General features: G+C 38.5%; 5 protein-coding genes and 2 pseudogenes across 5 annotated transcripts; all 7 read right to left on the reverse strand.

Moving 5' to 3' along the window:
• Positions 1-18,084: 18,084 nt before the first annotated feature.
• LOC149046892 (uncharacterized) lies at positions 18,085-19,699 on the reverse strand (annotated as a pseudogene).
• Positions 19,700-20,195: 496 nt separating this feature from the next.
• LOC149046893 (uncharacterized) lies at positions 20,196-21,323 on the reverse strand (annotated as a pseudogene).
• Positions 21,324-26,458: 5,135 nt separating this feature from the next.
• Positions 26,459-28,983, reverse strand: LOC149046894 (adenosine receptor A3-like). Its single transcript, XM_089202684.1, has one exon. The coding sequence runs from the start codon at positions 28,938-28,940 to the stop codon at positions 27,774-27,776; it is 1,167 nt and encodes a 388-aa protein (XP_089058810.1). The 5' UTR covers positions 28,941-28,983; the 3' UTR covers positions 26,459-27,773.
• Positions 28,984-39,706: 10,723 nt separating this feature from the next.
• LOC149046895 (trace amine-associated receptor 13c-like) lies at positions 39,707-40,735 on the reverse strand. Its single transcript, XM_089204179.1, has one exon. The coding sequence runs from the start codon at positions 40,733-40,735 to the stop codon at positions 39,707-39,709; it is 1,029 nt and encodes a 342-aa protein (XP_089060305.1).
• Positions 40,736-44,534: 3,799 nt separating this feature from the next.
• Positions 44,535-47,199, reverse strand: LOC149046896 (adenosine receptor A3-like). The gene has a single exon (XM_089204180.1). It carries the CDS (start codon positions 45,561-45,563, stop codon positions 44,535-44,537), a length of 1,029 nt encoding a protein of 342 aa, XP_089060306.1. The 5' UTR covers positions 45,564-47,199.
• Positions 47,159-48,331, reverse strand: LOC149046897 (adenosine receptor A3-like). Its single transcript, XM_089204181.1, has one exon. The coding sequence runs from the start codon at positions 48,329-48,331 to the stop codon at positions 47,159-47,161; it is 1,173 nt and encodes a 390-aa protein (XP_089060307.1).
• A 10,417-nt stretch (positions 48,332-58,748) lies between these two features.
• LOC113674469 (adenosine receptor A3) lies at positions 58,749-59,974 on the reverse strand. Its single transcript, XM_027190947.2, has one exon. It carries the CDS (start codon positions 59,817-59,819, stop codon positions 58,749-58,751), a length of 1,071 nt encoding a protein of 356 aa, XP_027046748.2. The 5' UTR covers positions 59,820-59,974.
• Positions 59,975-62,525: the final 2,551 nt, after the last annotated feature.

Below are 62,525 nucleotides of genomic sequence, written 5' to 3' on the forward strand. Positions count from 1 at the left end.
GTATTTTTTTCCAGCTTGAAGATCATGACGCATGGCATATCCGAAGTCCTTACAGAGAGGCTGCAATCAATCTCTGACTTCCTAACAATTTCATCCTTCAGAAAGCTATTGATATATTCGTGCTATTCAGGGTAACTGGTAGAGAGTAGAAACTTTTTTCATGTAATGCCATTTTTTATTGACACATGTTCAAATAGTCTATCTAAGGATACTTTTCCTCTGGAAACTTGCGTAAATTCAAGCTTTTTAAGGCGACTATTGAAAGTGTAAGTTGTCAAAAGTTTTATTTCGGTCTACTTTCCTAGCCTCCAGGACGTGTTTGAAAAGCTTGGAATATCTGTCTCTCCATATTCGTTTAATTTATGAAAAGTTTACTAACAACCTCAAACAGAAATACTTGACAAAAGTTTGGCATATATCGAATACCATTTGACGGTAATCTCCATTTTTCTTTCACACAGGTTGAAAAAATTGATTTCTTCTGTTTATACTCGACATCTCTCGTTTTAGGTCAATTCCCCTTCCTGGTTAGGAGATTTCCTCGCTTTATTTCGCATACTTGATTGCGCATGTGTCAGCGTGAGTCCTTGAAGTGGGGAGATTTACATTTCAGTGTGAAGATAAGTAGGAATTACTTTTTCCACTACAAATTTTATTAACTGCATATGAATATAGACGCTATAAGCTGAATAATACATGCATTTTTGATTGATTCTTTGGTATATCTATTGTCAGACTAGAGAAAGTGCAAAGAACAACAGCCCGTTTTTGTACAAACGATTACCGATGACTGGTCGTCAATCGTCACGTCCATGCTAGAAGAGGTACTTGCACTCTTGTAGAAAGGAGAAAAAATCTCGCTTGATCTTCATGAATAAAATTATTTATGGTTTAGTTGATATTAAGATTACCGCTATTTAAATTTAAGTGATGAGACTCGTAACAGGAGTAGCCATAGGTTTAAGCTTCTTGAACCTCACTGTAAGAAAATCTTCAAATCAAAATGTTCAAATCTTCCTTTTTTCCCAAGCACTGCTAAAGACTGGAATCAGCTCCTCCCTGATATGCCTAATATTACGTCTCTTACAGAATTTAGGAATGACCTTAGTTCATTAGCTTAATAAGAGCGTGTCAATTTGTATAGTTAACTTTTCATTCTGTATTGTACTTCTTGTAGCTTGCAATTTTTACTTCTATATTTTGTAAGTGGTTGGTGTGTTGCCTAACCGTCTTTTACCGACCTAATTGAGATGATTGATTGATTGGCTGATTGAGGACAGACGCAAGGATGGCGTCACCATTAACAACAGTTTACTTTTTAGTCATACGACAAATATGTTCCATGTTACCGTGAGTGTCTACAGAAATAGATTACAGAAGATATCTAAATATGGTAAGAACATGATTAATGACACCCTCGGCTCTGCCTCGTGTGTCACTTTCCTGTTCTTACCACAATTCGATCGCGTCATCTGTGATCGTATACTAATCTTATAGTTTATTTGTTGAACTGTTTCTTTCGTGATCGTACTCTATACCATATGGAGTCCTTGTGCAAACACATTTGGTACATCTGTTCCAACTCTTTATCTCTACGGATTCTTTTTCATGCAAATTACAATGTTTTATATTACTTCTCTGCCATAGTCCAATATCTTAAATGAGAAATGAAAAGTCCTCTCTGAGTATGAGGTGTAAGCAAGGGTTAGGACAGACTGGAGAAGAAGCGCAAAAATTACTAACTTTTTTTTGTGCCCCTGCTCCCCTTACGTGTGACTCGCGCTTCACGCTCACCTCAGTTGTGTTTTCTTCCATTCGCTTGAATAATAATAAACATTAGGCCTCTTCGGCAGGCTATCAACTCCCAAACTCATAATCTCACTTTAAGACTCTATTACATACACATACATAACATTCTTTGACATAAGTAGAAACATAAAGGCGTGATTATATAGACAAGGCCGTCTCTTCGATACTTAAATTGAAACGTGAAAGAATGGTGCCTTATTCAATGTCTCATTTCGTGGAAAAGGTTGTAGTTATTCATCGTGATGAATATTTAATGTTTAATGTCTCATTTGTTTGAATAATTATACTTAATACTATCAATGTTATTTCCATCATTTTAGAGGCATTGTTAGGTTTTTAACTTCAACTTCCTGACATTAATAAAATATTTAGCTCGTGTTCTACCTATTTTCGTCTTAATCGAGTTTCTAGCTAGTGTTTGAATGATGTGTTTTACAGTTTGGTATCCATAACATCCTGTTCAAAAGCCAGTTCACTACTAAACTCAGTATCCAGAACATCCTGTTCGAAAGCCACTTCACGACTAAACTCAGTATCCATAACATTCTGTTCGAAAGCCAGTTCACGACTAAACTCAGTATCCATAACATCCTGTTCGAAAGCCACTTCACTACTAAACTCAGCGGTCGTTCTGTGCCTCTCTTTCCTTCTTTTAGAAAACTTTGTGTCTACAGCTGCTTGCACATGTCTTCCTGTACAACATAAAGCCAGTGCTCGTCGAAACTCAGCAATTCTTAATGCGTAAAAAATTGGATTGACAAAGGAGTTAAAGTAGTTGAAAAGGTTTACCATATCATAAAATCGTCTTGGTACATGGAAAAACCAAACAGACAAACTTTTTCCAAATACCAATGTTACAGCCACATGTGATTAAAATTAAAATCAAAGTGTATGGCCCCAAAAAAAACATAGTGTGCTTGTTAGAAAATAATAGGTTGGAACCGGTCCACATTGCAGAAATAAGGAGAGCTAGTGCCCACACTGAAAATATGGCAATGCGGTATGCTTGTGTCGATAATGTTCGATGCTTAAACGGCCAACGTATGGCGTAAAATCTTTCACACGTTATGAACACTGCAGAAATAAGAGAGGCTTGTGAGAAGGCTGTGTCAACGATCATGTAGGAAATTAACAAAGGCTTGTTGGTCCATAAGCTTTCAACTAACGTGGTCCATAGGCGGAATCCATACCCGATATCGTAAATGTATATTGGTAAACTGAAAGCTCCTAGGAACAGATCAGCAAACGCCATATTGACAACTAGTAACAAATATTTTTTTTGTTCTTCGCAAAAATAACCATGGTGAGTAAGTTTCCCACGACAACTAGAATCAATGTTAGCGTTAAAGCGCTGCACAACGCAATGCCTTCCCCCTGTGTACCATCATATACATCATTTGCATCGTTTCGTCGGCTGACACTAGCAGAAGTCGACGAAGACGTATTGGTCATTTTAAGATAAGTCTGAGGTAACAATGAAGAAGCCAGGTTGCAACAAATGTTGTGTTCCTTTTTACTGTTAACTGACCAATTACGATTGCAAACGCTCCACTGTGACACCTTATTGATGACAGAAACAGCAGATGTTCTTTTCTCTTTGTTAATTTCCCTTGGTAGAGTGCCGCTTATTAAAAAAAGGTTATTTAAAACCCTGCTGATCTCAGATAGATGTTAAACTTGGTCTTTACCAATTAAACTTTTCAAATGCTCGCCACAGGAAAAAAGGAAACCTGCAATTCACTGAGAAAAGGTTCAATTTATCATAAAAATTGAAGAAACTCTCAATTCCAGTTCTAAAGTTGGACGTTCTCATTTAAAATTAGTTTTGATGACGTCGCCGGGATAAAAAAAACTTGACATTTTATAGCAGCTGGGGCAACCTTTCCATTACATGAAAACCTGTATAACCCGCGTTCTAAAATATTAGGTACTCCTCTCACCCTTTAACTCCTAAGATCTGATTGTTAATTCTCCCCTCTTGCTTCTACACAATTCCTTGTACATTAGTTACATGAATTTGCTGTTAGATCAAGATAGCAACTTCTACCTGATAAGTTTCAATATTCTCATTACATTTCTGCTGGATAATGTGTGGATATTGTAGGGAGAAGTTACATGTTGATCACTTCTGGGAGTTAAAGGATTAAGCTAAGTTTCCCGATCTCTTTAATGTAAACATTCTTTGATCATGCAAATTACAGCATGGTGAGCCTGGAAAGGTCGGTTTATGATGGTCAACGCCCTTCTTGTGTCTAAAATCTTTGTAACATATACCCATGTACAAGAGAATATAAAGTCTTCTATATTCTCTTGTTGTGCATTACCATCTTTATATGTAACTCTCCATTTTTACAATTCTATTCTGCTCCGGCTATTTGAGTATAGAGTACTCTTAATAAGTGAAACAATACAGATTTATTATTTTTATTTTAATTTTATATATAATTCTGTTATCATATTTACCGTCGACTAATGGACCCACAACGACAGCAGAAACAAAGTCGGGGCCAGGTGGGAGGCGGTATTATGCGGAAAAAGAAATTGATTACAATAAAAACATCACTTCTCCACTGCTGGAACATCTATTAGACGGAATCCCCTAATCTGACAGAAATGCCCATGACTCCTCCACATAAGGTACATAGATATGCACCGCCTAAGGCAATAGGTTTTGAGCTCGGGGGGAGGGGAATTTAAAAATAGGGTCAATTTTTGTCGCGTATGGCCGCTGATCTATCAGAACCCCTACCGCATTAAAGTTTATTCTGTGGCCAATTACAGACCCCATGTTAGTCACTTTTGGTGATACGGTAACAAAAATTTAACCGCGATTCTTCTTCTTATTTTTAAATCCCTACGTACCAGAAATTTTCTTTACCCCAAAGTCCCGAAAATATGTGACCCCAATATATGAACTCTATTGAAAACGCAATCCAGTTTCTAGTCAACTCCAGGCGTGAAATATAGGTATACCCTGTCCATAGATCGGAACACGTGTATGGATTCAGGGTAACTGGAAGAGAGTAGAAACTTGATGTAATGCCATTTTTTATTGAAACATGTATACCTTTCCTAACCTCCAGGACGTGTTTGAAAGCTTGGAACATCTGTCCCCCATATTCGTTTTATTCCTAAAAAGTTTCCTAACAACCTCAAACATAAATACCTGCCAAAAAATTTAGCATATATCGAATATCATCTGACGCTAATCACCTTTTTTTTCACACACGTTCAAAAAATTCATTTCTTCTGTTTATACCCGACATCTGTCGATTCTAGGTCAATTTCCCTTCCCGGTTAGGAGATTTCATTACTGTTAAAATTTGCTGTTTCTGAAGAACCTTGCGTAAATTCAAGCTTTTTAAGGCGACTATTTAAAGTGTAAGTTTTCAAAAGTTTTATTTCGGTCTACTTTCCTAGCCTCCAGGACGTGTTTGAAAAGCTTGGAACATCTGTTCCTCCATATTCGTTGAATTAATGAAAAGTTTCCTAACACCCTCAAACAGAAATACCTGCCAAAAGTTTGGCATATATCGAGTACCATCTGACGGTAATCACCATTTTTCTTTCACACACGTTTAAAAAATTGATTTCTTCTGTTTATAATCGTCATCTCTCGATTCTAGGTCAATTCCTCATCCTGTTTAGGAGATTTCCTCGCTTTATTTCGCATACTTGATTGCGCATGCGTCAGCGTGAGTCCTTGAAATGATGAGATTTACATTTCATTGTGAAGATAAGTAGGAGTTACTTTTTCCTCTCCAAATTTTAACAACTACTTATGAATATAGACTCTATACGCTAAATAATACATGCATTTTTGATTGATTCTTTGGCATATCTATTGTCAGACTAGAGAAAGTGCAAAGAGCAACAGCCCGTTTTTGTACAAACGATTACTGATGACTGGTCGTCAATCGTCACGTCCATCTAGAAAAATTAGAACTTTGCACTCTTGTAGAAAGGAGAAAAAAATCTCACTTGATCTTCATGAATAAAATTACTTATGGTTTAGTTGACATTAAGATTAGCGCCTTTTAAAGTTAAATAATGAGACCCGTATCAGGAGTAGCCATAGGTTTAAGCTTCTTGAAACTCACTGTAAGAAAGACGTGTTCAAATCTTCCCTTTTTCCCAAGAACTGCTAGAGACTGGAACCAGCCCCACCCTGATATGCCTGATTAATTAATTACGGAATTACTAATTAATTACGGAATTACGTTAGTTCATTAGCTTAATGATAATTAATAATAATTTTGTATAGTTAACGTTTCATTTTGTAATGTACTTCTTGTAGCTCGTAATTTTTACTTCTGCATTTTGTAAGTGGTTGGTGTATTGCCTGACCGTCTTTTACCGACCTAATTGAGATGACTGATTGATTGACTGATTGAGGACAGACGCAAGGATGACGTCACCATTAACAACATTTTACTTTTTAGTCATACGACAAATATATTCCACGTTACCGTGGATCTCTACAGAAATAGATTACATAAGATATCTAAATGTGGTAAGAACATGATTAATGACACCCTCGGCTCTGCCTCGTGTGTCACTTTTCTGTTCTAACAACATTTCGATCGCGTCATCTGTGATCGCACACTAATCTTATAGTTTATTTGTTGAACTGTTTGTTTCGTGATCGTACTCTATAACATATGGAGTCCTTGTGCAAACACCTTTGGTACATCTGTTCCAACTCTTTATCTTTACAGATTCTTTATCATGCAAATTACAATGTTTTATATTACTTTTCTGTCATAGTCCAATATCTTTAAAGAGAAATGGAGTCCTCTCTGAGTATTAGATGTAAGCAAGGGTTAGGACAGACTGGGGGGAGAAGCGAAAAAATGACTAGTTATTGTTTTTGTGTGCCCCTGCTCCCCTTACTTGTAACTCGCGCTTCCCGTTCCCCTTAGTTGTGTTTTCTTCTATTCGCTTGAATAATAATAATAAAAAAATTAGACCTCTTCGGCAGACTATCAACTCTGAAACTCATAATCTCACTTTAAGACTCTACTAACTACTCATATATAACATTCTTTGAGATAAGTAGAAACATAAAGGCGTGATTATATATAAACAAGGCCTTCTCTTCGGAGCTTAAATTGAAACGTGAAAGAATGGTGCCTTATTTAATGTCTCATTTGTTTGAATAATTATAATAGGCTTTTTTTTTTAACTTTTTTTAATAAAAATATTCAGCTCGTGTTCTACCCATTTCCGTCTTAATCGAGTTTCTATCTAGAGTTTGAATGATTTGTTTTACAGTGTGGTATCCATAACATCCTGTTCAAAAGCCAGTTCACGACTAAACTCGGTCGTTCCGTGCCTCTCTTTTCTTCTCTTAGAAAGCTTTGTGTTTACAGCTGCTTGCACATGTCTTCCTCTACAACATAAAGCCAGTGCTCGTCGAAACTCAGCAATTCTTAATGCGTAAAAAATTGGATTGACTAAGGAGTTCAAGTAGTTGAAAAGGTTTACCGCATGATAAAATCGTCTTGGTACACGGAAAAACCAAACATACATTAATAAGTCTAACAAAACTAGCGGTAGCCAAGCGAGTAAAGTAAGGCCAGATACAATTAACAAAGTATGTGTTAAGCGTTTGTTTTGTAAGTCTCGGCTTTCTTGATGTGAAGCGGCGACTCTTCCAGTTTGAAACTTTTTCCAAATACCAATGTTACAGCCACATGTGATTAAAATGAGAATCAAAGTGTATGGCCCCCGAAAAAACATAGTGTACTTGTTAGAAAATAGTTGGATAGGTAATAGGTTGGAACCGGTCCATATTGCAGAGATAAGGAGAGCTAGTGCCCACACTGTAAAAAAAAAAACAATGCGGTATGCTTGTGTCGATAATGTACGATGTTTAAAACGGCCAACGTATGGTGTAAAATCTTTCACACGTTATGAACACTGCAGATACAAGAGAGGCCTGTGAGAAAGCTGTGTCAACGATCATGTGGTAAATTAACATTGGCTTGTTGGTCTCTACGTTTCCAACGAACGTGGTCCATAGGCGGAATCCATAGCCGACATCGTAAATGTATACTGGCAAACTGAAAGCTCCTTGGAACAGATCAGCAAACGCCATATCGACAACTAGAAACAAATGTTTCTTGCGAATATTTTTGTTCTTCGCAAAAATAGTTATGGTGAGTAAGTTTCCCCACGATAACTGGAATAAATGTTAGCGTTAAAGCGCTGCACAATGCAATGCCTTCCCCCTGAGTACCATCATATGCATCATTTGCATCGTTTCGTCGGCTGACAGACGACGAAGACGTATTGGTCATTTTGAGATTGACTGACCAGTTACGAATATAAGCATTCCACTGACTGTGACACCTTATTGATGACAGATATCGCCCATTAAATTGCAGAGGATTAAGTTATCAGTCTCTTTGTAAATTTTTCTAAATAAAAATGATGATCTTTATGGCCGTTATTACTGAAAAGTAATATGTGACGGCTGTAGGTGCATACCTTTCGACATGCATGTTCGACATGCACCTGCAGTTGTCACTTAAAAGTGTTTATTTTCCCTCAGTGTGGTGCTTGTATAAATGCACGCGTCCTGATGGGTGAGCCATTGTTAAATAGGTGTAGAGCTCTCACCGTCGTTTGTTTTAAGGAGGCCTTTGTGTTTGGATTTCACCTTACGGCACAGACAAGGGTGCCGCTTATGGAAAAAAGTTATTAAAAACCCTGCTGATCTGAGCTAGATATCGAACTCGGTCTTTACCACGTGAACTTTTCAAGTCTTTGCTTAAAAAAAAAAAACAAAACAAAACTAAAACCTGCACCTCACTGAACAACGGTTCAATTTGTATAGGTAATCGCATGATTTCGAGTGCAATTTGGAATAAATAAGCAAGAATAAATTTTTTTAAAGACTAACAAAATTGCACGAACCCGTAGGGCGAGTGCTATTTGTGGTCTTTGAAAAAAATTAACAAGTGCTTGTTTATTCCAAATTGCACTCGAAATCATGTGATTACGTGTTAATAATATACATGGAAAAATACGAGATGGCTTATCATAATTAAACATAAGCAAAGCGCGCACATCGAGTGCAAAAATAATAGATTCAAACCGTGCGTTCGGTCAAAACAACCGCGTACGATCAAAACAATATTATAATAAGGTTCGGATATAACGCGCGTTGTCATTGGTTGAAAGAGCGTGCTATATGAGAGTATAGAGCATAGAACTGAACTAAAGCTGTCACGTCATCTGCCAAATTGGACTTGGAAAATTGAAAGTAATACGCGGGGAATTTAGTGGATTCTTTATAATAAAACAAATAGAGAAGCCTTGACTGTGTTATGTTCTGTTGTAAAGCACGCAGGAAGCGGTTAGAGCATTCAAGAAGTGTGGAGAAACACGAGACGTAATTTGTTAAATATGCAATGATATCCTCACATCTTTAAGGCGCAAAAAAGTTCAAAGTCCGGCTAAACAGCTCCAGGAATTGTTCAGTCTCTGTCCGAATCACTTTCGATGAAATGGAATCGTCGTTTCCGAGGTTTAATCATGTTTGTTTTTAATTTCGGCGTTGGGTCGCTCGAGCAAAGTGTTAAGCTGGGTCGGCTCGTAATTTTCGATTTCCTTGGCAATTCCCTTCTCTAAAAACCACTTTTTGCAAACTGACAACCAAAAAGCAATGCTTTTTACAGTGTTTTCGTTGTTTGAGCGGTTTTTCAGCTGCGGCGGCGAAACAAACCCTAGTTAAGACGCCAGCCATTGTTTCGCCGCCGAATTGATTGGCTACCTGTGAGTTTCTTTGATTATTGACCCATCAGAATGTTTGATTTGTTACTTTCTTTGCGCTGAATTAACTCTCTTCTGCACTGAATTAACCCTCTTCTGCACTGAATTAACCCTCTTCTGCACTGAATTAACCATCTTCTACACTGAATTAACCCTCTTCTGCACTGAATTAACCCTCTTCTGCACTGAATTAACCCTCTTCTACACTGAATTAACCCTCTTCTGCACTGAATTAACCCTCTTCTGCATTGAATTAACCCTCTTCTACACTGAATTAACCCTCTTCTGCACTGAATTAACACTCTTCTGCACTGAATTAACCCTCTTCTACACTGAATTAACCCTCTTCTGCACTGAATTAACTCTCTTCTGCACTGAATTAACCCTCTTCTACACTGAATTAACTCTCTTCTACACTGAATTAACCCTCTTCTGCACTGAATAAACTCTGTTCTGCACTGAATTATCTCTCATCTGCACTGAAGTAACCCTCTTCTACACTGAATTAACCCTTTTCTGCACTGAATTAACTCTCTTCTGCACTGATTAACCCTCTTCTGCACTGAATTAACCCTCTTCTGCACTGAATTAACCCTCTTCTGCACTGAATTAACCCTCTTCTGCACTGAATTAACTCTCTTCTGCACTGAATTAACCCTCTTCTACACTGAATTAACCCTCTTCTGCACTGAATTAATTCTCTTCTGCACTGAATTAACTCTCATCTGCACTGAATTAACTCTCTTCTGCACTGAATTAACCCTCTTCTACACTGAATTAACCCTCTTCTGCACTGAATTAATTCTCTTCTGCACTGAATTAACTCTCATCTGCACTGAATTAACCCTCTTCTGCACTGAATTAACTCTCTTCTGCACTGAATTAACCCTCTTCTGCACTGAATTAACTCTCATCTGCACTGAATTAACCCTCTTCTGCACTGAATTAACCCTCTTCTGCACTGAATTAACCCTCTTCTGCACTGAATTCACCCTCTTCTGCACTGAATTAACCCTCTTCTACACTGAATTAACCCTCTTCTGCACTGAATTAACACTCTTCTGCACTGAGTTAACCCTCTTCTGTACTGAATTAACCCTCTTCTGCACTGAATTAACTCTCTTCTGCACTGAATTAACTCTCATCTGCACTGAATTAACCCTCTTCTGCACTGAATTAACCCTCTTCTGCACTGAATTAACCCTCTTCTGCACTGAATTAACCCTCTTCTGCACTGAATTAACTCTCTTCTGCACTGAATTGACTCTCTTCTGCACTGAATTAACCCTTTTCTACACTGAATTAACCCTCTTCTGCACTGAATTAACTCTCTTCTGCACTGAATTAACTCTCATCTGCAGTGCTCTATTCTTCGAAGAATTCTGCATTCTCGCATAACAGTTAGTTGTGTGCCCTGGTAACCTACTCATAGTGGGTGACTTCAACTATCACGTGGATAATATCAGCAATCTGGATACTGTCAAATTTAACAACATCTTAGAATCGTTCGGTCTAGTCCAAAATGTAAATGGACCCACCCATAAGAAGGGCCACACCTTAGACCTGATTATAACTAGAGCCGAGGACGAACTGGTAAATAGCACTGAAATACGGGATCCCATGCTGTCCGATCACTCTGCTGTACACTGCAAGCTTCGCCTAAAGAAACCACCCCTGGAACAAAAGGAAATTAGTTATCGTAAACTGCGCTCGGTAAATATGAGCAGTTTTAATGATGACCTAAAGCAGTCCAACCTTCTGTCAACTAGCACCCTTGATCTTACGGGTCTCATTGAAAAATACGAAAACACACTGACGGAAACACTTGAAAGGCATGCTCCTTTAAAACGACGCGTGATAACTCTCCGTCCATCAGCACCATGGTACCACGAGGGTATTAGTGATGCTAAGAGAAAACGCCAGAAGCTGGAGCGCCGTTGGCGATCGTCAAGACTGTGCCTTATTTAATGTCTCATTTGTTTGAATAATTATAATAGGCTTTTTTTTTTTAAACTTTTTTTAATAAAAATATTCAGCTCGTGTTCTACCCATTTCCGTCTTAATCGAGTTTCTATCTAGAATTTGAATGATTTGTTTTACAGTCTGGTATCCATAACACCCTGTTCAAAAGCCAGTTCACGACTAAACTCGGTCATTCCGTGCCTCTTTTTCCTTCTTTTAGGAAGCTTTGTGTTTACAGCTGCTTGCAAATGTCTTCCTGTACAACATAGAGCCAGTGCTCGTCGAAACTCAGCAATTCTTAATGCGTAAAAAATTGGATTGACAAAAGAGTTCAAGCTAGTTGAAAAGGTTTACTGCATGATAAAATCGTTTTGGTACATGGAAAAACCATACAGACATTAGTAAGTACCCTTAGTAAGTTTAACAAAACTAGCGGCAGCCAAGCGAGTAAAGTAAGACCAGAGACAATTAAAATTAGAATCAAAGTGTACGGCCCCAAAAAAAATATAGTGTACTTGTTAGAAAATAATAGGTTGGAACCGGTCCAAATTGCGGAAGTAAGGAGAGCTAGTGCCCACACTGAAAATATAGCAATGCGGTATGCTTGTGTCGATAATGTTCGATGCTTAAACGGCGAACGTATGGCGTAAAATCTTTCACACGCTATGAACACTGCAGAAATAAGAGAGGCCTGCGAGAAAGCTGTGTCAACGATCATGTAGTAAATTAAGAAAGGCTTGTTGGTCCATAAGTTTCCAACGAACGTGGTCCATAGGCGGAACTCATACCCGACATCGTAAATGTATACTGGTAAACTGAAAGCTCCTAAGAACAGATCAGCAAACGCCATATTGACGACTAGAAACAAATATTTCTTGCGAATATTTTTGTTCTTCGCAAAAATAACTATGGTAAGTAAGTTTCCCACGACAACTAGAATAAATGTTAGCGTTAAAGCGCTGCACAACGCAATGCCATCCCCCTGTGTGCCATCATATGCATCATTTGTGTCGTTTCGTCGTCTCACACTAGCAGAAGTCGACGAAGACATATTGGTCATTTTGAGATGAGTCTGAGATAACAATGAAGAAGCCAGGTTGCAACAAATGTTGTGTTCCTTTTTACTGTTCACTGACCAATTACGAATGCAAACGCTCCACTGTGACACCCTATTGATGACAGAAACAGCAGATGTTCTTTTCTTTATGTTAATTTCCTTTGGTAGAGTGCCGCTTATTAAAAAAGGGTATTTAAAACCCTGCTGATCTCAGTTAGATGTCAAACTTGGTCTTTAACAATTAAACTTTTCAAATGTTCGCCACAGGAAAAAAGGAAACCTGCAATTCACTGAGGAGGGGTTCAATTTATCATAAAAATTGAAGAAACTCTCAATTCCAGTTCTAAAGTTGGACGTTCTCATTTAAAATTAGTTTTGATGACATCGCCGGGATAAAAAAAAAACTTGACATTTTATAGCAGCTGGGGCAACCTTTCCATTACATGAAAACCTGTATAACCCGCGTTCTGAACTAGTGGGTATTCCTTTAACCCTTTAACCCTTTAACCCTTTAACTCCTAAGATCTGATTGTTAATTCTCCCCTCTAGCTTCTACACAATTCCTTGTAAATTAGTTACATGAATTTGCTGTTAGATCAAGATAGCAACTTCTACCTGATAAGTTTCAATATTCTCATTACATTTCTGCTGGATAATGTGTGGATATTGTAGGGAGAAGTTACATGTTGAGCACTTCTGGGAATTTAAGGGTTAAACTAAGTTTCCGATCTCTTAATATAAACATTCTTTGATGATGCAAACTGGAGCACGGTGAGCCTGGAAAGGTCGGTTTATGATGGTCACCGCTCTTCTTGTGTCTGACATCTTTGTAACATATATCCATGTACAAGAGAATACAAAGTCTTCTATATTCTCTTGTTGTGCATTACCATCTTTATATGTAACTCTCCATTTTTACAATTCTATTCTGCTCCGGTTATTTGAGTATAGAGTACTCTTAATAAGTGAAACAATACAGAATTATTATTTTAATTTTAATTTTATATATAATTCTGTTATCATATTTACCATCGACTAGTGGACCCACAACGACTGCAGAAACAAAGTCGGGGTGAGGCGGGAGGCAGTATTATGCGGAAAAAGAATTAATTGATTACAATAAAAACATCGCTGCTCCACTGCTGGAACATCTATTAGACGGAATCCCCTAATCTGACAGAGATTAATTTATAAGGAGCCCATGACTCCTCCACATAAGGTACATAGATATGCATCGCCTAAGGCAATGGGTTTTGAGCTCGGGGGGAGGGGAATTTAAAAAAAGGGTCAATTTTTGTCGCGTATGGTCGCTGACCTATCATAACCCCTACCGCTTTATAGGTTATTATGTGGCCAATTACAGACCCCATCTTAGTCACTTTTGGTGATACGGTAACAAACATTTAACCGCGATTCTTCTTATTATTTTTAAATCCCTACTTACCAGGAATTTTCTTTACCTCAAAGTCCCGAAAATATTTGACCCCAATATATGAACTCTATTGAAAACGCATTACAGTTTATAGTCAACTCCAGGCGTATAAAATAGGTATACCCTATCCATCGATCGGAAAACGTGTATGGATCTGATCATTCTGGTCGTAAATTGATGGTAGTCTGCAAAAGGATGACATTTCGGATGACATACTAAAGTCATTTTCGTTTGAACTCTGATGGAACCAAAGGGAAAGACATTAATATTAAATTGTATCACTCGAGCTGAATTTTTAAGGTGAATTTACTAGTGTTTGTCTTTGGCTCTGACGCGTACTTATGCTTAGCGCGAACCAAGTTCAACTTTTAGAGGCCAAGTTTGAAACCGGGTGTGGGTCTTGGTTTGAAATTTTACTGAGTATGTACCACTAGCCTCTCAACCTATTCCATGGCCAATAATTATAGACACAATCGTAGTCACTTTTGAACATATGTAATTTTCCTGATCCCAACTTAGTCACTTTTTGGTTATGCATCTACTTTATAAAGCCTGTAAAGTAGATCATCCTGAAACGAATTGATCTATTTGTTAAACAGGATGCAGATCACTTGATTTTTCACCTACATTAAAAACATTTTGGTGCATTTGAAACTTTTACCTGCGGTACAACAATACAAATATTCTGGTGCATTTGCATCTTACCATTTTCACATCTCTACTTAAAGCAATTTTCGTACCCTTAAAATCCCGAAAATGTGCGACCCCATTCTAGTAACTCTATTGATATAGTCAATCCAGTCGTGAAAAATGCGACCTTATCGAGCGGCACATCCCCATAAACCAAGAAGAACTTATCGAGTATTTTTTTTCCAGCTTCAAGATCATGACGCATGGCATATCCGAAGTCCCTGCAGAGAGGTTGCAATCAATCTCTAACTTGCTAACAATTTCATCCTTCAGAAAGCTATTGATATGTTCGTGCTATTCAGGGTAACTGGTAGAGAGTAGAAACTTTCTTCATGTAATGCTATTTTTTATTGACACATGTTCAAATAGTCTACCTAGGGATACCTTTCCTCTCAGAACCTTGCGTAAATTTAAGCCTTTTAAGGCGACTATTGAAAGTGTTAGTTTTCAAAAGTTTTATTTCGGTTTACTTTCCTAGCCTCCAGGACGTGTTTGAAAGCTTGGAACATCTGTCCCCCCATATTCGTTTAATTCATAAAAAGTTTCCTAACAACCTCAAACATAAATACCTGCCGAACAATTTAGCATATATCGAACATCATTTGACGCTAATCACCTTTTTTTTTCACACACGTTGAAAAAATTAATTTCTGCTGTTTATACCCGACATCTCTCGATCCTAGGTCAATTTCCCTTCCCGGTTAGGAGATTTCATCACTGTTAAAATTTGCTGTTTCTGAAGAACCTTTCGTAAATTCAAGCTTTTTAAGGCGACTATTTAAAGTGTAAGTTTTCAAAAGTTTTATTTCGGTCTACTTTCCTAGCCTCCAGGACGTGTTTGAAAAGCTTGGAACATCTGTCCCTCCATATTCGTTGAATTAATGAAAAGTTTCCTAACACCCTCAAACAGAAATACCTGCCAAAAGTTTGGCCTATGTCGAATACCATCTGACGGTAATCACCATTTTCCTTTCACACACGTTTGATTTCTTCTGTTTATACTCGATATCTCTCGATTCTTGGTCAATTCGTCATCCTGTTTAGGAGATTTCCTCGTTTTACTACGCATGCTGACTGCGCATGCGTCAGCGTGAGTCCTTGAAATGATGAGATTTACATTTCATTGTGAAGATAAGTAGGAATTACTTTTTCCACTCCAAATTTTAACAACTACTTGTGAATATAGACTCTATACGCTAAATAATACATGCATTTTTGATTGATTTTTTGGTATATCTATTGTCAGACCAGAAAAAGTGCAAAGAGCAACAGCCCGTTTTTGTACAAACGATTACTGATGACTGGTCGTCAATCGTCACGTCCATCAAGAAAAATTAGAACTTTGCACTCTTGTAGAAAGAAGAAAAAAAATCTCACTTGATCTTCATGAATAAAATTACTTATGGTTTAGTTGACATTAAGATCAGCGCTTTTTAATTAACAAATAGAGAAGCACGAAAGAAGTGTAGGTAGAAACACGAGACGTAGTCGAGTGTTTCTTCCCACTTCTTGAGTGCTCTAGCCGCTTCCTAAGTGCTTTATAACAGAACAGAGCACAGTCAAGGCTTCTCTATTTGTTTTATAATAAAGAATCCGTTAAATTACCCAAGCATTACTTTCAATTTTCAAAACAAACTTTATTTCCAAAGCGAACAACAATGTCGTCAGCATGCTCTATACTCTCATAAAGCACGCTACAATAAGCCAATCAGAATCCCTGTTAGAATGGTTCAAATAATCTGATTGGCTGTACAAGACTAAAGCTGTCAAAAGTGTCAAACCATCAAAGTTCACTTTCTACGATAGTTTACAAACTAAAATAGTTCGGCAAGTCGAATTTAACACTTTTGCCTGAAGTTTTTAAGTCTCTAATACAGAATCTTGAAGTGAAATGTTCAGTGAACTTCAGCCGAATTATGGCTCATAAAAACACGCGAGTTTTTTCACATGACAAGGTAGAAAACAAACTGTTCAAGGCGAGTGTTTTTTGAATGAACGACAGCCGAATTCACCGGAACATAAAGATCGCTCGTAATGACAGCGCTGCAAAACTCGGCTGCAGTGACTAATGTGAATTGCCACTCAACGTATCGGAAAGGATATCAGAGCAAGCTCTTATTTTTTCACTCGAAGGGCGGCCGATGTAGTTTCTGAGGCTTGCTTTACTGTGATGACCGGAGATCGCCAAGATGAGCGAGCCGCAATGAACTTAGCACGATCATATTCGCTCCGACACCGTCATGATTAGTATGAATTTTAACAATTATGCCAGTTTGGTTATATTTTTCATCATTTCTGTTTTGTTTTTGAACACTGAACTTTATATACTATACGAGTGTTAGCTGTGTTTGATTTATGTTACCGTACGTAAGCTTGCAATCTAACTGAGCGTGAAAATCTTTAAAACTCGGAATGTTTATTTTGTTTTTCCTTTGAGGATTTTCGTATTTGCTCACGTTTTAATAACGTAAATTACGGCGCCTGGTATGTTTACAAACCTTTATTTGATTCTTCTGTTGCTACTTGCCGGCTCGCTTCAGTTCCGAAATTTCACTTTCAATTATCGAAAAAAACTAAAAAGAAGTCCCGGAAAAGCTCAAACATAGTACAATTGGCAGATGGCGTGACAGCTGTAGCTCAGCTCTATGCTCTATACTCTCATGGAGCACGCTCTTTCAACCAATGAGAGCGCGCGTTATATCCGAACTTTATTATAAATTTAAATAATGAGGCCCGTATTAGGAGTAGCCATAGGTTTAAGCTTCTTGAACATTACTGTAAGAAAGACGTGTTCAAATCTTCCCTTTTTCCCAAGAACTGCTAGAGACTGGAACCAGCCCCACCCTGATATGCCTGATATTACGTCTCTTGCAAAATTAAGGAATTATGTTAGTTCATTAGCTTAATGATAATTAATAATAATTTTGTATAGTTAACGTTTCATTCTGTATTGTACTTCTTGTAGCTCATAATTTTTACTTCTGCATTTTGTAAGTAGTTGATGTGTTCCTTAACCGTCTTTTACCGACCTAATTGAGATGATTGATTGATTGACTGATTGAGGACAGACGCAAGGATGACGTCACCATTAACAACATTTTACTTTTTAGTCATACGACAAATATAATCCACGTTACCGTGATCTCTACAGAAATAGATTACAGAAGATATCTAAATATGGTAAGAACATGATTAATGACACCCACGGCTCTGCCTCGTGTGTCACTTTTCTGTTCTTGCAACATCATTTGGCAATCGAAAGTTTCGATCGCGCCATCTGTTATCGTACACTAATCTAATAGTTTATTGGTCTTTGTGCAAACACCTTTGGTACATCTGTTCGAACTCTTTATCTTTACGGATTCTTTATTCTTGTTTCTTCTCGCTCTAACTGAGTTAACTTGTCTGCTGCACAAATACATGGCTTCACGGCTACTCCCATAGCTTCCGTGGTCCAAAAATTGGAGAGGTCAACTGGAGTGCTGTAACTGACCAGAAGGACACTATTGGCCTGCTGAATCTTTCCTGACGCGGCTCCGAAGACTACCCATCCGAGAGGTGAGTTTCTACCTACAAGATGTCCCGATTGCTTCGTCTCACTAGTGTGCAGGCGCGCATGGTCTCTTCCAATAAGAAGGTCTACTGGTCCTGTACCTCGGTGAATCTTTTTTCCTGTCAGTCGTGTACGTTCTGTAACAACTTTTCTTGTGATTGCCGATACATCATCGCTGATTCGCGGAATTCCAACGGCCTTTATGAGGAAACCTCATTTGTTGCTTGGTGACGTCACTTGCACTTTGAACTCCTTTGTCTTCATTTCTTGCTCTTCGCCACCAACTTTCGTTATCGTAATGGGAACATTATTCCCTTCCAAACCAAGGCTCTCTGCGGTTTCCATACGGATAAAGCTAATCTGCGCTTCTGAGTCGAGAATTACATTTCCACGCTTGTAAAGTCCTGTTTGTCCACTGATGTCTGCAGTGATAACAGGGAGCAGGGTATCCTGATTGTCGGTAACTGAAGTAATATATCAAACACGAGGAAGAGTGTTTCATACGATATCCAAACACCGAGAAGTGGTTGAGAAAACGAGGCGCAGCCGAGTTTTTTTTAACCAACTTCAAGGTGTTTGGATATCGGATGAAACAACCTTTCGAATGTTTAATATAGCTTCTCAAACCATTAATAACTCTTGGAGAAAATCAAAGCAAAAGTTCACCAGATTTTATGATAATTAAGATCACATATCCAAACCTCCTTCACGGTTGTAATTTCCTTTGTTTTCTCAGCATGAATTATTAATGAGTTTGAGAAGATATGCTCACTCGTAGGTCTGTGCTCTAATGTAACAGCGGATGATGGACCACAAGCATTGAACGCCGTTCTCCTTTTCTGTTCATTGCTGCGAATTTCTGGCATTGATCTGGCCAATGAGTCGGACTCTTGCACAACCAACACTTGTAATGGGGAGCTTTTTTCCCGTCATCGTTTACTTTGTTTACATTACGAACTGATAGGGATCTATGGCTTGTCCTGAGGAGCGCGGTTGCTTGCATGCGGGACTTCATTTCTGCTGTCATCCATATGAACATCTTCTGTTCGATTAAAGATAACATATGGCTATTATCCATATGACTTGGCAGTCCGATCTCTTTCAGCGTGTGGACCAAGTCACAAAATCGGGCGTCTTTGCCATCGCGGAGTGATTTAAATTTCAAAATATCTTGCATGACTGTGTCCGAGACGAATCTTCCATCACCGTATATCGAGTCCAGATACTCCCATGCTGCGTCGTAATCTGACCCGATTCCTTTAATCAATTCCAGTGGCTTCCCTTGAAGACACGAGCGGAGAAACGTGATTGCGTCCCGCTTACTGTATCGTGATTCAATGGCGTGTTTAAAATCGGCTCTGAAAATCGCATACTTCCTCACACCTCCATAGAACTTCGGCATTTTCGGCTTTTCCATTTAAAAATTTCCATTTCCATTGGGATAGCGTCATCATTTTCGGGGAGGTGTCAATGCTGCTTTGTCCACTCGGCTGCGTTCCGGACATACCACTCTGGTTGAGGGACTCGCCAATGCCCTAGTGTGCAGAGATAACTGAGTCACTATTTAAAACTATATCATCGCTTTCATAACTTTTCTTTCCTGTGGCTACGCAAGGATCAATATATTCCTTTGCACGAATTTCTAATCTGATAAACATCTCTAGAGACTCTCCAAGCTATTCTTCTTCCTTTGCAAATTCCTTATCAGTTTCCATCAGCTGGGTAACATCTTCATGCTTCACGACGAGCTTTTCATAAGCCTCTTGCGATTTAACAAATGATTCACTTACCTCGGATGCTGGGCGCTTACTTTTCATCATGCTGCAGAGCGATTTTCCAGCCCTAGTCAGTGACGCTTTAGCAGTACGGCGACTGACCTTTGCCTTTGGTAATTCTGCCATGATGTCAAACTCTTCGGGACCTCAGGTTAGCCAAGAAATGACCTAATTTCGTAGAAAAGGTTGTGGTTATTCATCGTGGTGAATAACAATAAAAGCTAAGTTAGTCGTTTGTCTCACGATGTAGTCACGTGTGATGTAGATCGCGGCGTTTCGACAACATATTGCTAGTCTTCTTCAGGCGATGAGGTCGACTGGTCATGCGTGATCTTATAAAGAATGACGCTCTGCTGTGATTAGTTGTTTTTCAACAGCTCTAATTGGTGCATTTCGATCCTTGCTGTTCACTCAGTGATTTGCTCCCTCGGCGGTCCGCTGTCGCACGGCTCTCCTGTTGTTGTGTTTCTTGATCGTGGGCATCCACGCTTCTGGAATTTCTATTCCACTATCCCTGTTGATGTTGTTAGGGTGAGGTCATATATGAATGGCCTCTTTGACTCTGCGCTTGTAGTAATAAAGGTCACGATCAATAAACTTAACTTCATTCCAGAGTGGTTTGTGTCCGGTGTTGTGGGCATGCTCTGAAACGGCGGAGGTCTCGGTACGGGCGAGTCGAATGTCTCGATCGTGCTCATTAATTCTGTCTTGCATAGGTCTTCCAGTCTCTCCGTACCTTGCCGCATTCACAGGGAATCCTGTAAACTACGCCATCTTGTTTAGCCAGGTCGACAGCGTCTTTTGGTCGCACTAACTGAGATCTTAGCGTAGTCTCCGACTTGTAAACAGCGCGTACGCCTTGTTGTTGTAAGCAACGGCGAAGCTGTTCGGACAGACCTTTGACATAAGGTAAAACCGCAGTAGCTTTAAACTCGTCGGCGGGTTCGGCACTGTCGTTTGGTTTTTCGGTCTTGGTAAGTTTCTTCAAGAAAAAAAAAGGATAACCATTAGAAACCAAAACAGATGCCAGATGTTTTTTCTCCTCGGATATGACGGAGGGTTTTGTTACGAGACGTTTGGTGCGCTCGTAAAGGCACTTAACAATACCGCGTTTTACTGATTGGGGGTGGTGTGAATCATACGCTAAGTATTGATCGGTGTGCGTGGGCTTCCTGTATGTGCTGGTGGTGAGGCGGCCGTCAGCTGAGGTTCTCTTAAAACTGCTGTGTCTAGGAAGGCGAGTTTGTTGTCTTTCTCTGTCTTCATGGTGAAGCGGATGAAAGACTGCTGGTTGTTTAAATGCTGTAAGAAGTCATCTACGTTTTCGCGATCTAGGATGGTAAAGGTATCGTCCACGTAACGTTTCCAGATCTTAGGCTCGTAGGGTGACGTAGTTATCGCCTGGTAACAGGCGCCTACATTTCGATGGTCTGAAAGTTTCTCTTTCAAACAAATCTTATGGTAACTGTAACAGTATAAAATAAATATCTTGATTTGGATATATTTCTCAATCTTTTAAATATCTTCTTTAAATCTCAAAATTATATCATAACATTGGTTAACACAATGCAATAAGAACTAGTAAAGCAAACCTTTGTGTCAGAAGGCCTCTGAGTGCTAAGAACGGGAATATCAATTTACTGAATGTTTATCACAGACAGAAACTTAAATGTGTGTAAAGGACTAGCATTGTTGAGATCAGTAGCTGAGAGGAAGCATTTATGTTCTCTTCCTTTAAACCTTAAATACCCAAGATCTGATTGTTAATTCTCTCTTCTAGTTGCTACACATTTACTTGTAAATAAGTTATGAGAATTTGCTGTAAGATCAAGATAACTTCTGCCTGACAAGTTTCAGTATGATCATTATCTGTTTGCTGGATAGTGTTGGGATATTTTAGGGAGAAGTTATATGAATCAGTCTCTTTTGGGGGTTTTTAGATTGTCTAATATTTTGGTCTGATTCTTTCAATGGTGTCTTGCCACCTAATAAATTACCATGAGTCGCGAACTGAAATGGTTTTCAGTGTATCACAAGCATAAGTTGTCCTGGGCCAGATGGGTATGAAAATATTATGACATCTGTTAGTTACAGTTTTCCTTATGGGTTGATAGAAACAGGGGTTATAATCAAGTGGTTCTACAGGCTCCATTGTATAGTTTCCCATAAGATACAATGTACAAATGGTAAACTAAAATACATCTTGGTGAACAAAATGGGAACAATTTTAACTGAAGAATATGGTACAACAACAAGTACCACATCAACAACAGCAGCAATGTCAAATTTCCTCTACCTAGAGGGCAGCAGCCTTTGCCTCGCTTTCTAGGCCATACTGAACAGCTTCTGTGGTACTTCCTGTAATGCGTTCCTCTCAACACGATGTGGCGATATTCTCGCGAAACAACGGGGTAATCGTAAAGCTGAATGAAATTCATCTCAGGTAAATTACGGAGATCGCTCGACCATCCAAGGGCTGAGATCCTTACCATAGTTGCTTCGTATTTGAAGTCGCTCTGGTTTTGTTCTAGGTCCTGGACATCTGTAAGAAGTTCTCGGTTTTCTCCACTACTCGATGGAAGGACGTGTCACATCAGCAAAGCATTAACTTTCAACACTAAGTCGGCTCTAATTTAGCCCGTCGATTTTAAATTAGATTTTAAAATCTCCCTGCGATCTTTTGCTTCGAGTTTCTGGATGTCATCTAATGACGAAATTTTCATATTGTTGCATTAAAGAACTATTTTGAAGGAAGAAATCGCATTGAAAAAGTGCACTAGAACGTGAATGTCAGCAGATCACATGACGAGCTTTGCTCAAGAAAGGAATTCTCACCAGGGATGCGTAAAATGATCCATAGGCTTGTCAAAGTAAAGCGAGAGGGCTCAATTAGCAAGTGAAAGCGAGGTGTTTGGCTTCGAGCGTGAAATTAGTTGAAGTTAACAATTAAAATGTAAGCAGGCGCGAGGATCCGCGCGGCTTGCGCGTTAGGAGTGCTACGTAAATTTAGGACTCTTTTGCACAATTTTCTCTTTGGAGATAACTACGCATTCATGGCGTGAATGGCAATTTTCATAATTATAGAATGATTCAGCGACAAGAACGGCTTAGCTAAGCCGTAGTGTGTCATGGCATTTGAGGATAGTCTGGTTGTAGTGCGTGACATGACTATCAAGTAACAGTTATTGTACCCAGCATGTTTTGTTCGTGATCTACAGATTTATTGGTTTGTGACGCAAAGAGCGATTATCTGTTCTGTCACGACAATACCAAAATTAAATTGTGTTAGCCAACTTATATTTCACTCTGATCAGACCTTTGACCCTAAGTCAACATGGAAGCCGGTGAGCCGCTCGGTAACGACCTTGTTTTCAAGAGAGATTTCGACTGCAGTATATTCTGGAGATACAAGAGTATCATTTAACACTTAAAACGATTGGGTAGATATTTTGATAATACTTTTCTGGCGTCCATACTGAGGAGCTCTTTCAGTATAAAATATCATTTTAGTAAGTCCCAATCATCAGGTAAGCGCGGGAACTTATCCCGCGAAAATTCTGTGCGAAGGTGCGAGTATATTCGGCGGTATCTGCGAAAAGGGGCCATCGTTCTTTCCTTAAGGTAAGGTCTTAACTGTGTAAAACTTCGCGAGGAAGAAATTCTACTCGCTGGCCTGTCCAATTTGGCTTTTAGATAAGGTTGTATGCCTGATAATTTCTGAGCTATATGATGACGCGCGATAAATCTCGCTGCTTAATAACCTTTGAGCGGAAAATGATGATGCCCAAGCCATTTAATCAGCAAAGCAAGGTTTACCTTTACTTCTGTGCTTTCGAAGCAAGGGAAGGAATTATTTCTGTGATAGTTAGGTGACAGATACTTAAAATCACATGGTGTATTATCAAACTGTTGAAACCTAACATGAGCAAGATGAACTAATTATGGAATGAACCCAGACATCACAGCTCAAATATTCCTTCCCTGTAAGATGACGCGCTCTTGGCAGGTTAGTGTGTTTTCTTACTAAACGTACTGTACTATTTCGCAGTTTCGAAAGCAGAATCCTGAAGATACTCTCGTTCTTTTGTTATTTCTTACCCACTCTCTCGTGTAATCAGACTTATCTCCGTGAGGGAAGAACCTTCATTTTTTAATTTTTTTCCCGGTTTTGTCATTCGTATGTGAGCTGTTGTTATCTGAAGGCAGGACCTTTCCTTTTTTTTTCACCTGGTTCTGTCTCTCTTGGGTAGTCAGTCCTGTTTGGGCTGTTATTATCTGAAGGCAGAACCTTTCCTTTTTTTTTTCACCTGGTTCTGTCTCTCTTGGGTAGTCAGTCCTGTTTGGGCTGTTGTTATCTGAAGGCAGAACCTTTCCCTTTTTTTCACCTGGTTCTGTCTCTCTTGGGTAGTCAGTCCTGTTTGGGCTGTTGTTATCTGAAGGCAGAATCTTTCCCTTTTTTTCATCTGGTTCTGTCTCTCTTGGGTAGTCAGTCCTATTTGGGCTGTTGTTATCTGAAGGCAGAACCTTTCCCTTTTTTTCACCGGGTTCTGTCTCTCTTGGGTAGTCAGTCCTATTTGGGCTGTTGTTATCTGAAGGCAGAACCTTTCCCTTTTTTTCACCTGGTTCTGTCTCTCTTGGGTAGTCAGTCCTATTTGGGCTGTTGTTATCTGAAGGCAGAACCTTTCTCTTTTTTCACCTGGTTCTGTCTCTCTTGGGTAGTCAGTCCTGTTTGGGTTGTTGTTATCTGAAGGCAGAACCTTTCCCTTTTTTTCACCTGGTTCTGTCTCTCTTGGGTAGTCAGTCCTATTTGGACTTTTGCTATCTGAATGCAAAATCTTACCTTTTTTTTATTTGGTTCTGTCTCTCAGTTGTTTCATTTTAGACTGTGCGTTTTCATCTTATGACAAACTAATTTTGAATTGCGACATAATTAAATTTACTTGCCTTGATTTTTTTTCCTTTGCAGATTTAATTGAACGTTAACCGCGAAAAGCCGTGATGAAAAAGCAATGTTTGTTTTAATAGAAAAAGATAGTTTTCCTGTTTAGTTGATCAACCAACCTTAACCTAATTACACATCATAAGTGCAAGTTCCGTTGACTGGTAATTTTTACGTCGATGTTGTGTTTGCCTTGGTGGTGTCTGTCCTCAAATCCCGTGATTTTTCAATTAAAAATAAATAACAAATTTAGGAATAAAATTACCAACGAGTAAAATACCTCTTCTCGTAACGTATTAAATTGCATTTACATTTCCAACTCTTGCTTCAGACACGAGATGTAAAATCGGTCATAGATTGTAAAAGAGATTTGTGAGTAAAGAACTTTTTCTACTTGTCTTTGTTTATTTTCTCGCAGCCTTATACATGAGGTTCGCTGTGTTCGCAGTGGCGCGCCAGGAAACCCCAGCAGGAAAAATTTTTTTAAGATTTTACTCCTTTAATGATCTCTTTAAAGTATATTACTTCTTTAGCATTTAGCCAATTATATGGCGCCGGCGGAGGGTACAAAAAAACTCCATTATATATTTCTTTACAGGCCAATATTATCGGAAAAAACCCAAACAAACAAACAAAATGAGTTCTGTTGCGCTGTGTGATCCATGAGTGTTCTCATCGCGGTTAGGGCTTGCTGTTGTTTGCGGTATTATTTTCCGGAGTGGACATACCATTACTACATTTTTGTTAGCGTTTAAAAATCGGAAACACATGGTTTTGGTAAAAAAAAATTCATCTTTTTCAACACTTAACGACTGTCGAGTTGTGTGTATCAATAGAGTGGGTCAGCAAATTTGCATTCTATGTTGCGCAAGGGGCAAGAGAAAATGGTTGACTCCCCGCGAAGAATAAATTTTGACGCTCTAGGTCGATGTCGATCCATTATTATCCTTTGTAAACAAAATTTCGATCATGGAGTTAAATTATAAAATTTCTTTGGCTTACATTGTGCGCTTTAAAGTAAACTTGAGTTGTTAGATCCACGCGAGGGTTTAACCTTGAAAAATGCAATCACGCGAGTGGAGCTGACATTAACGCGTGTCCCTATCTGGAAAACATTCGTGTTGTGACAAGAAGGGTCTGCTTTAAGGTTTTGGGTTACTCTCGCCATGCAATTTGGACGCCGAAAAGTGCCAAAAAAGTAATTACTGAAAATTCATCCGCAACACCTCGGTCGTTCTGTGGGCGCGAAGTCAGTTCTTCTCTTACAGTTAATAATTGCCAGGCGGATCTCAGATCCGCCTCAGCCTCATTTGCATAAATTCTTTTGGTGAGCAAAGCTCGTCATGTGTTTGAAAGAACCGCCGGGTCAACCCCAGCCTCGTTATCGTGTGTGCGCGGTTACTCACCCAATATGGCGCCGGGTTCTGTTAAAAGGTCTACAAACGCCGGGAAACTATCAATCGTATAATCAACAAGTTTATTTGAAGGATTTATTCGATCTGAAACATACAATTATGCAATGTGATTATGAAACATTCGAGTATTTACAACACCGACCATAAAAGTGGATAATAAACCGACAGTACAAGCTAATTGAAACTTACTACTCTCGCCGGCCGGTTTCCAGTTAAATTGATCATTCGGTATAAAACTGGTTAGCAAACACGTGTAAGAACTGAACTGAACAGAAACCTAATCAACTTGATATATGAAACGATTAAAAGTGTCAATTACATTGTTTGTGATCATTGTCAATCATTAATAATATTTTGTCACCGTAACAATCATGCAAATTACAATGTTTTATATTACTTTTCTGCCACACTCCAACATTTAAATTAGGCCTCTTTGGCAGGCTATCAACTCTCAAACTCATAATCTCAATTTAAGACTCTATTACATACACGTACATAATATTCTTTAACATAAGTAGAGACATAAAGGCGTGATTATATAGACAAGGCCGTCTCTTCGATACTTAAATTGAAACGTGAAAGAATGGTGCCATATTCAATGTCTCATTTCGTAGAAAAGGTTGTAGTTATTCATCTTGGTGAATATCTAATGTTTAATGTCTCATTTGTTTGAATAATTATACTTAACACTACCAATGTCATTTCCATCATTTTAGAGGCATTGTTAGGTTTCTAACTTCAACTTCCTGACATTAAAATATTCAGCTCGTGTTCTACCTATTTTCGTCTTAATCGAGTTTCTAGCTAGTGTTTGAATGATGTGTTTTACAGTTTGGTATCCATAACATCCTGTTCGAAAGCCAGTTCACGGCTAAACTCAGCGGTCGTTCCGTGCCTCTCTTTCCTTCTTTTAGAAAGCTTTGTGTTTACAGCTGCTTGCACATGTCTTCCTGTACAACATAAAGCCAGTGCTCGTCGAAACTCAGCAATTCTTAACAGCTTTGCCATAAGTTTCCAACGGATATGGTTCATAGGTGGAACTCATACCCGACATCGTAAATGTATACTGGTAAACTCAGAGCTCCTAGGAACAGATCAGCAAACGCCATATTGATGACGTTGTGTTCCTCTTTACTGTTGTTTTTGACCAATTACGAATGCAAACACTCCACTATGACACCTTATTGATGACAGAAACAGAGGAAGTTCTTTTCTCTTTGTTAATTTCCCTTGATAGGGTGACGCTTATTGAAAAAAGCTAGGTTTTTAACTTCAACTTTCTGACATTAATAAAATATTTAGCTCGTGTTCTACCTATTTTCGTCTTAATCGAGTTCCTAACGAGCGTTTGAATGATATGTTTTACAGTTTGGTATCCATAACTTCCTGTTCAAAAGCCAGTTCACGACTAAACTCAGTATCCATAACATTCTGTTCGAAAGCCAGTTCACGCCGACTAAACTCAGTATCCAGAACATTCTGTTCGAAAGCTAGTTCACGACTAATCTCAATATCTCTAACATCCTGTTCGAAAGCCAGTTCACGACTAAATTCAGCGGTCGTTCTGTGCCTCTCTTTCCTTCTTTTAGAAAGCTTTGTGTTAACAGCTGCTTGCACATGTCTTCCTCTACAACATAAAGCCAGTGCTCGTCGAAACTCAGCAATTCTTAATGCGTAAAAAATTGGATTGACAAAGGAGTTCAAGTAGTTGAAAAGGTTTACTGCATGATAAAATCGTCTTGGTACATGGAAAAACCAAACATACATTAGTAAGTTTAACAAAACTAGCGGCAGCCAAGCGAGTAAAGTAAGGCCAGATACAATTAACAAAGTCTTTGCTAAGCGCTTGTTTTGAAATTCTCGGCTTTCTTGATGTGAAGCGGCGACTCTTCCAGTTTGAAACTTTTTCCAAATACCAATGTTACAGCCACATGTGATTAAAATGAGAATCAAAGTGTATGGCCCCCAAAAAAACATAGTGTACTTGTAAGAAAATAACAGGTTTGAACCGGTCCAGATTGCAGAAATAAGGAGAGCTAGTGCCCACACTGAAAATATAGCAATGCGGTATGCTTGTGTCGATAATGTTCGATGCTTAAACGGCCAACGTATGGCGTAAAATCTTTCACACGTTATAAACACTGCAGAAATAAGAGAGGCCTGCGAGAAAGCTGTGTCAACGATCATGTAGAAAATTAAGATAGGCTTGTTGGTCCATAAGTTTCCAACGAACGTGGTCCATAGGTGGAACTTATACCCGACATCGTAAATGTATACTGGTAAACTCAAAGCTCCTAGGAACAGATCAGCAAACGCCATGTTGACGACTAGAAACAAATATTTCTTGCGAATATTTTTGTTCTTCGCAAAAATAACTATGGTGAGTAAGTTTCCCACGACAACTAGAATAAATGTTAGCGTTAAAGCGCTGCACAATGCAATGCCTTTCACCTGAGTACCATCATATGCATCATTTGTATCGTTTAGTCGGCTGACACCAGCAGAAGACGACGAGGACGTTTTGTTCATTTTGTGATGATACTGAGACAACGATGAAGAAGCCAGGGTACAACATCTGTTTTGTGCCTCTTTACTGTTCACTGACCAATTACGAATGCAAGCACTCCACTGACTATGACACCTTATTGATGACAGAGATCGCCCATTGAGTTGCGGAGGAGGAAGTCTTTTTCTCTTTATAAATTTAATAAAAATGATGCATGTTTTAACATGCACCTGCAGCTGTCACTTAAAGTGTTTATTTTCCCTCAGTGCGGTGCTTGTATAAGTGTGCGCGTTCTGATTGGTGAGCCATTGTTACATAGATGAAGAGCTCTCACCGCCGTTTGTTTATCCCGCAAACAGGCCCTGTGTTTGGATTTTGCCTTACGGTACAGACAAGGGTGCCGCTTATGGGAATCCAATATTGGACTTTATCATTTAAAATTGGTTTTCATGACCTCGCGGGATAAAAAATAATTGGCATTTTTAAATTAAAGCAGCCGAGGCAACCTTTCCATTACGTACTAACTACTACACATTTCGTGACTACACATTTCCTTGTAAATTAGTTACAAGAATTTCCTGTTACACCAAGATAGCAACTTCTACCTGATAAGTTTGAACATCCTCATTACATTTCTGCTGGATAATGTGTGAATATTGTAGGGAGAAGTTACATGTTGAGCACTTCTGGGTGTTTAAGGGTTAAACTAAGCTTTTAAGTTTCCCGACCTCTTTAATTTAAACACTCTTTGACCACAACGACTGCAGAAACAAAGTCGGGGTGAGGGGGGAGGCAGTATTATGCGGAAAAAGAAATTGATTACAATAAAAATATCGCTGCTCCACTGCTGGAACATCTATTAAACGGGATCCCCTGATCTGACAGAAATTAATTCATGAGGAGCCCATGACTCCTCCACATAGGATACATAGACATGCACCGCCTAAGGCAATGGGTTTTGAGCTCGGGGGAGGGGAATTTGAAAATAGGGTCAATTTTTGTTGCGTACGGGCCGCTGACCGAACAGAACCCCTACCGCATTATAGCGGAGCTCGCAGAGCGTAGCCCCATAATTATACAAAATAGTAGTAACCCATCAAGCCGAAAAAATTTGGATATACGACCGTACGACCGCACAAGGTGCTACTTTTAACATGCGTGGTCAACTGATTCAAAGAGTCATTTTTGTTCAGTCCAGTGGTCAGTGCACTGGACTCCGAGTCGATTGAACCGTTGTTCATTGAAGTGCAGGTTTTTTTTTTTTATTTTTCTAGCAAAGATTTGAAAAGTTTAAATGGTAAAGACCGAGTTCGACATCTAACTGAGATCAGCACGGTCTTTAATAACTTTTTCCCATAAGCGGCACCCTTGTCTGTACAATATATCAACTCTATTACACCAGTCGTGAAAATAAATATACCCTATTCATCGATCGGAAAACGTATATGGATTTGATCATTCTGGTCGTAAATTGATGGTAGTCTGCAAGAGGATGACATTTCGGATGACATACTAAAGTCATTTTCGCTTCAACTCCGATGAAACCAAAGGGAAAGACAGTAATATCAAATTTCGTCATTCGAGCTGAATTTTTGAGGTAAATTTACCAGTTTGTCTTTGGCTCTGACCGAGTATGTACCGCTGGCCTCTCAACCTATTCCGTGGCCAATTATAGACACCATTGCAATCACGTTTAGGCATATGTGATTTTCCTGATCCCAACTTAGTCACTTTCTGGCATTGCATCTATTTTATAAAGCCTGTTAAGGAGATCATCCTATAACAAATTAATCTATTTGTTAAACTCGATGCAGATCACTTGATTTTTCACCTACATTAAAAACATTTTGGTGCATTTGAAACGTTTACCTGCGGAACAATGATACAAATATTCTGGCGCATTTGGTTCTTACAATTTTCACATCCTTACAATTTTTTCACTCTTAAAATCCCGAAAATGTGCGAACCCATTCTAGTAACTCTATTGATATAGTCAACCCAGTCGTGAAAAATACCATCTCATCCAGCGGCACATCCCCATTACCAAGAAGCACCCACCGAGTATTTTTTTTTCAGCTTGTAGATCATGACGCACCGCACATCCAAAGTCCCTGCAGAGGCTAACTCATCCGACTTTGAGTTCAGCCGTGAAAAGAGACATCAAAATTTGGAAAATAACATTCTCCAAACAAATTCTGTAACCTCTCATTTAAAGTCTGTCCTTTGTCATAAAATCAAGATTTCCGTTTGATTCAAGTGGTTATCAAAGTCATTTAACTTTAAATTGGACATGAAATTGTCAAAATTTGAGCAATATTAATCCTATTCATTTCCTCTTCAAGTGTGCACGACGCATACTCAAATATCTGCAAAATATGAGGGCAGCTTCCACATTTCAAAGAAACACTTTAAAAAAGGACGACATGAATTTCCATTAAGTATCCGTAAAGTCGAGAGCAATCAATTTACATTGTCTAACTTCAACGTTCAAGCTTTACAAACTGATCCGCTGCTATTCATTCGGAACCTTTAATCATTACAGTAAAAAATGAAAGAAACAACGGGAAACGAATAGTGAAATGGAAAATTAATTACTTTCTGTAGTCCCCCCTCCCCCCTTATAACTTTGTTGCTGACGACTGACTCTCCTCCACCGCATGATAAAACCATGTGATCCGCTGCTATTCATTCGGAACCTTTAATCATTACAGTAAAAAATGAAAGAAACAACGGGAAACGAATAGTGAAATGGAAAATTAATTACTTTCTGTAGTCCCCCCTCCCCCCTTATAACTTTGTTGCTGACGACTGACTCTCCTCCACCGCATGATAAAACCATGTGATCCGCTGCTATTCATTCAGAACCTTTAATCATTACAGTAAAAAATGAAAGAAATAACGGGAAACGAATAATGAAATGGAAAATTAATTACTTTCTGTAGTTCCCCCTCCCCCCTTATAACTTTGTTGCTGACGACTGACTCTCCTCCACCGCATGATAAAACCATGTGATCCCCCTCAAAATTCTCCACACTCCGTCATTGAAAAGACTGGTGTTCAGGGGTAAATGTGAAATATGAAAACAACATATTTACGTACAAAGAGCAAACGTAGGAATATCTGTCAATATAAACCTTTAATAGTTCAGTTGTGAGGAATGTCCTCTATCTCAGGAGAACCAGCGAGCATCAGAAAGAATCAAAAGATCATAAGGTCATAGAGCGCTGTGAAGCGGTTCCCTTTCTGTCGTCAAGCAGTCCCTCAGAATGCTATTCAGAATGCTATTCGGCTGACACCAGCAGAAGACGACGAGGACGTTTTGTTCATTTTGAGATGATACTGAGACAACGATGAAGAAGCCAGGGTACAACATATGTTTTGTGCCTCTTTACTGTTCACTGACCAATTACGAATGCAAGCACTCCACTGACTGTGACACCTTATTGATGACAGAGATCGCCCATTGAGTTGCGGAGGAGGAAGTCTTTTTCTCTTTGTAAATTTAATAAAAATGATGCATGTTTCGACAGGCACCTGCAGTTGTCACTTAAAGTGTTCATTTTCCCTCAGCGGTGCTTGTATAAATGCACGCGTTCTGATAGGTGAGCCATTGTTAAATAGATGTAGAGCTCTCACCGTCGTTTTTTTATCCCGCAAGCAGGCCTTTGTGTTTGGATTTCGCCTCAAGGCACAGACAAGGGTGCGGCTTATGGAAAAGAGTTATTAAAAACCGTGCTGATCTCAGTTAGATATAGAACTCGGTCTTTGCCATTTAAACTTTTCAAATCTTTGTTAAAAAACAAAAACAAAACCTGCACTTCACTGAGCAACGGTTCAATTTGTATAGGTAATCACACGATTTCGAGTTCAATTTGGAATAAATAAGCAGGAGTAATTTTTTTTAGACTAACAAAATTGTGGTCTTTCAAAAAAAATTAACAAGTGCTTGTTTATTCCAAATTGCACGAGAAAAATCATGTGATTACGCGTTAATAATATACATGGAAAAATACGAGGTGGCTTATCATAGCGGAGCTTGCAGAGCGTAGCCTCATAATTATACAAAATGGTAGTAGTAACCCATCAAGCCGAAAAAATTTGGATTTACGACCGTGCGACCGTACGACCCACCGTACAAGGTGCTACTTTTAACATGCGTGGTCAACTGTACCGCGGGCACGCCAACGCCTCAGCTTTGTCCAGTAGTCTAGTGGTCAGTGCACTGGGCTCCGAGTCCGACGACCTGGGTTCTAGTCCTGGCCGGGGCAAGGCGTTGTGCCCTTGGGACGTGCGGGAAAAAAAATGCGAGCTTCGCTTTTAGGCTTGGCTAAATTTATATATTAATTAAGCATAAGCAAAGCGCGCGCATTAAGTGCAGAAATAATTTTTTCAAACCGTGCGTTCGGTCAAAACAATCGCGTACGATCAAAACAATAATATGCCATGATATCTTCACATCTTTAAGGCCGAGGTTTAACCATGCTTGTTTTTAATTTCGGCGTTGGATCGCTCGAGCAAAGTGTTAAGCTGGGTCAGCTTGTAATTTTCGATTTTTTCGACTTTTTCCAAACCGACAACCAAAAAGCAGTGCTTTTTACAGTATTTTCGTTGTTTGAGCGGTTTTTCAGCTGCGAAAGAAACCCTAGTTAAAACGCCGGCAATTGTTTCGCTCGCAAATTTTCAAATTTTGTTGCGACATCCAAAGCTCGCATTTGATTGGCTACCTGTGAGTTTCTTTGATTATTGACCGATCAGAATGTCTGATTTGTTACTTTCTTTGCACTGAATTCACCCTCTTCTACACTAAATTAACTCTCTTCTGCACTGAATTACCTGAAAAATGCATTTATCTTAACCAATCAGAACCGAGTAATTTTTTTCATGTATATTTTAATCATAAAAATTGAAGAAACTCTACATTTCAATTCCAATATTGGACTTTCTCATTAAAAAAATAGGTTTGATGACCTAGCTGGGATAAAAGAAAAAAAACTTGACATTTTTATAGCAGCCAAGGCAACCTTTCCATTATATGCTAAGCTGTATAACCCGCGTTCTGAACGAGTGGGTATTCATTTAACACTTTAATTCCTAACTCCTAAGATCTGATTGCTAATTCTTCCTTCTAACTACTATACATTTCCTTGTAAATTGGTTACAAGAATTTGCTGTTAGATCAAGATAGCAACCTCTGCCTGATAAGTTTCAATATTCTCACTACAATTCTGCTGGATAATGTCTGAATATTGGGTTAAGCTAAGTTTCCCGATCTCTTTAATTTAAACATTCTTCGATTATGCAACGTGAAGCATGGTGAGCCCGAAAAGGTCGGTTTATGATGGTCAATGCCCTTCTTGTTTCTAAAATCTTTGTAACATATATCCATGCTCAAGAGAATATAAAGTCTTCTATATTCTCTTGTTGTGCATTACCATCTTTATATGTAACTCTTCATTTTTACAATTCTATTCTGCTCCGGTTATTTGAGTATAGAGTACTCTTAATAAGTGAAACAATACAGATTTAGTATTTTTATTTCTATTTTAATATATAATTCTGTTATCATATTTACCGTCGACTAAAGGACCCACAACGACTGCAGAAACAAAGTCGGGGCGAGGTGGGAGGCAGTATTATGCGGAAAAAGAAATTTATTGCAATAAGAACATCGCTGCTCCACTCCTGGAACATCTGTTAAATGGGATCCCCTAGTCTGACAGAAATTAATTCATGAGGAGCCCATGACTCCTCCACATAGGATACATAGATATGCACCGCCTAAGATAATGAGTTCTAGGGTCGGGGCGAGAGGAACCTGAAAATAGGCTCAATATTTGTTGTGTATGGGCCGCTGACCTATCAGAACCCCCACCGCATTAAAGTCTATTCTGTAGCCAATTATAGACCCCATCTTAGTCACTTTTGGTGATACGGTAACAAGAATTTAACCGCGATTGTTCTTATTATTTTTGAATCCTTACTTACCAGAAATTTTCTTCACCCCAAAGTCCCGAAAATATGTAAACCCAATATATGAACTCTATTGAAAACGCAATCCAGTTTCTAGTCAACTCCAGGCGTGAAAAACAGATATACTCTGTCCATAGATCGGAAAACGTGTATGGATTTGATCATTCTGGTCGTAAATTGATGGTAGTCTGCAAGAGGATGACATGTAGGAAGACATACTAAAGTCATTTTCGTTCAAACTCCGATGGAACCAAAGGGAGAGACAATAATATCAAATCGTGTCACTCGAGCTGGGTCTTGGTTTGAAATAAAGCCAGAACCTGGGAGAGGGGGGGTACTTTGGTCAATTTTTACCGAGTATGTACCGCTGGCCTCTCAACCTCTTCCGTGGCCAATTATAAACACCATCACAGTCACTTTTGAGCATATGTGATATTCCTGATCCCAACTTACTCACTTTCTGGTTATTCATCTACTTCATAAAGTCTTTTAAGTAGATCATCCTATAATGAATTGATCCATTTGTGTAACAGGACGCAGATCACTTGATTTTTTTACCTACATTAAAAACATTTCGGTGCATTTCAATTTTTTACCTGCGGAACAACAATACAAATATCCTGGTGCATTTGGTTCTTACTATTTTCACATCCCTACTTAACCCAATTTTTCTACCCTTAAAATCCCGAAAATGTGCGACATCTTTCTAGAAACGCTATGTATATAGTCAATCCAGTCGTAAAAAATGCGATCTCATCCAGCGGCACATCCCCATGACGCATCGCACATCCAAAGTCCCTGCAGAGGCTAACTCATCCAACTTTTGAGTTCAGTCGTAAAAAGAGACATTGAAATTTGAAAAATAACATCCTCCAAACAAATTATGTAACCTCTCATTTAAAGTCGGTCCTATGTCATAAAATCATGATTTCCGTTTGATTCAAGTGGTTATCAAAGTCATTTAAGTTTAAATTGAACATGAAATTGTCCAAATTTGAGCAATGTTAATCCTGTTTATTTCCTCTTCAAGTGTGCACGACACATACTCAAATATCTGCAAAATATGAGTGCAGCTTCCACATTTCAGAACCACTTTAAAAACGGACGACATCAGAAATTTACAAAATATTTACATTTATAAAAGGAAAGTTTTAAGAAAAAAGTTTACGGTAAAATAATGGCAGATGTTTCTGTCGGCATAATCCCTTTCCCGATCGTAGTAGTCTGTGATTAAAGTAATAAAACAGATGAAATCTAATGAAAAAAGGTAACCGTAATCATTGTTTGTATTTTGTTTGTCGGAATATATCTCCCAAGTGCCGAACAGCTAATAAATAAATATTAAATTCTTGAGTGTGTGTGTCGAAGATATTAGTCTGGTTTTACTGCACTATTATCGCTTAAATGAACTATGCAAATCACGTCCATTTATTTTGGTAAAAGATCGAGTAAATATGTGATGTCATATTGCCCTTTTTAATTAAGATGTTCGAAGTAAATTGGTTGGTAAAAGAAATAAGAAAATATGTATAACTTGTTTATATGCAATCATTGATTGATTGAGTGACAGTGTCCTTTTGGAGGGGATATGAGGTCACGCAGTGACGTGAGTTGTGTATTATATTCGATTACTGGTTGATGTTGAATTTGCATTGACTATCCGAAAAGTCGAGAGCAATCAATTTACGTTGTCTAACTTCAGCGTTCAAGCTTTACAAACTGATCCGCTGCTATTCATTCGGGATCCGCTGCTATTCATTCGGAACCTTTAATCATTACAGTTAAAAATGAAAGAAACAACGGGAAACGAATGATGAAATGGAAAATTAATTACTTTCTGTAGTCCCCCCTCCCCCCTTATAACTTTGTTGTTGATGACTGACCGCCCTCCACCGCATGATAAAACCATGTGATCCCCCTCAAAATTCTCCATCCTCCATCATTGAAAAGACTGGTGTTCAGGGGTAAATGTGAAATATGAAAAACAACATATTTACGTACAAAGAGCAAACGTAGGAGTATTCAGAATATCTGTCAATATAAACCATTAATAGCTCAGTTGTGAGGAATGTCCTCTATCACAGGAGAACCAGCGAGCATCAGAAAGAATCAAAAGGTCATAAGGTCATAGAGCGCTGTGAAGCGGTTCCATTTCCTCCTATGCCTGTATCTCTGACCGGAAAGTCTGAAAATTTCCCCACTTGCGTGCCTACTACTAAACTCATTTCGCTCTGAAAAACAGCTGACGTTACGTTCGGAACGTCAGCTTTACAGATTCTCTATGGTGGCCAATTCACATGATCAACTCAGTTGCTAAAACCAAATTATCATATAATTCCTTCCCCCTCCCGGAACCATAGTTTCTTTAGAAACTGAAACCGACCCCTTTACCAAAAAACTCACCTATCGGTGAGAGTTTCTACGAAGTTAATTTGACCATTGGTTACCACCTTTATGACACAGAAGACCGACCTAAGTCGTCAAGCAGTCTCTCATTCTCAGCGATATCCGTTGCGTGAGTCAACAGATGTAGGCGCAATATAAAAATACTCGATGCTGCGCAAATTCTGGGAAGAAAATCAACGCTCTACAATCAAATTTTAAGCGCATCTTTGCCAAAAAATCTCAATTGCATTGCACTGAAGTGCTGTGTTATTTTTCCCTTTTTTAGCGTCTTCAGGTCGTTAAAATCCTCCCTCGGTTGATGATTCTTCAACCGTATCTAACGGTCGGTTTTCAAAGTCCCGAAATTTGTTGCCCTTTACTACTGTAATTTCTCAACTTTATTAAGCGTCACCTCTATTAAGCGGTCGTGCTCACCCTTCACTGAGTCCTTGCGGCTTGTTTGTATTATTTTTCACTTGTATTGAACGGTCACTGAGAGCAGAACCGTACAGCTCAAACTAAGCGAAGATTTCTCTTTCAAGCAAAATTTCATCCATTTATTTCTCCCGAAATCAATGTTGTTAAAATTTTTACATGAAGTGGTCAGCAAAAGAATATTCTCTTGGTTGTCAGTTATGACATAAAATGGCGTTTTTTTTTTTATAACATCTCTATTCTGTGGAGCCTGTATTTAAGCGGTCAACCTGATTTAAGTGGTCAATCCGCCATTCCCCGTTAAATACAGGTTTGACTGTATTACCAACTGCGTTTCTTGACGGTCTCCAATTAATCTCTAACTTGCTGACAGTTTCATCCGTCAGAAAGCTATTGATATATTCGTGCTATTTAGGGTAACGGGTAGAGAGTAGAAACTGTCTTCCTGTAATGATATTTTTTATTGACTCATGTTCAAATAGTTTATCTAAGGATATATTTCCTCTGGAACCTTCCGTGAACTCAAGCCTTTTCAGGTAACTATTAAAACTGTAAGTTGTCAAAAGTTTTATTTCGGTCTACTTTCCTAACCTCCAGGATATGTTTGAAAAGCTTGGAACATCTGTCCCTCCATATTCATTTAATTTATGAAAAGTTTCCTAAAAACCACAAACATAAATACCTGACCGTAATAACTTTTTTTTCTCACACACGTTCAAAAAATTGATGTCTTCTGTTTATAACCAACATCTCTCTATTCTAGCTAGGTCAATTCCCCATCCTGCTTAGGAGATTTTATCGCTTCACTTCCCATACTTAATGCAAATATGTCAGCGTGAGTCCTTGAAATGGTGAGATTTACATTTCAATGTAACGATAAGTAGGAATTACTTTTTCCACTCCAAATTTTGATTACTACATATGAATATCGAAGCGATAAAATGAATGATACATGCATCTTGATTGGTTCTTCGTTATAATGTAATGTCAGACTAGAGGGAGTATATATTAGTCATATACGACAAATAATTTCCACGTTGCCGTGGATCTCTACAGTAATAGATTACAGAAGATGTCAAAATGTGGTAAGAACGTGATTAATGACACCCTCGCCTCTGCCTCGTATGTCACTTTTTTGTTTTTACCACATGATCGTACACTAATGTTATGGTAATCGTATACTTATCTTATAGTTTATATTTTGAACTGTTTCTTTTGTGATCGTACCCTATACCATAAGGTGTCTTTGTGCACACACCTTTGGTACATCTGTTCGACTCTTTATCTTTACAAAATTCTTTATCATGCAAATTAAAATTTTTTATATTACTTTTCTTCCTTGTCTACTATATTTAACGAGAAATAGAAAGTCCTCACTTAGTATTATGTGTAATTGAGCAAGCATTTCTCCGTGTGAGTCAGCGATCAATGGGAGAAACTGGCAAACTATTCTCTTGTTTACAACCATCGGGCAAAGAGCCAGCCTTCCCGTCAATTTTACTGAGGTGAATCAACAATGAAAAAGACAGAAAACAAACAACTATAAAACGCAATGAAAAATAAAACAGTAAAGCAAAGGGCTCCATGTCATGAGATCTGACGAAGCTGTTTCCCTAAAATGGAATAAATCTACAACCTAATATCATAATTATATTTTGCGCTTTTCTGCGATTCAAAGTGTTATTTTTCTTCCTTTTTTGCTGTTTCTGAAGTTCTGGTTACTTTAGAAAATACACCTGACCGGTAATGACTCTGGAAGTTGTCAACTAAGACACAGTTCTTATCCTGTCATGTATTGCCGACTTAAATGTAGACGAATAGTGCCTTATTATATGTCTCATTTATTTGAACAATTTTTACTTAACACTACTGCTGTCATTTCCATCATTTGAGAGGCATTACTAGGTTTTTAACTTCGACTTCCTGACATTAAAATATTCAGTTAGTGTTCTACCTATTTCATTTTAATCGAGTTCCAGCTAGTGTTTGAATTATGTATTTACAGTTTAGTATCCAGAACATTCTGTTCAAAAGCCAGTTCACGACTAAACTCAGCGGTCGTTCTGTGCCTCTCTTTCCTTGTTTTAGAAAACTTTGTGTTTACAGCTGCTTGCAAATGTCTTCCTGTACAACATAAAGCCAGTGCTCGTCGAAACTCAGCAATTCTTAATGCGTAAAAAATTGGATTGACAAAAGAGTTCAAGTAGTTGAAAAGGTTTACCATATCATAAAATCGTTTTGGTACATGGAAAAACCATACATACATGAGTAAGTTTAACAAAACTAGCGGCAGCCAAGCGAGTAAAGTAAGGCCAGATACAATTAACAAAGTCTTAGTTAAGCGCTTGTTTTGTAGGTCTCGGCTTTCTTGATGTGAAGCGGCGACTCTTCCAGTTTGAAACTTTTGCCAAATACCAATATTACAGCCACATGTGATTAAAATTAGAATCAAAGTGTACGGCCCCCAAAAAAACATAGTGTACTTGTTAGAAAATAATAGGTTGGAACCGGTCCACATTGCAGAAATAAGGAGAGCTAGTGCCCACACTGAAAATATAGCAATGCGGTATGCTTGTGTAGATAATGTACGATGCTTAAACGGCCAACGTATGGCGTAAAATCTTTCACACGCTATGAACACTGCAGAAATAAGAGAGGCCTGCGAGAAAGCTGTGTCAAAGATCATGTAGGAAATTAAGATAGGCTTGTTGGTCCATAAGTTTCCAACGAACGTGGTCCATAGGCGGAATCCATACCCGACATCGTAAATGTATACTGGTAAACTCAGAGCTCCTAGGAACAGATCAGCAAACGCCATGTTAACAACTAGAAACCAATATTTCTTGCGAATATTTTTGTTCCTCGCAAAAATAGTTATGGTGAGTAAGTTTCCCACGACAACTAAAATAAATGTTAGCGTTAAAGCGCTGCACAATGCAATGCTTTTGCCCTGTGTGCGATCATATACATCATTTGTACCGTTTCGTCGGCTGACACTAGAAGAAGATGACGAAGACTTTTTGTTCATTTTGAGATGATACTAAGATAATGATGAAGAAGCCAGGGTATAACATATGTTTTATGCCTCTTTACTGTTCACTGACTAATTACGAATGCAAGCACTCCACTGACTGTGACATCTTATCGATGACAGAGATCGCCCATTAAATTGCGGAGGACGAAGTCTTTTTTCTCTTTGTACATTTCTCTTATTAAAAATGATGATCTTTATGATGTTATCACTGAAAAGTAATAGGTGACAGCTGTAGGTGCATGTTTTAACATGCACCTGCAACTGTCACTTAAAAGTGTTTATTTACCCTCAGTGCGGTGCTTGTATAAATGCATGCGTTCTGATGGGTGACCCATTGTGAAATAGATGTAGAGCTCTCACTGCCGTTTGTTTATCCCGCAAACAGGCCCTGCGTTTGGATTTCGCCTTACGGCACAGACAAGGGTGCCGCTTATGGGAAAAAGTTATTAAAAATCGTGCTGATCTTAGTTAGATGTCGAACTTGGTCTTTACCACTTAAACTTTTCAAATCTTTGCAATAAAAAAAAAAACCTGCACTTCAATGAACAACGGTTCAATTTATCATAAAAATTTAAGGAACTCTCCATTTCAGTTCCAATATTGGACTTTCTCATTAAAAACTAGTTTCATGACCTCGCCGGGATAAAAAAAACTTGACATTTTTATAGCAGCCGAGGCAACCTTTCCATTACATACTAACTACTACACATTTCCTTGTAAATTAGTGACAAGAATTTCCTGTTAAATCGAGATAGCAACTTCTACTTTATTACTTTGAATATTCTTATTACATTTCTGCTGGATAATGTGTCAATATTGTAGAGAGAAGTTACATGTTGAGCACTTCCGGGAGTTTAAGGGTTAAACTAAGCTTCCCGACCTCTTTGATGTAAACACTCTTTGATCACAACGACTGCAGAAACAAAGTCGGGTTGAGGGGGAGGCAGTATTATGCGGAAAAATAATTTTATTTCAATAAAAAACATCGCTGCTCCACTGTGATGGAACATCTATTAAATGTGATCCCCTAATCTGACAGAAATTAATTCATGAGGAGCCCATGACTCCTCCACATTGGATACATAGACATGCACCGCCTAAGGGAATGGGTTTTGAGCTCGGGGGGAGGGGAATTTGAAAATAGAGTCGATTTTTGTTGTGTATGGGCTGCTGACCTATCAGAACCCTGCCGCATTATAGTCTATTCTGTGGCCAATTATAGACCCCATCTTAGTCACTTTTGGTGATAAGGTAACAAGAATTTAACCGGGGTTCTTCTTCTTATTTTTAAATTCCTACTTACCAGAAGTTTTCTTTACCCCAAAGTCCCGAAAATATGTGACCCCAATATATGAACTATATTGAAAACGCAATCCAGTTTATATTCAACTCCAGGCGTGAAATATAGGTATACCCTATCCATCGATCGGAAAACGTGTATGGATTCGATCATTCCGGTCGTAAACTGATGGTATTCTGCAAGAGGATGACACTTCGGATGACATACTAAAGTCATTTTCGTTTCAACTCCGATGGAACCAAAGGGAAAGACGATTATATCAAATCGGGTCACTCGAGCTGAATTTTTTAGGTCAATTGAGGGGATATGAGGTCACGCAGTGACGTGAGTTGTGCATTATATTCGATTACTGGTCGATGTTGAATTTGCATTGACTATCCGAAAGCCGAGAGCAATCAATTTACGTTGTCTAACTTCAACGTTCAAGCTTTACAAACAGATCTGCTGCTATTCATTCGGAACCTTTAATCATTACAGTTAAAAATGAAAGAAACAACGGGAAACGAATAATGAAATGGAAAATTATTTACTTTCTGTAGTCCCCCCTCCCCCTTTATAACTTTGTTGCTGACGACTTATCCCCCTCCACTGCCCCATAAACCATGTGATCCCCCTCAAAATTCTCCACCCTCCATCATTGAAAAGACTGGTGTTCAGGGATAAATGTGAAATATGAAAACAACATATTTACGTACAAAGAGCAAAGGTAGAAGTATTCAGAATATCTGTCAATATAAACCATTAATAGTTCAGTTGTGAGGAATGTACTCTATCACAGGAGAACCAGCGAGCATCAGAAAGAATCAAAAGGTCATAAGGTTATAGAGCGCTGTGAAGCGGTTCCATTTTTTCCTATGCTTGTATCTCTGACCGGAAAGTGTGAAAATTTTCCAATTTTCCAAGCAACGCTCTACAATCAAATTTTAAGCGCATCTTTGCCAAAAAATCTCAATTGCATTGCACTGAAGTGCTGTGTTATTTTTCCCTTTTTTAGCCTCTTCAGGTCGTTAAAATCCTCCCTCAGTTGAATTATTCTTCAACCGTTAGCTTTGAAGCGTCTCAAGCTGAATTTGGAAAGCCGAGTACAGTCCAACCTGCATGTATTACGCGGCACCGTATTAAGCGGTCACCCTGTATCTAACGGTCGGTTTTCAAAGTCCCGAAATTTGTTGCCCTTTACTACTGTAATTTCTCAACTCTCTAAAGCGGTCACCTCCATTAAGCGGTCGTGCTCACCCTTCCCTGAGTCCTTGCGGCTTGTTTGTATTATTTTCCACTTGTATTGAATGGTCACTCAGAGCGGAACCGTACAGCTCAAACTAAGCGAAGAATTCTCTTTCAAGCAAAATTTCATCCATTTATTTCCCCCGAAATCAATGTTGGTAATATTTTTGCGCAAGTTTTTTACATGAAGTGGTCAGCAAAAGAATGTAAAAATATTCTCTTGGTTGTCACTTATGACATAAAATGGGGTTTTTTTATTGTTTTTTATAACATCTCTATTCTGTGGAGCCTGTATTTAAGCGGTCAACCTGATTTAAGCGGTCAATCCGCCATACCCCGTTATATACAGGTTTGACTGTATTACCAACTGCTTTTCTTGACGGTCTCCAATCAATCTCTAACTTGCTGACAGTTTCATCCGTCAGAAAGCTATTGATATATTCGTGCTATTTAGGGTAACGGGTAGAGAGTAGAAACTGTCTTCCTGTAATGCTATTTTTTATTGACTCATGTTCAAATAGTTTATCTAAGGATATATTTCCTCTGTAACCTTCCGTAAATTCAAGCTTTTTCAAGCAACTATTGAAAGTGTAAGTTGTCAAAAGTTTTATTTCGGTCTACTTTCCTAGCCTCCAGGACGTGTTCGAAAAGCTTGGAACATCTGTCCCTCCGTATTCGTTTAATTTATGAAAAGTTTCCTAAAAACCTCAAACATAAATACCTGCCAAAAATTTGGCATATGTAGAATATCATCTGACGGCAATAACTTTTTTTTCTCACACGTTCAAAAAATTGATGTCTTCTGTTTATACCCAACATCTCTCGATTCTAGCTAGGTCAATTCCCCATCCAGCTTAGGAGTTTTCATCGCTTCACTACCCATACGTAATGCACATGCGTCAGATTTACATTTCAATGTAAAGATAAGTAGGAATTATTTTTTCAAAGAGTCATTTTTCTTCCTTTTTTGCTGTTTCTGAAGTTCTGGTTACTTTAGAAAATATACCTGACAAGTAATGACCCTGGAAGTTGTCAACTAAGACACAGTTCTTATCCTGTCATGTATTGCCGACTTAAATGTAGACGAATAGAGCCTAATTATATGTCTCATTTATTTGAACAATTTTTACTTAACACTACTGTTGTCATTTCCATCATTTGAGAGGCATTACTAGGTTTTTAACTTCGACTTCCTGACATTAAAATATTCAGCTCGTGTTCTACCTATTTCATTGTAATCGAGTTCCAGCTAGCGTTTGAATTATGTATTTACAGTTTAGTATCCAGAACATTCTGTTCGAAAGCCAGGTCATCACTAAACTCAGCGGTCGTTATGTGCCTCTTTTTCCTTCTTTTAGAAAGCTTTGTGTTTACAGCTGCTTGTACATGTCTTCCTGTACAACATAAAGCCAGTGCTCGTCGAAACTCAGCAATTCTTAATGCGTAAAAAATTGGATTGACAAAAGAGTTCAAGTAGTTGAAAAGGTTTACCATATCATAAAATCGTCTTGGTACATGGAAAACCCAAACAAACATTAGAAAGTTTAACAAAACTAACGGCAGCCAAGCGAGTAAAGTAAGGCCAGATACAATTAACAAAGTCTTTGTTAAGCGCTTGTTTTGTAAGTCTCGGCTTTCTTGATGTGAAGCGGCGACTCTTTCAGTTTGAAACTTTTGCCAAATACCAATATTACAGCCACATGTGATTAAAATGAGAATCAAAGTGTATGGCCCCCAAAAAACCAGAGTGTGCTTGTAAGAAAACAACAGGTTTGAACCGGTCCACATTGCAGAAATAAGGAGAGCTAGTGCCCACACTGAAAATATAGCAATGCGGTATGCTTGTGTCGATAATGTTCGATGCTTAAACGGCCAACGTATAGCGTAAAATCTTTCACACGCTATGAACACTGCAGAAATAAGAGAGGCCTGCGAGAAAGCTGTGTCAACGATCATGTAGGGAATTAAGATAGTCTTGTCGGTCCATAAGTTTCCAACGAACATGGTCCATAGGTGGAACTCATACCCGACATCGTAAATGTATACTGGTAAACTCAAAGCTCCTAGGAACAGATCAGCAAACGCCATATTGACGACTAGAAACAAATATTTCTTGCGAATATTTTTGTTCTTCGCAAAAATAACTATGATGAGTAAGTTTCCCACGACAACTAGAATAAATGTTAGCGTTAAAGCGCTGCACAATGCAATGCCTTCCCCCTGAGTGCGATCATATGCATCATTTGTATTGTTTAGTCGGCTGACACCAGCAGAAGACGACGAAGACGTTTTGTTCATTTTGAGATGATACTAAGACAACGATGAAGAAGCCAGGGTACAACATATGTTTTGTGCCTCTTTACTGTTCACTGACCAATTACGAATGCAAGCACTCCACTGACTGTGACACCTTATTGATGACAGATATCGCCCATTGAGTTGCGGAGGAGGAAGTCTTTTTCTCTTTGTAAATTTCTCTTAATAAAAATTATGCATGTTTTAACATGCACCTGCAGCTGTCATTTAAAGTGTTTATTTTCCCTCAGTGCGGTGCTTGTTTAAGTATGTGCGTTCTGGTGAGCCATTGTTACATAGATGAAGAGCTCTCACCGCTGTTTGTTTATCCTGCAAACAGGCTTTGTGTTTGGGTTTCGCTTTACGGTACAGACAAGGGTGCCGCTTATGGGAAAAAGTTATTAAAAACCGTGCTGATCTCAGTTAGATGTCGAACTCGGTCTTTATCATTTAAACTTTTCAAATCTTGGCTAAAAAAAAAAAAAGTCCCGAAATTTGTTCTCCTTTACTACTGTAATTTCTCAACTCTATTGAGCGGTCACCTCTATTGAGCAGTCGTGCTTACCCTTCACTGAGTTCTAGCGACTTGTTTATCTTCCACCTGTATTGAACGGTCACTCGGAGCGGAGTCGCTTAAATTAAACTAAGAATTCTCCCAGTTCAAACAAGACTTACTCCATGTTTTTCTCCTGAAATCAATGTTGGTAATATTTTTGCGCGAGCTTTTGTACATTAAGTGGTCAATAAGAGAATGTAAAAAAATACTCTTGGTTGTCACTTGTGACATAAAATGGCGGTTTTCTATCGTTTTTACTTCATCTCTATTCTGTGGAACCTTCCGTGAATCTAGACTTTTTCAGGCGACTACCGAAAGTGTAGGTTTTCAAAATTTTTTATTTCGGTCTACTTTCCTAGCCTCCAGGACGTGTTTGAAAAGCCTGGAACATCTGCCTCTCCATATTCATTTAATTTATGAAGAGTTTCCTAAAAACCTCAAACATAAATATCTGCAAAAAATTTGGCATATATCGAATATGATCTGACGGTAATTCCTTTTTTATTTTTTTATTTTTTTTTTTCACACACGTTCAAAAAATTGATGTCTTCTGTTTATACCGGATATCTCTCGATTCTAGCTAAGTCAATTCCCCATCCTGCCTTGGAGTTTTCATCGCTTCACTACCTATACTTAATTGTGCATGCGTCAGCGTGAGTCTTCAAAATAGTGAGATTTAATTACTTTTCCACTCCAAATTTTAACAACTGCATATGAATATCGAGGCGATAAAGTGAATAATACATGCATCTTGATTGGTTCTTCTTTATAATGTATTGTCAGACTAGAGGGAGTATATATTAGTCATATACGACAAATATATTCCACGTTGCCGTGGATCTCTACAGTAATAGATTACAGAAGATGTCAAAATGTGGTGAGAACGTGATTAATGACACCCTCGGCTGTGCCTCGTGTGTCACTTTTTTGTTCTTTCCACATGATCGTATACTTATCTTATAGTAATCGTATACTTCTCTTACAGTAATCGTATACTAATCTTATAGTTTATTTGTTGAACTGTTTCTTTCGTAATCCTACCCTACACCACATGGAGTCTTTGGTGCAAACACGTTTGGTGCATCTGTTCAAACTCTTCATCCTTGGTATCCATAACATCCTGTTCGAAAGCCGGTTCACGACTAAACTCAGTATCCATAACATTCTGTTCGAAAGCCACTTCACGACTAAACTCAGTATCTATAACATCCTGTTCGAAAGCCACTTCACGACTAAACTCAGCGGTCGTTCTGTGCCTCTCTTTCCTTCTTTTAGAAAGCTTTGTGTCCACAGCTGCTTGCACATGTCTTCCTGTACAACATAAAGCCAGTGCTCGTCGAAACTCAGCAATTCTTAATGCGTAAAAAATTGGATTGACAAAAGAGTTCAAGTAGTTGAAAAGGTTTACCATATCATAAAATCGTCTTGGTACATGGAAAAACCAAACATGCATCAGTAAGTTTAACAAAACTAGCGGCAGCCAAGCTAGTAAAGTAAGGCCAGATACAATTAACAAAGTCTTTGTTAAGCGCTTGTTTTGTAAGTCTCGGCTTTCTTGATGTGAAGCGGCGACTCTTCCAGTTTGAAACTTTTTCCAAATACCAATGTTACAGCCACATGTGATTAAAATGAGAATCAAAGTGTATGGCCCCCAAAAAAACATAGTGTACTTGTAAGAAAATAATAGGATTGAACCGGTCACGGTTGCGGAAATAAGGAGAGCTAGTACCCACACTGAAAATATGGCAATGCGGTATGCTTGTGTCGATAAGTTTCGATGCTTAAACGGCCAACGTATGGCGTAAAATCTTTCACACGCTATGAACACTGCAGAAATAAGAGAGGCCTGCGAGAAAGCTGTGTCAACGATCATGTAGGAAATTAAGATAGGCTTGTTGGTCCATAAGTTTCCAACGAACGTGGTCCATAGGTGGAACTCATACCCGACATCGTAAATGTATACTGGTAAACTCAAAGCTCCTAGGAACAGATCAGCAAACGCCATATTGACAACTAGCAACAAATATTTCTTGCAAATATTTTTGTTTTTCGCAAAAATAGTTATGGTGAGTAAGTTTCCCACGACAACTAGAATAGATGTTAGCGTTAGAGCGCTGCACAACGCAATGCCTTCCCCCTGAGTACTATCATATGCATCATTTGTATCGTTTCGTCGGCTGACACTAGCAGAAGACGTCGAAGACGTATTGGTCATTTTGAGACAACGATGAAGAAGCCTGGTTGCAACATATGATGTATTCCTCTGTACTGTTCACTGACCAGTTACGAATGCAAGCACTCCACTGACTGTGACTTAAGACTGTGACTTGCTTCATATCTCGATGAACGCACAGCTGACGTATGAACCAATTGTTTAATAACATTTTAAACCCGATGGAAAATTTTTTTCTCGAGGGATATGTTTGCTGACGTCATGAGCGTGCACAATAGGAATGTGAAGCACGCTCGCTCAATTGAATTTGATCAGACAACTTTATTAGTTATGTTATAAACCTTATTGATGACAGATATCGCCCATTAAATTGCGGAGGAGGAAGTTTTTATCTCTTTGAAAATTTCTTTTAATAAAAATGATCTTTATGACCGTTATTACAGAAAAGTAATATGTGACAGCTACAGGTGCATGTTTTGACAAGCATCTGCAGTTGTCACTTAGTGCGGTGCTTGTATAAATGCACGCGTTCTGATGGGTGAGCCATTGTTAAATAGATGTAGAGCTCTCACCGTCGTTTGTTTATCCCGCAAGCAGGTCTTTGAGTTTGGATTTCGCCTTACGGCACAGACAATAGTGCCGCTTATGGGAAAAAGTTATATTATTAAAAACCGTGCTGATGTCAGTTAGATATCGAACTCGGTCTTCACCATGTAAACTTTTCAAATCTTTGCTAAAAAAAACTAAACAAAACAAAACCTGTACTTCACCGAGCAACGGTTCAATTTGTAAAAGTAATCACATAATTTTGAGTGCAGTTTGGAATAAACAAGCACGAGTAAATTTTTTTAAAGACTAAAAATTTGTGGTCTGTGAAAAAATTAACAAGTGCTTGTTTATTCCAAATTTCACTAGAAAAATCATGTGATTACGTGTTAATAATATACATGGAAAAATACGAGATGGCTAATCATAATTAAGCATAAGCAAAGCGCGCACATCAAGTGCAAAAATAATTTATTCAAACCGTTCGTTCGGTCAAAACAATCGCGTACGATCAAAACAATAATATGCAGTTATATCTTCACATCTTTAAGGCGAAAAAAAGTTCAAAGTCCGGCTAAACAGCTCAAGGAATTGTTCAGTCTGTGTCCGAACCACTTTCGATGAAATGGAATCATCGTTTCCGAGGTTTAACCATGTTTGTTTTTAATCTCGGCGTTTGATCGCTCGAGCAAATTGTTAAGCTGGGTCCGCTTGTAATTTTCGATTTCCTGGGCAATTCCCTTCTCTAAAAACAACTTTTTCCAAACCGACAACCAAAATGCAGTGCTTTTTGCAGTGTTTTCGTTGTTTGAGTGGTTTTTCAGCTGTGGTGGCCAAAGGAAACCTACTTAAAACGCCGGCCATTGTTTCGCTCGCAAATTTTCAAATTTTGTTGCGACATCTAAGGCTCGCATTTGATTGGCTACCTGTGAGTTTCTTTGATTATTGACCAATCAGAATGTCTGATTTGTTACTTTCTTTGCACTGAATCAACCCTCTTCTACTCTGAATTAACTCTCTTCTGCACTGAATTACTGAAAACTGCATTTATCTTAACCAATCAGAACTGAGTAATTTTTTCATATATATTATTAATCATAAAAATTGAAGAAACTCTCCATTTCAGTTCCAGTATTGGTGTTTCTCATGAAAAAATAGATTTGATGACCTCGCCGGGATAAAAAAAAACTTGACATTTTTATAGCAGCCGAGGCAACCTTTCCATTACATAGTAACCTGTATAACCCGCGTTCTAAACAAGTGGGTATTCCTTTAATGTGTGGATATTGTAGGGAGAAGTTACATGTTGAGCACTTCTGGGAATTTAAGGGTTAAGCTAAGTTTCCCGACCTCTTAATGTAAACATTCTTTGATCATTCAAATTGAAGCATGGTGAGCCTGGAAAGGTCGGTTTATGATGGTCAACGCCCTTCTTGGGTCTGACATCTTTGTAACATATATCCATGCACAAGAGAATATAAAGTCTTCTATATTCTCTTGTTGTGCATTACCATCTTTATATGTAACTCTCCATTTTTACAATTCTATTCTGCTCCGGTTATTTGAGTATAGAGTACTCTTAATAAGTAAAACAATACAGATTTATTATTTTTATTTCTATTTTATATATAATTCTGTTATCATATTTACCGTCGACTAATGGACCCACAACGACTGCAGAAACAAAGTCGGGGTGAGGGGGGAGGCAGTATTATGCGGAAAAAGAAATTGATTACAATAAAAACATCACTTCTCCACTGCTGGAACATCTATTAAACCGGGATCCCCTAATCTGCCAGAAATTAATTCATGAGGAGCCCTATGTACCCTAAGATAGGATACATAGATATGCACCGCCTAAGGTAATGGGTTCTAAGGTCGGGGGGAGAGGAACCTGGAAAAAGGGTCAATTTTTGTTGCGTATGGCCGCTGACCTATCAGAATCCCCACCGCATTATAGTCTATTCTGTAGCCAATTATAGACCCCATCTTAGTCACTTTTGGTGATACGGTAACAAAATTTAACCGAGATTCTTCTTATTTTTAAATACCTACTTACCAGAAAATTTCTTCATTCCAAATTCCCGAAAATATGTGACCCCAATATATGAACTCTATTGAAAACGCAATCCAGTCTATGGCATGTACAGTCAATTCCAGTCGTGAAAATAAGCATACCCTATCCATCGATCGGAAAACGTTTATGGATTTGATCATTCTGGTCGTAAATTGATGGTAGTCTGTAAGAGGATGACATGTAGGAGGACATATTCAAGTCATTTTCGTTTCAACTCCGATGAAACCAAAGGGAAAGACAATAGAGAGGGGGGATACTTCGGTCAATTTTTACCGAGTATGTACCACTGGCCCCTCAACCTATTCCGTGACTAATTATAGACACAATCGTAGTCATTTTCGAACATATGTAATTTTCCTGATCCCAACCGTCAGTCACATTATGGTTATCACTGGTTATGTATCTACTTTATAAAGCCTGTAAAGTAGATCATCCTAAAACGAATTGATTCATTTCTTAAACAGGATGCAAATCACTTGATTTTGTACTTACATAAAAAACATTTTGGTGCGTTTGAAACTTTTACTTGCGGTACAACAATACAAATATTCTGGTGCATTTGAATCTTACCATTTTCACATCCCCACTTAAAGCAATTTTCTTACCCTTAAAATCCCGGAAATGTGCGACTTCATTCTAGTAACTCTATTGATATAGTCAATCCAGTCGTGAAAATGCGACCTCATCCAGCGGCACATCCCCATTACCAGGAAGTACCTACCGAGTATTTTTTTCCAGCTTGAAGATCATGACGCACCGCATATCCGAAGTCCCTACAGAGAGGCTGCAATCAATCTCTGACTTCCTAACAATTTCATCCTTCAGAAAGCTATTGATATATTCGTGCTATTCAAGATAACTGGTAGAGAGTAGAAACTTTTTTCATGTAATGCCATTTTTTATTGACACATGTTCAAATAGTCTATCTAAGGATACTTTTCCTCTGGAAACTTGCGTAAATTCAAGCTTTTTAAGGCGACTATTGAAAGTGTAAGTTTTCAAAAGTTTTATTTCGGTCTACTTTCCTAGCCTCCAGGACGTGTTTGAAAAGCTTGGAATATCTGTCCCTCCATATTCGTTTAATTATGAAAAGTTTACCAACAACCTCAAACAGAAATACCTGCTAAAATTTTGGTATACATCGAATACCATCTGACGGTAATCACCATTTTCCTTTCACAAAGGTTTAAAAAATTGATTTCTTCTGTTTATACTCGACATCTCTCGTTTTAGGTCAATTCCCCTTCCTGGTTAGGAGATTTCCTCGCTTTATTTCGCATACTTGATTGCGCATGCGTCAGCATGAGTCCTTGAAGTGAGGAGATTTACATTTCAGTGTGAAGATAAGTAGGAATTACTTTTCCCACTACAAATTTTATTAACTGCATATGAATATAGACGCTATAAGCTGAATAATACATGCATTTTTGATTGATTCTTTGGCATATCTATTGTCAGACTAGAGAAAGTGCAAAGAGCAACAACCCGTTTTTGTACAAAAGATTACTGATGACTGCTCGTCAATCGTCACGTCCATGCAAGAAAAATTAGAACTTTGCACTCTTGTAGAATGGAGAAAAAAATCTCGCTTGATCTTCATGAATAAAATTATTTATGGTTTAGTTGACATTAAGATTACCGCTTTTTAAATTTAAGTGATGAGACTCGTATCAGGAGTACCCATAGGTTTAAGGTTCTTGAACCTCACTGTAAGAAAGACGTGTTCAAATCTTCCTTTTTTCCCAAGCGCTGCTAAAGACTGGAATCAGCTCCTCCCTGATATGCCTGATATTACGTCTCTTACAGAATTTAGGAATGACCCTAGTTCATCAGCTTAATAAGAGCGTGTCAATTTGTATAGTTAACTTTTCATTCTGTATTGTACTTCTTGTAGCTTGCAATTTTTACTTCTATATTTTGTAAGTAGTTGGTGTGTTGCCTAACCGTCTTTTACCGACCTAATTGAGATGATTGATTGATTGGCTGATTGAGGACAGACGCAAGGATGGCGTCACCATTAAAAACATTTTACTTTTCAGTCATACGACAAATATGTTCCATGTTACCGTGAATGTCTACAGAAATAGATTACAGAAGATATCTAAATATGGTAAGAACATGATTAATGACACCCTCGGCTCTGCCTCGTGTGTCACTTTCCTGTTCTTACCACATTCCGATCGCGTCATCTGTGATCGTATACTAATCTTATAGTTTATTTGTTGAATTGTTTCTTTCGTGATCGTACTCTATACCATATGGAGTCCTTGTGCAAACACATTTGGTACATCTGTTCCAACTCTTTATCTCTACAGATTCTTTTTCATGCAAATTACAATGTTTTATATTACTTCTCTGCCATAGTCCAATATCTTAAATGAGAAATGGAAAGTCCTCTCTGAGTATGAGGTGTAAGCAAGGGTTAGGACAGACTGGAGAAGAAGCGCAAAAATTACTAACTTTTTTTTGTGCCCCTGCTCCCCTTACGTGTGACTCGCGCTTCACGCTCACCTCAGTTGTGTTTTCTTCCATTCGCTTGAATAATAATAAACATTAGGCCTCTTCGGCAGGCTGTCAACTCCCAAACTCATAATCTCACTTTAAGACTCTATTACATACACATACATAACATTCTTTGACATAAGTAGAAACATAAAGGCGTGATTATATAGACAAGGCCGTCTCTTCGATACTTAAATTGAAACGTGAAAGAATGGTGCCTTATTCAATGTCTCATTTCGCAGAAAAGGTTGCAGTTATTCATCGTGATGAATATTTAATGTTTAATGTCTCATTTGTTTGAATAATTATACTTAACACTACCAATGTCATTTCCATCATTTTAGAGGCATTGTTAGGTTTTTAACTTCAACTTCCTGACATTAATAAAATATTTAGCTCGTGTTCTACCTATTTTCGTCTTAATCGAGTTTCTAGCTAGTGTTTGAATGATGTGTTTTACAGTTTGGTATCCATAACATCCTGTTCAAAAGCCAGTTCAATACTAAACTCAGTATCCAGAACATCCTGTTCGAAAGCCACTTCACGACTAAACTCAGTATCCATAATTATAACATTCTGTTCGAAAGCCAGTTCACGACTAAACTCAGTATCCATAACATCCTGTTCGAAAGCCACTTCACGACTAAACTCAGCGGTCGTTCTGTGCCTCTCTTTCCTTCTTTTAGAAAACTTTGTGTCTACAGCTGCTTGCACATGTCTTCCTGTACAACATAAAGCCAGTGCTCGTCGAAACTCAGCAATTCTTAATGGGTAAAAAATTGGATTTACAAAAGAGTTCAAGTAGTTGAAAAGGTTTACCATATCATAAAATCGTTTTGGTACATGGAAGAACCAAACATGCATCAGTAAGTGTAACAAAACTAGCGGCAGCCAAGCTAGTAAAGTAAGGCCAGATACAATTAACAAAGTCTTTGTTAAGCGCTTGTTTTGTAAGTCTCGGCTTTCTTGATGTGAAGCGGCGACTCTTTCAGTTTGAAACTTTTGCCAAATACCAATATTACAGCCACATATGATTAAAATGAGAGTCAAAGTGTATGGCCCCCCAAAAAACACAATGTACTTGTAAGAAAATAATAGGTTTGAACCGGTCACGGTTGCGGAAATAAGAAGAGCTAGTACCCACACTGAAAATATAGCAATGTGGTATGCTTGTGTCGATAATGTTCGATGCTTAAACGGCCAACGTATAGCGTAAAATCTTTCACACGCTATGAACACTGCAGAAATAAGAGAGGCCTGCGAGAAAGCTGTGTCAACGATCATGTAGGAAATTAAGATAGGCTTGTCGGTCCATAAGTTTCCAACGAACGTGGTCCATAGGTAGAAATCATACCCGACATCGTAAATGTATACTGGTAAACTCAAAGCTCCTAGGAACAGATCAGCAAACGCCATATTGACGACTAGAAACAAATATTTCTTGCGAATATTTTTGTTCTTCGCAAAAATAACTATGGTGAGTAAGTTTCCCACGACAACTAGAATAAATGTTAGCGTTAAAGCGCTGCACAATGCAATGCCTTCCACCTGAGTGCCATCATATACATCATTTGTATCGTTTAGTCGGCTGACACCAGCAGAAGACGACGAAGACGTTTTGTTCATTTTGAGATGATACTGAGACAACGATGAAGAAGCCAGGGTACAACATATGTTTTGTGCCTCTTTACTGTTCACTGACCAATTACGAATGCAAGCACTCCACTGACTGTGACACCTTAGTGATGACAGATATCGCCCATTGAGTTGCGGAGAAGGAAGTCTTTTTCTCTTTGTAAATTTCTCTTAATAAAAATTATGCATGTTTTAACATGCACCTGCAGCTGTCACTTAAAGTGTTTATTTATAGGATACATGGACATGCACCGCCTAAGGCAATGGGTTTTGAGCTTGGGGGAGGGGAATTTGAAAATAGGGTCAATTTTTGTTGCGTATGGGCTGCTGACCTATCAGAACCCCTACCGCATTATAGCGGAGCTCGCAGAGCGTAGCCCCATAATTATACAAAATAGTAGTAACCCATCAAGCCGAAAAAATTTGGATGTACGACCGTACGACCGTACAAGGTGCTACTTTTAACATGCGTGGTCAACTGATTCAAAGAGTCATTTTTGTTCAGTCCAGTGGTCAGTGCACTGGGCTCCGAGTCGGTTGAACCGTTGTTCATTGAAGTGCAGGTTTTTTTTTTTATTTTTCTAGCAAAGATTTGAAAATTTTAAATGGTAAAGACCGAGTTCGACATCTAACTGAGATCAGCAAGGTTTTTAATAACTTTTTTCCATAAGCGGCACCCTTGTCTGTACAATATATGAACTCTATTGAAAACACAATCCAGTTTATAGTCAACTCCAGTCGTGAAAATAAATATACCCTATCCATCGATCGGAAAACGTATATGGATTTGATCATTCTGGTCGTAAATTGATGGTAGTCTGCAAGAGGATGATATTTCGGATGACATACTAAAATCATTTTCGCTTCAACTCCGATGAAACCAAAGGGAAACACAATAATATCAAATTTCGTCATTCGAGCTGAATTTTGAGGTAAATTTACCAGTTTGTCTTTGGCTCTGACGCGTATTTATGCTAAGCGCGATCCAAGTTCAACTTTTAGAGACCGAGTGTGGGTCTTGGTTTGAAATTGAGCCAGGTCCTAGGAGAGGAGGGGGGGGGGGGGTACTTTGGTCAATTTTTACCGAGTATGTACCGCTGGCCTCTCAACCTATTCCGTGGCCAATTATAGACACCATTGCAATCACGTTTAGGCATATGTGATTTTCCTGATCCCAACTTAGTCACTTTCTGGCATTGCATCTACTTTATAAAGCCTGTTAAGGAGATCATCCTATAACAAATTAATCTATTTGTTAAACAGGATGCAGATCACTTGATTTTTCATCTACATTAAAAACATTTTGGTGCATGAAACTTTTACCTGCGGAACAATAATACAAATATTCTGGTGCATTTGGTTCTTACAATTTTCACATCCTTACTTAAAGCAATTTTTTCACTCTTAAAATCCCGAAAATGTGCGAACCCATTCTAGTAACTCTATTGATATAGTCAATCCAGTCGTGAAAAATACCATCTCATCCAGCGGCACATCCCCATTACCAAGAAGCACCCGACGAGTATTTTTTTTTCCAGCTGGAAGATCATGACGCATCGCACATCCAAAGTCCCTGCAGAGGCTAACTCATCCGACTTTGAGTTCAGCCGTGAAAAGAGACATTAAAATTTGGAAAATAACATTCTCCAAACAAATTCTGTAACCTCTCATTTAAAGTCTGTCCTTTGTCATAAAATCATGATTTCCGTTTGATTCAAGTGGTTATCAAAGTCATTTAACTTTAAATTGAACATGAAATTGTCAAAATTTGAGCAATATTAATCCTATTTATTTCCTCTTCAAGTGTGCACGACACAGACTCAAACATTTGCAAAATATGAGTGCAGCTTCCAAATTTCAAAGAACCACTTTAAAAACGGACGACATCAGTACCAGAAATTTACAAAATATTTACATTTATAAAAGGTAAGTTTTAAGGAAAAAGTTTACGGTAAAATAATGGCAGATGTTTCTGTCAACATAATCCCTTTCCCGATCGTATTGTCTGTAATTAAAGTAATAAAGCAGACGAAATCTATTGCAATGGGTAACCGTAATCATTGTATGTATTTTGTTTGTCGGAATATATCTCCCAAGTGCCGAACAGCTAATAAATAAATATTAAATTCTTGAGTGTGTGTCGAAGATATTAGTCTGGTTTTACTGCACTATTATCGCTTAAATGAACTATGCAAATCACGTCCATTTATTCTGGTAAAAGATCCAGTAAATATGTAATGTCATATTGCTCTTTTTAATTAAGATGTTCGAAGTAAATTGGTTGGTAAAAGAAATAAGAAAATATGTATAACTTGTTTATATGCAATCATTGATTGATTGAGTGACAGTGTCCTTTTGGAGAGGATATGAGGTCACGCAGTGACGTGAGTTGTGCATTACATTCGATTACTGGTTGATGTTGAATTTGCATTAAGTATCCGAAAAGTCGAGAGCAATCAATTTACGTTGTCTAACTTCAGCGTTCAAGCTTTACAAACTGATCCGCTGCTATTCCTTCGGAACCTTTAATCATTGCAGTTAAAAATGAAAGAAACAACGGGAAACGAATAATGAAATGGAAAATTAATTACTTTCTGTAGTTCCCCCTCCCCCCTTATAACTTTGTTGCTGACGACTGACCCCCCTCCACCGCATGATAAAACCATGTGATCCCCCTCAAAATTCTCCACCCTCCATCACTGAAAAGACTGGTGTTCAGGGGTAAATGTGAAATATGAAAACAACATATTTACATACAAAGAGCAAACGTAGGAGTATTCAGAATATCTGTCAATATAAACCTTTAATAGTTCAGTTGTGAGGAATGTCCTCTATCTCAGGAGAACCAGCGAGCATCAGAAAGAATCAAAAGATCATAAGGTCATAGAGCGCTGTGAAGCGTTTCCCTTTATGTCGTCAAGCAGTCCCTCATTCTCAGCGATATCCGTTGCGTGAGTCAACGGATATAGGCGCAAAAAAAAAAAGAAAAGAAACACTTGATACTGCGGAAATTCTGGGAAGAAAATCAATGCTCTACAATAGAATTTTAACCGCATCTTTGCCAAAAAAATCTCAATAGCATTGCATTGAAGTGTTGTGGCACCGTATTAAGCGGTCACCCTGTATCTAACGGTCGGTTTTCAAAGTCTCGAAATTTTTTCCCCTTTACTACTGTAATTTCTCAACTCTATTAAGCCGTCACCTCTATTAAGCGGTAGTGCTCACCCTTCACTGAGTCCTAGCGGTTTGTTTGTATTATTTCCACCTGTATTGAACGGTCACTCAGAGCGAAACCACTTAAATTAAACTAAGAATTCTCGCAGTTCCAGCAAAACTTACCTCATGTTTTTCTCCCGAAATCAATGTTGGTAATATTTCTGTAAAAATATTCTCTTGGTTGTCGCTTAGAATATAAAATGACATAGGAGATTTCATCACTGTAAAAATTTGCTGTTTCTGAAGTTCTGGTTACTTTAGAAAATGTACCTAACCGGTAATGACTCTGGAAGTTCTCAACTGAGACACTGTCTCGTCTTGTCTCGTTAATTTAAATAATTTTTACCTAACACTACCGTTGTCATTTCCATCATTTTAAAGGCATTACTAGGTTTTTAACTTCAACCTCCTGACATTAAAATATTCAGCTCGTGTTCTACTTATTTCATTTTAATCGAGTTTCTAGCCAGTGAATTATGTGTTTTACAGTTTGGTATCCATAACATTCTGTTCAAAAGCCACTTTATGACTAATCTCAATATCCGTAACATCTTGTTCAAAAGCCAGTTCACGACTAAACTCAGTCGTTCCGTGCCTCTCTTTCCTTCTTTTAGAAAGCTTTGTGTTTACAGCTGCTTGCACATGTCTTCCTGTACAACATAAAGCCAGTGCTCGTCGAAACTCAGCAATTTTTAATGCGTAAAAAATTGGATTGACAAAAGAGTTCAAGTAGTTGAAAAGGTTTACCATATCATAAAATCGTTTTGGTAAATGGAAAAACCAAACATGCATTAGAAAGTTTGACAAAACTAGCGGCAGCCAAGCGAGTAAAGTAAGGCCAGATACAATTAACAAAGTCTTTGTTAAGCGCTTGTTTTGAAATTCTCGGCTTTCTTGATGTGAAGTGGCGACTCTTCCAGTTTGAAACTTTTTCCCAATACCAATGTTACAGCCACATGTGATTAAAATGAGAATCAAAGTGTATGGTGCCCAAAAAAACATAGTGTACTTGTAAGAAAATAATAGGCCTGAACCGGTCAAGGTTGCGGAAATAAGGAAAGCTAGTACCCACACTAGGAAAATAGCAATGCGGTATGCTTGTATCGATAATGTTCGATGCTTAAACGGCCAACGTATGGCGTAAAATCTTTCACACGTTATGAACACTGCAGAAATAAGAGAGGCCTGCGAGAAAGCTGTGTCAACGATGAAGTAGTAAATTAAAATAGGCTTGTTGGTCCATAAGTTTCCAACGAACGTGGTCCATAGGCGGAATCCATAACCGACATCATAAGTGTATACTGGTAAACTCAAAGCTCCTAGGAACAGATCAGCAAACGCCATGTTGACAACTAGTAACAAATATTTCTTGCGAACATTTTTGTTCTTCGCAAAAATAACTATGGTGAGTAAGTTTCCCACGACAACTAGAATAAATGTTAGCGTTAAAGCGCTGCACAATGCAATGCCTTCCCCCTGAGTGCGATCATATGCATCATTTGTGTCGTTTCGTCGGCTGACACTAGCAGAAGATGACGAAGACGTATTGGTCATTTTGAGATGATACTGAGACAAAGATGAAGAAGCCTGGTTGCAACATATGTTGTGTTCCTCTGTACTGTTCACTGACCAATTACGAATTATGACCGTTATTACTGAAAAGTAATATGTGACAGCAGTAGGTGCATGTTTCGACAGGCACCTGCAGTTGTCACTTAAAAGTGTTCATTTTCCCTGAGCGGTGCTTGTATAAATGCACGCGTTCTGATAGGTGAGCCATTGTTAAATAGATGTAGAGCTCTCACCGTCGTTGGTTTATCCCGCAAGCAGGCCTTTGTGTTTGGATTTCGCCTCAAGGCACAGACAAGGGTGCCGCTTATGGAAAAAAGTTATTAAAAACCGTGCTGATCTCAGTTAGATATAGAACTCGGTCTTTGCCATTTAAACTTTTCAAATCTTTGTAAAAAAAACAAAACAAAACAAAACCTGCACTTCACTGAGCAACGGTTCAATTTGTATAGGTAATCACACGATTTCGAGTTCAATTTTGAATAAATAAGCAGGAGTAATTTTTTTTAAAGACTAACAAAATTGTGGATTTATGACCGTGCGACCGTACGACCCACCGTACAAGGTGCTACTTTTAACATGCGTGGTCAACTGTAACGCGGGCACGCCAACGCCTCAGCTTTGTCCAGTAGTCCAGTGGTCGGTGCACTGGGCTCCGAGTCCGACGACCCGGGCTCTAGTCCTGGCCGGGGCAAGGCGTTGTGTCCTTGGGACGTGCGGGAAAAAAATGCGAGCTTCGCTTTTAGGCTTGGCTAAATTTATATATTAATTAAGCATAAGCAAAGCGCGCGCATTAAGTGCAGAAATAATTTATTCAAACCGTACGTTCGGTCAAAACAATCGCGTACGATCAAAACAATAATATGCCATGATATCTTCACATCTTTAAGGCCGAGGTTTAACCATGCTTGTTTTTAATTTCGGCGTTGGATCGCTCGAGCAAAGTGTTAAGCTGGGTCAGCTTGTAATTTTCGATTTTTTCGACTTTTTCCAAACCGACAACCAAAAAGTAGTGCTTTTTACAGTATTTTCGTTGTTTGAGCGGTTTTTCAGCTGCGGCGGCGAAAGAAACCCTAGTTTAAACGCCGGCTATTGTTTCACTCGCAAATTTTCAAATTTTGTTGCGACATCCAAAGCTCGCATTTGATTGGCTACCTGTGAGTTTCTTTGATGATTGACCGATCAGAAGTCTGATTTGTTACTTTCTTTGCACTGAATTCACCCTCTTCTACACTAAATTAACTCTCTTCTGCACTGAGTTACCTGAAAACTGCATTTATCTTAACCAATCAGAACTGAGTAATTTTTTCATGTATATTATTAATCATAAAAATTGAAGAAACTCTCCATTTCAGTTCCAATATTGGACTTTCTCATTAAAAAATAGGTTTCATGACGTCGCTGGGATAAAAAAAAAAAACTTGACATTTTTATAGCAGCCAAGGCAACCTTTCCATTATATGCTAAGCTGTATAACCCGCGTTCTGAACGAGTGGGTATTCATTTAACCCTTTAATTCCTAACTCCTAAGATCTGATTGCTAATTCTTCCTTCTAACTTCTATACATTTCCTTGTAAATTAGTTACAAGAATTTGCTATTAGATAGGAGTATTCAGAATATCTGTCAATATAAACCATTAATAGCTCAGTTGTGAGGAATGTCCTCTATCACAGGAGAACCAGCGAGCATCAGAAAGAATCAAAAGGTCATAACGTCATAGAGCGCTGTGAAGCGGTTCCATTTCCTCCTATGCCTGTATCTCTGACCGGAAAGTCTGAAAATTTCCCCACTTTCCTGCCTACTACTAAACTCATTTCGCTCTGAACAACAGCTGACGTTACGTTCGGAACGTCAGCTTTACAAATTCTCTATGGTGGCCAATTCACATGATCAACTCAGTTGCTAAAACCAAATTATCATGTAATTCCTTCCCCCTCCCGGAACCATAGTTTCCTTAGAAACTGAAACCGAACCCTTTACGAAAAAACTCACCTATCGGTGAGAGTTTCTACGAAGTTAAGTTGGCCATTGGTTACCACCTTTATGACACAGAAGACCGACCTAAGTCGTCAAGCAGTCTCTCATTCTCAGCGATATCCGTTGCGTGAGTCAACAGATGTAGGCGCAATATAAAAATACTCGATACTGCGGAAATTCTGGGAAGAAAATCAACGTTCTACAATCAAATTTTAAGCGCATCTTTGCCAAAAAATCTCAATTGCATTGCACTGAAGTGCTGTGTTATTTTCCCCTTTTTTAGCGTCTTCAGGTCGTTAAAATCCTCCCTCGGTTGAATCATTCTTCGACCGTTAGCTTTGAAGCGTCTCAAGCTGAATTTGGAAAGCCAAGTACAGTCGAACCTACATGTATAAAACGGTACCGTATTAAGCGGTCACCCTGTATCTAACGGTCGGTTTTCAAAGTTCCGAAATTTGTTGCCCTTTACTACTGTAATTTCTCAACTCTATTAAGCGTCACCTCTATTAAGCGGTCGTGTTCACCCTTCACTGAGTCCTTGCGGCTTGTTTGTATTATTTTTCACTTGTATTGAACGGTCACTGAGAGCGGAACCGTACAGCTCAAACTAAGCGAAGATTTCTCTTTCAAGCAAAATTTCATCCATTTATTTCCCCCCAAATCAATGTTGGTAATATTTTTTACATGAAGTGGTCAGCAAAAGAATATAAAA

Source organism: Pocillopora damicornis, chromosome 4 (genome assembly GCF_964200805.1).
Source record: "Pocillopora damicornis chromosome 4, jaPocDami1.2, whole genome shotgun sequence".
NCBI classification, from domain to species: Eukaryota; Metazoa; Cnidaria; class Anthozoa; order Scleractinia; family Pocilloporidae; genus Pocillopora; species Pocillopora damicornis.

What these genes read in the sequence shown, in the direction of transcription:
- LOC149046895 (XM_089204179.1), bottom strand. Translation starts at nt 40,735, where the DNA reads ATGAACAAAAAGTCTTCGTCATCTTCTTCTAGTGTCAGCCGACGAAAC.
- LOC149046897 (XM_089204181.1), bottom strand. Translation starts at nt 48,331, where the DNA reads ATGACCAATACGTCTTCGACGTCTTCTGCTAGTGTCAGCCGACGAAAC.
- LOC149046894 (XM_089202684.1), bottom strand. Translation starts at nt 28,940, where the DNA reads ATGAACAAAACGTCCTCGTCGTCTTCTGCTGGTGTCAGCCGACTAAAC.
- LOC149046896 (XM_089204180.1), bottom strand. Translation starts at nt 45,563, where the DNA reads ATGAACAAAACGTCTTCGTCGTCTTCTGCTGGTGTCAGCCGACTAAAC.
- LOC113674469 (XM_027190947.2), bottom strand. Translation starts at nt 59,819, where the DNA reads ATGACCAATACGTCTTCGTCATCTTCTGCTAGTGTCAGCCGACGAAAC.